This window comes from Scyliorhinus canicula, chromosome 17 (genome assembly GCF_902713615.1).
Source record: "Scyliorhinus canicula chromosome 17, sScyCan1.1, whole genome shotgun sequence".
NCBI lineage: Eukaryota > Metazoa > Chordata > Chondrichthyes > Carcharhiniformes > Scyliorhinidae > Scyliorhinus > Scyliorhinus canicula.
Genome location: NC_052162.1, coordinates 125292303 through 125363965, shown reverse-complemented (window position 1 = coordinate 125363965; position 71663 = coordinate 125292303). Strand labels below are relative to the sequence as shown.

At 48.2% G+C, this 71663-nt stretch overlaps 3 protein-coding genes across 6 annotated transcripts; 2 read left to right on the top strand and 1 right to left on the bottom strand.

Moving 5' to 3' along the window:
• Positions 1–25425: 25425 nt before the first annotated feature.
• Positions 25426–49321, top strand: LOC119951224 (zinc finger protein 436-like). 4 transcript variants are annotated; one of them, XM_038774265.1, is made up of 3 exons: positions 25426–25445; positions 36951–38478; positions 47861–49321. In XM_038774265.1, the coding sequence occupies exon 3, from the start codon at positions 48146–48148 to the stop codon at positions 49013–49015; it is 870 nt and encodes a 289-aa protein (XP_038630193.1). In that variant the 5' UTR covers positions 25426–25445; positions 36951–38478; positions 47861–48145; the 3' UTR covers positions 49016–49321. The 4 variants fall into 4 exon arrangements, with proteins under 4 accessions (XP_038630193.1, XP_038630191.1, XP_038630192.1 ...); XM_038774263.1 differs by lacking the exon at positions 25426–25445 and having other exon boundaries at positions 36718–38478; XM_038774264.1 differs by lacking the exons at positions 25426–25445; positions 36951–38478 and adding an exon at positions 46621–46894.
• LOC119951254 (gastrula zinc finger protein XlCGF49.1-like) lies at positions 33999–34790 on the top strand. Its single transcript, XM_038774313.1, has one exon. The coding sequence runs from the start codon at positions 34043–34045 to the stop codon at positions 34568–34570; it is 528 nt and encodes a 175-aa protein (XP_038630241.1). The 5' UTR covers positions 33999–34042; the 3' UTR covers positions 34571–34790.
• Positions 42904–46681, bottom strand: LOC119951204 (gastrula zinc finger protein XlCGF26.1-like). Its single transcript, XM_038774232.1, has 2 exons — positions 46552–46681; positions 42904–45648 (listed from the first exon to the last, which is right to left on the bottom strand). The coding sequence occupies exon 2, from the start codon at positions 45308–45310 to the stop codon at positions 43904–43906; it is 1407 nt and encodes a 468-aa protein (XP_038630160.1). The 5' UTR covers positions 45311–45648; positions 46552–46681; the 3' UTR covers positions 42904–43903.
• Positions 49322–71663: the final 22342 nt, after the last annotated feature.

The following is a 71663-nucleotide window of genomic DNA, read 5'->3' as shown; positions in this document are numbered from 1 at the left end:
TGTTAACAACAACTTCACTACTGTATGTGCCGTACAATTAGTGGTGGGGAAGGCTTCAATCCATTTACTAAACACATCGATTATTACTAAACAATATTTATAGCACTGTGCTTTTGGCAATTCGATAAAATCAAGCTGTATACAAGCAAAAGGGCCATCTGGCAAGGGAGTGGTACATGGAGGGCATTTAATACCTTTACCCGTATTATGTTTCATGCAAATTACGCATCGATCCAGCCGCGTTTGTGCTGCTGTATTCAAATCTGGGTGCCACCAAGTTTTTAGGAGTAGCTGTACCACTCCCTCCTTGCCAAGATGGGTACAAGAATGCAAATAATCAACAAGTACTGGCAATAAAGAATTCGGAATACAAACTTGACCAACTGGAGTCAGCCAGTGGTCTCGTGTCAAGGAGTGTGAACACCCCATTGACTTCCATAGTGTTCGCTCAGAATCAAAGGCGTCCCTCTGTAAATTTTGAACTTCAGCTATCTCTGGCATGCCCTTCATCCATAATGCAGGTACCTGGTTTAGAGCCTGATTAGCCCCACTGGGAACAATTAAAGAGGTTGATGAAGCTGCAGCTTTAGCAGCTGAATCAGCACGGGCATTTCCTAATTGAACAGAAGTGTCACCCTTCGTGTGCGCAACACATTTAATAACTGCCAATTGACGGGGAAGCTGAATAGTATCGAGGAGATTTTTAACCCAAAGTGCATTTTGAATGGGAGTTCCCACAGAGGTGAGAAAACCTCGCTGTTGCCAGAGGCGGCTGAAATCATGGGTCACGCCAAAGGCATACCTAGAATCAGTGTAAACATTAGTACTTTTGTCTGTGGCCAAAATACATGCTTGAGTAAGGGCGAATAGCTCGGCTTTTTGTGCAGAGACAGGGGTCTGGAAGGCTGCTGCTTCCTGCACGTCAGTGTCGGTTACCACGGCATATCCCGACTGTGGGACGCCAAATGGGGAAATGGAGGAACTGCCATCAACATAAAAAATTAGATCTGGATTATCAATAGGGCGGTCCGTTAAATCCGGGCGAGGCGCGGTAAGGAAGTGATTCCGAAGCAAACAATTGTGTGGCGGGTCCGCAAGGTTATCGGCGGGCTGTTCGAGGAACACAGCAGGATTTAAGGTTGAACAATAATGAAAAGAGAGGTAGGGGTTTTGCAATAGTGAAACCTCATAGCGGCTCAAGCTCGCTTGAGTCAGATGCTGGGTTTACTGAGACGTTAGGAGAGCCACAATAGAGTGTGAAGTATGCACTTGTACTGGTTGGTGAAGGGTTAGATTAGAGGCTGCCTGTGCTAACAAATGGACAGCCGTAAGGATTTGGGTGCAGGGAGGTAGACCGCAAGCTACAGGATCTAATTTGGTAGAATAGTAGGCGACCGGGCAACACCGGTCACCGTGTTCTTGTGTAAGAACACCAGTGGCACATTTATCAAGAACATTAACGTACAGCTGAAAAGGTCTGTCATACATATGTCATCCTAGTGCTGGGGCGGTAGCCAGGGCATTTTTCAGAGTAATAAAAGATTGCTTTTCTGAATCAGGTAGTTCAAACTTAAGAGGAGCATTTTGAGAGGAGTACGGAGTTAATTCTTTAGTATGTACAGTAACATTCGGAATCCATTGTCTGCAAAAGTTCACTAATCCTAAAAAGGCTCGCACCTGCTTGGGCGATGTAGGAAATGGGGTCTGCAGTATAGGAGTAATGCGTTCTTGAGTAAGGGAGCGATCAGTAGCACTTATTAGGACACCCAAAAATTTGACCTGTCGTTGGCCTTTATGAACTTTAGCGGGAGGGATCACATATCCCCATGAATGGAGACGGACGAGCAGGTAAACGGTGTCACGCTGGTTAGCGATGAAATCAGGGCTGGCAAGGAGTAAGTCATCAACATATTGAATGATGGTGGAGCCACCAGGAGGTGCTAATGTCGCTAACTGGGAGTGCAATGCCTGTGAGAAAAGGGTTGCAGAATGAATGAAGCCCTGTGGAAGTCTAGTCCAGGTGTATTGCTTGCCCTTAAATGTAAAGGCAAACAAATACTGTGATTCAAGGGTGAGGGGTATCGCAAAAAAGGCATGTTGTAAATCAACAAGGGTGAAAATAATCGCTTCCGGTGGGACATTACTAAGGATTGTCGCCGGGTTTGGGACAATAGGATGCAAGGGTTCCACTATCTGATTAATACGCCGGAGGTCTTGGACCAAATGCCATTCGGATGGTCTTCCTATCTTAGGAACTGGAAGAATCGGGGTATTACAGGGCGATTGGCATGATATCAAAATTCCCTGTTGAAGGAACGATTGAATCATGACCGAGACTCCTTCTTTGGCCTCGGGGCGCAAAGGGTACTGTGAAATTTAGGGCAAGGGCATATCCGGTTTGATTCTAATAACAACAGGAGGGACATTAGTGAGACCAACTTCGTGTTTAGAGGCTGCCCATAAATCTGCGGGTAGTTCAGAAGTCGTAGATTGGGCTGAATGATGATGGTGCAGTGTGCCAATGAGGACAAATGGGCGTTTAAAATATTCTAAAGTGCCTGCGGGTAGGGTTTGACTATCATTAATGAAAGGATCAGCTTGTCCTCTTAGTGCAGCTGCCAGAAATCCCAAGGACTTGGCACTGTAGCCTTCGTTGACAGAAAGGGTCACGTGGGGTGACACAGGTCTCGACTGACGCCATAGGCCGTGGGGTAAATCGACAAGAAAGGCAGACCCTTTTTCCCCTCAGCGAGGCCAACAAAGGAAACGGACTGTAGAGAACTGAGGGAGTCTTGATAAATGCTCTCCAAATCAGGTGAGCATCCTGTATGATCGTAGCAAAGAGTGACATGTGGACCAGGAATATCTAAGGGAGGTGAAAAGTGTGAGGGATCAAAATCAATCGACCACCACTGTGGAGTAGTGAATAGGGGAAAATTTTGAAGCTAGGCCTGCGCGATAGGTGATATAGTAATGCCGTTATCAAGGCAAACTATCTCCATCTGTAAGGGACACAGCAAATCACGTCCGGCCAGGTTGACACCAAGGACACGCGTAACCGTGAAAGGAATGCAACATTCCCGGCTCTCAAATTGAACTAAGAGTGGCTTTGTAAGTGGGTAAACAGCACCTTCGCCCATGAAACCAGCAAGTTCCACATGTTTATCAGAAAGGGGAAAGCTATGATTCTGAATTAATGTCCAGTCCAATGTAGAATAAGTTGCACCTGTGTCAATCAAAAAGGAGATGGGCACGCCTTCTATGTAAATTGTTGCTGTGGGCTCGTCAGAGTGGTCTGTTGAGAGGACCGGAAAGTTCAAGCGGGCTAGTCAATAGGGGTTAAAGGTAGTGAAGGGTGTCTGCCGACGGGGTTGAAATCTATCTGGTCTTCGGGCTGCTGGGCAATCCCTAGCGTAGTGGCCTATACGTTGACAGTTGAAGCATGTGACATTATATCTGGCAGGAGGACGACGTGGAGGAGCACTGTCAAAATCACCCGTGTGTGGAGTGAAGGGGTAAGGTGCCTGTGAGCGGTAACCAACTTCAAGAGGGCCAGTGGAACGTGGGCGATAGTAACGTGAATCTGTCTGAGAGTTTTGATTCTTAGGAGGTCTTGCTTGAGAGGGACGTTGGACGAATTCGGATTTAATTCTGGACGAAATGTCTTTGTAAGAGGCGTCACGGTTGCGGCCATTGCTCCAATAATAAGATACAGCACGTTTCGTTTGAGGCTTAGAATTGTCAGACTAGTCCACGGTCAGGTAAAACCTGCATTAATAGTGCATTAAATTGGGGAGACTGTGTGCCTGCATTGAAAGCAATGTCCCCGGAGTAAAGAGTATACACGCCACAAAAGCGGTCAAAAAATTCTGGACCATCTTCCTTAGAAGTGGGGGTGCATTCAAGAAGTTTGGCGATGTCAACGGGTTTACATCGTTTTAGTGCAGGGAACATTAAAGTATGCTGATTGTACTCCGTTTGGTGTGTGGCGCTAAAAGCCGTCCACGTGTCCCCATTAATTCCTAATTCATTTTTCCATCTTTCCCCTAATTCTGGGGGAAGGGATGAATAAATCAGTGAATATTGATCACGTGCGGTAGTCCTGTACATGGTTGCAGTTCTCCTCAAAAGCTCAGTGAATCCTTCTGGGTCATTTTTGCAGGAAGGACATTGGGCCATGATCAAACAGAGCTCATGGGGTTTAAAAGCCTGCCAAACTTCAATTAATGTATCGTCATTATCAGCAGCGCGGGGGTTAATAACACTCCTAATGGGATAGTTTGCGGGGGGGAGGTGGTGGAGGAAAGGTTTCCTCCTCCTTAGGTTGGAGTGATAAATCAAAAAAAGCCTGATCAACAGAGGTAAAGGGTTGTTCCATATTTACGGCTTGCGTATGTGACCGAGTGCGTGTCACTACAGGGGATACGTTACCGGAGTTTCATTAGTAACGGGATCAGAAGGGGGAGTCAGGACTTGGAACAGTGGAATTGTAGGATCGGGGAGCGCAGAATGAGGGTGGGGTCCAGGTTTCAAATCCTCCTCCTCTTCCGTATCGCCCGAATATGGGAACATCGGCATGCCAGAGCAACTGGGAGGATCCTCCTTTCCTATAATCTGATTGGCCAGTCCTACTTTTCTGCCGGCAGGAGATTTGTTATTGCCAGATTGCTTTTTATCATCTTGATGGTCTTTATCCCAAAGCTCACATTCCAATTTTAAAGTCTCCCAATCTTTCTGTTTACCGTCCACACACTCATTAATCCCTCTTTTATGGGCATTATCTTTCCAACTCATTAACAGTGAGTGTTCGTGGCGTTTTGCGGACTGTTTCCTCCATTGCGAAATTAAAAATTTCCATTTGGAACCAGCGTTTTTATGCCAAATGGCTTCTTCTGCAGCAATGCAGTTATCAAGGTTCCAAGTTCCCCATAGTGGCCAAATGTCGTTACCCAATTTATTATTCAGTGCTGCGGATAATCTGCGGACGTTACGTTCATGAGAAGGATTTTCTAAACACATGAAAAGTAGAGAGGAATTGCCGTTAGTTTTATCTAAAGTTTGTCCCATAATGTGTCCCTGGCAAAAAATGTTCAAAAAAAATTTCTGGTACCAAATCAAATCGGAGGGTCCTTGACCCCCCAAAAAATTACTCACAGGGTCCCTGACCCCAAAACTTAAACCTGCGGCTAATCACAATCAGGTCCCTGACCCCCAAAAAAATTTACTCACAGTCAAATTTAAATTTGAGAACCGTCACCCGCTTAGTTACTTCCGTCAGGGATGAGGGGTCGCAGCACAGATCCGAGAGAGAGAGAGACCAAGGTTAATCTTACCTTGTGCCGGCGTCTGTCTCTGTACTCCGGTCGTGGCCTTGATCACTTTTTCTCAGTCCCTCATGGAAGCTCACTTCAGGATATTGGATTTTTTCTCGCAGCGCCAAATGTCGTAGTCAATATTTTCCCCGCTTCTGGACTGTGATGGAAAAATTCAAACAACGTTCGTTAGGTAAGCAAAACTAAACTTTATTTACGAATTACAACTGCTAGCAGTATGGCTGAGACTTGAAGTCGGAAGGCAGTCAAGTACAAACTGCTGGTTCCCTTCCAAGTCAGCAATATCACAGAAGAATAAGACGATTTTTATACATTATAGGATCAAGATAACATGAATACAGCTTGGTCAGGAATTTGATCAAAAGTAAAACACAAGTAATAATCATTACAATGGCGTCACCTTGCTGACCTTTAGAGGACTTGGTCTCATATCATTATCTTGTCTTTTGGTACATGTTTTAAGAGGTGGAGCAAATTTGTTTATGTACCGACAGAGAGAAGTTTTTAGCTTATCGTATGTATTTAGACTGCTCTGGTCTCATGACGAACGCGCCTTATCCGAGTTTAGAGTCAGCCAGTTCTCAGGTCATGTTGACCTTGGCTGTTTGTATTTGAGCCTTGGGTTATGTGAAGTCAGTTTAAATTCAATTGTACCAAGAAAACTTGACTAGTTTTCCCATCATGCCATTATTTGCTTTGCACAATACCACACTCCCCTCTTTTGTCATATCATGGTGGGCAGCACGGTAGCATGGTGGTTAGCATCAATGCTTCACAGCTCCAGGGTCCCAGGTTCGATTCCCGGCTGGGTCACTGTCTGTGTGGAGTCTGCACGTCCTTCCCGTGTGTGCGTGGGTTTCCTCCGGGTGCTCCGGTTTCCTCCCACAGTCCAAAGATGTGCGGGTTAGGTGGATTGGCCAGGCTAAATTGCCCTTAGTGTCCTAAAAAAAAAATAAGGTTAATGGGGGTTGTTGGGTTACTGGTATAGGGTGGATACGTGGGCTTGAGTAGGGTGATCATTGCTCGGCACAACATCGAGGGCCGAAGGGCCTGTTCTGTGCTGTACTGTTCTAAAAAAAAAAATGACAACTAGCTAAATAGGTATGTCCATGATTCGTTTGAAAATGCATTTACACAAGCAGGCAAGCAATCCTATCCCTAGCAGCATTAGTAGTAGTAGAATAAAGGCCTTAAAGATCCAATCAAATAATCCATGACCCAACCACCCTGGCCAGTTATAGTCGTGAAATTCACTGCCAATCTTTTGAATTTGAGCAGCCTGTCTCTTAATATGGTCGGCCAGGTTAGTGATATTTTCAGAGCCATCTGGAATGCAAGTACAGCACTCTTGGCCTATGATAGCGCACGTTCCTCCCTGCGAGGCTAACAGATAATCCAAAGCAGGTCGATTTTGTAATGCCACGGTCCAGACAGCCACTAGCTCAGCTGAGACCTCGGCCAGTGCCTGTCGAGTGTCCCTGGCTTCTGTTGCCGTTACGTTTGCCAGATGTTCCAATGCTGAGGCCACGTAGATCAGTTTGTTGCCTGTTCCGTTTTAGAAATTGTTCTTTTTGCTCGCGAGGGGGAGTGCTTAAGGGTGGGTCAGTGATGCATTTGGGGTACGACATATCCCAAAAAGCAGGATCCTGTCCAATCAATGGGGAGCCACGGATATGCTTTAGTGCCGCATATGAAATAGGTTCCATTGTAGGCTGTAAAATCATCAGCTGATGTCGAGCCGAGTTTAGAGTCAGCCAGTTCTCCAGTCAAGTTGACCTTGGCTGTTTGTATTTGTGCCTTAGGTTATGTGAAGTCAGTTTAAATTCAATTGTACCAAGAAAACTTGACTAGTTTTCCCATCATTCCATTATTTGCTTCGCACAATACCACATATTCACCTGCGAGTACTGTGGCAACTGGAGCTGATAGCAAATGACAACATAGGGAGACAACACGGCCACTCACTCCTGCCCCAACATTCAGTTTGACCACAGCTGTGGTTCTGCCTCAATGTCATTTCCTGCCTGTTCCTCAGATCATTTCATTACCTCAAGGACCATTGTCCATGAGAATGACAGAGGCAGACACGCAAAGTAAAATATCAAAATTACTTGGAGAGAGAGCTGGAGAGCTCGAATCTGCAGTGTTACAGAGCTGGAATGTGGGATAGGTTCACAGAGCCATAGAGGTTGACAGCATGGAAACAGGCCCTTCAGCCCAATTTGTCCTTGCCGACCTGTGTTTACCACGAGTCTTGTCTCATTTGTAAACATTTGGCCAACATCCCTCCATACCAATTTCTCGCAGATAACTCTCTAGATGCTTTTTAAAGGACCATAAAAACCTTAAGACGTGGGGCAGAATGAGGCCACTCGGCCTATCGAGTCTGCTACGCCATTGAATAATGGCTGATATTTTCTCACCCCATTCTCCTGCCTTCTCCCCATAACCCCTGATCTCCTTAATAAGACAAAATTGTACCCGCGTCTATTACTGCCTCTGACAACTCTATCCAGACACTCAGCACACTATTTGTGAAGAAATTACTCTCTGGACCCGTTTCTATGTCTCCGCTCTTACCTTAAAACTGTGCATGCTTGTTTTAGCCTCCCTTACCTTCGGGAAAATATGTTGCCGATGGACCTTATCTCTGTCCAAATAATCTTATAGACCTTGAGAAATTCACTATAATAGTGAGATCAGAACTTTACACATCACGTGTAGCCTTATTTATGTCTTGTACAACTTGAACAAGACGCCCAAACTCCGATATTCAATGTTCTGACCATGTGTCTGTAGAACAGTAAAGATGGACACAGAAATGATGGAGCAAATATACTCCTTCAGTGCTGTGAAGTGCTAATTATTCAGCATGTTTGCTATGCTTCCAAACAAAGTCGCAAAATATGTCTGACTGCAAAGGAAATCCCGAAGAATATGCAGCTGAGGTGAACGGCAGCAACTTAAATCTTTTTTAGAAACCAAGAGGAACAAAACAGAATCAGAACAAAGGAGAGTGTGAAAGAGAGAAAGGGGGAGAGAGTGTTTAAATCCAGGTTAGATTGCAAAACACTCCGTTCCACCTTAATGCTACCACCACATTGTTTCTGTGTTCCTGGGTTCATGCTGTTAGAAATACCTAAGATCCAGGTTCCGATGAAGCAGAGGTTACATGATGGACTCCACCGTAATAATGGAAATCAGTTCATCCCATGTCCCAGAAATTCAAAACAGCAATGCTATAAAAAGATCACTTTTACGTGATTTGCGAGTTTCTTGTCAGGGCAGCATTTAATATCCATCCCGGATTGCCCATCAGAAGGTGTCGGTGAGCTGCCTAGTAGATCCGCTGCTGCCCGTGAGCTGTGGGTACAGCCACCGTGCTTTTAGGGAGTTCATGTCCTTCAGAATGATAGTGGTCGGAAGTCTGGAAGGTGCAGCCTGAGTTATTGCGGTGCATTTTGGGATGGCTGTGACGGAGGGATTGAATGCTTGCGGGAGGAGGAGCCATCAATCGGCTGCTTGGTCCAGGATGCTTTCCAACTCCCTGAGTGTTGTTGGAGATCTGGGGAATAGCGTTTCACGTGGAAAATAATGGATTAGACAATTTGCCTGCGGAAATAATCTTGTTCCGAAATTTTAAAAAATGTATAATAGATCATCGTTAATGCTCGTTTCCTCCATTTAGGTTGTGAGTAATTGACAAAGTGTGATAGGTCAGTTATTGCACAGAGCAGGAATCGAACTCGGGTTTCCGCAATGTGAGATCAGAAAGTAAACACGTGGCACAAGCCGCTTTTTCAAAATGATTGACGCAATCTCTAAACAAAATCCACCTACTTCTAATTCTAAATGTGCTGCTGCTTTTATTTATGCTACACGCATGTTTTGGAAAATATTAAAAACGTCAGGCAGCACCCACGGTGAGACAGGTTCGAACTTACAGTTAAGTTGATGCTGTGAAGTAACCAGTGAGCTAAAGCTGACGCTGGCTTCAAGCACGGACACAGTGTATATAAAGGATGACGGTGACCATGCAGGCCGGGGTGAGTAACACTGTGGGGGAACTCCAGGTGTTGATGCACCTCATCTCACAGGCAGACGTGACCAAAAACTTAATTCCGTTAAACCACAGCAGCTCTTTAGAATGGCAGATCATTCAATGCCACTCGACCGACCTTTCCCCAGAGGCAGGTATTTGATTTCTCACATTGAAATTTGAAACCACCGTTGTATCTGCCTCCACCAATCTCACAGGCAGTGCAGACCAGATAACTGAACCGTATCCCAGAACATTTAAATAATTGTTGGAAAGATGCAACTTAAAAATCTTATCTCTAATAAGACAAAATTGTACCCGTGTCTATTACTGCCTCCAACAACCCTATCCAGACACTCAGCACACTATTTGTGAAGAAATTACTCTCTAGATCCTTTTCTATGTCTCCCCTCTAACCTTAAACCTATGCATGCTTGTCTTAGCTTCCCCTACCTTCGGGAAAATATGTTGCCGATGTTCCTTACCTCTGTCCAAATAATCTTATGGACCTGGAGACATTCACCCCTCTGCCACCCACATTCCAGGGGAATATGTCCCAGTCTAATAAACGCACCTCATAACTCAAACTATCAATTTCCGGTTGCATGCCAGAAAAAAGTTTCTGCACTCTTTCTAGTTTAATACTATCATCTCTATATTATAGTGAGACCAGAACTTTACACATCTTTCCAAGTGTAGCCTTATTTATGTCTTGTACAACTTGAACAAGGCACCCAAACGCCTGTATTCAATGGTCTGACCACTTGTCTGTCAAACAGTAATAGAACATAGAACAGTACAGCACAGAACAGGCCAGGCCCTTCGGCCCTCGATGTTGTGCCAAGCAATGATCACCCTACTTAAACCCACGTAACCCGTATACCCGTAACCCAACAATCCCCCCATTAACCTTACACTACGGGCAATTTAGCATGGCCAATCCACCTAACCCGCACATCTTTGGACTGTGGGAGGAAACCGGAGCAAACCCACATACACACGGGGAGGACGTGCAGACTCCACACAGACAGTGACCCAGCCGGGAATTGAACCTGGGACCCTGGAGCTGTGAAGCATTGATGCTAACCACCATGCTACCGTGAGGCCCCTAATGATGAAGACAGACACAGTAATAATGGAGCAAATAGTCTCCTTCAATGTTGTGAAGTGCTAATAATTCGTCATGTATGCTATGGTTCCAAACGGCAACAAAGTCACAAAATATGTCTCAGTGAAAAGAAATTCCGAAGAATATGCAGCTGAAGTGAATGGCAGCAACTTAAATCGTTTTTAAAAAGCAAGAGGAACAAAACAGAATCAGAACAAAGGAGAGTGTGAAAGGGGGAGAGAGTGTTTAAATCCAGGATAGATTGCAAAACACTCCGTTCCACCTTAATGTTACAACCACATTAGAACATAGAACGTAGAACATTACAGCGCAGTACGGACCCTTCAGCCCTCGATGTTGCGCCGAGCTGTGAAACCATCTGAAGCCTATCTGACCTACACTATTCCATTTTCATCCATATGTCTATCCAGTGACCACTTAAATGCCCTTAAAGTTGGCGCGTCTACTACTGTTGCAGGCAGGGCGTTCCACACCCCTACTACTCTCTGAGTAAAGAAACTGCCTCTGACATCTGTCCTATATCTACCACCCCTCAATTTAAAGCTATGTTCCCTCATGTTGGTCATCACCATCCGAGGAAAGAGACTCTCACTGTCCACCCTATCTAACCCTCTGACTATCTTATATGTCTCTATTAAGTCACCTCTCAGCCTTCTCCTCTCTAACGAAAACAACATCAAGTCCCTGAGCCTTTTCTCGTAAGACCTTCCCTCCATACCAGGCAACATCCTAGTAAATCTCCTCTGAACCCTTTCCAAAGCTTCCACATCCTTCCTATAATGTGGTGACCAGAACTGCACGCAGTACTCCAGGAGTGGCTGCACCAGAGTTATGTACAGCTGCAGCATGAACTTGTGGCTCCGAAACTCAATCCCCCTACTGATAAAGGCTAGCACATCATATGCCTTCTTAACAGCCCTATTAACCTGGTTGGCAACTTTCAGGGGTTTATGTACCTGGATGCCGAGATCTCTCTGTTCGTCTACACTACCAAGAATCTTGCCATTAGCCCAGTACTCTGCATTCCTGTTACTCCTTCCAAAGTGAACCACCTCACACTTTTCCGCATTAAACTCCATCTGCCACCTCTCAGCCCAGCTCTGCAGCTTATCTATGTCCCTCTGTATCCTATAACATCCTTCAGCACTATCCACAACTCCACCGACCTTCGTGTCATCTGCAAATTTACTAACCCATCCTTCTACACCCTCTTCCAGGTCATTTATAAAAATGACAAACAGCAGTGGCCCCAAAACAGATCCTTGCGGTACACCACTAGCAACTGAATTCCAGGATGAACATTTGCCATCAACCACCACCCTCTGTCTTCTTTCAGCTAGCCAATTACTGATCCAAACCGCTAAATCACCTTCAATCCCATACTTCCTTATTTTCTGCAATAGCCTACCGTGGGGAACCTTATCAAACACCTTACTGAAATCCATATACATCACATCAACCGCTTTACCCTCATCCACCTGTTTGGTCACCTTCTCAAAAACTCAATAAGGTTTGTGAGGCATGACCTACCCTTCACAAAACCGTGTTGGCGATCGCTAATCAACTTGTTCTTTTCAAGATGATTATAAACCCTATCTCTTATAACCATTTCCAACATTTTACCCACAACCGAAGTAAGGCTCACAGGTCTATAATTACCAGGGTTGTCTCTACTCCCCTTCTTGAACAAGGGGACAACATTTGCTATCCTCCAGTTTTCCGGCACTATTCCTGTCGACAAAGACGACAAGACGACATAAAGATCAAGGACAAAGGCTCTGCAATCTCCTCCCTGGTTTCCCAGAGAATCCTAGGATAAATTCCATCTGGCCCAGGAGACTTATCTATTTTTACATTTTCCAAAATTGCTAACACCTCCTCCTTGTGAACCCCAATTCCATCTAGCCTGGTCGACTGAACCTGACCTCAAGTGCCCTAACTAAGCCTTCATGTCTCATCCTAACATAAGCCTTCTTCTTCCTCTTGACAAGTGCTTCAACTTCCTTAGTAAACCACGGTTCCCTTGCTCGACAACTTCCTCCCTGCCTGATAGGTACATACTTATCAAGGACACGCAGTAGCTGTTCCTTGAAAAAGCTCCACATTTCGATTGTACCCACCCTTGCAGTTTCCTTCCCCATCCTATACATCCTAAATTTTGCCGAATAGCATCATAATTGCCTTTCCCCCAGCTATAATTCTTGCCTTGCGGTATATAAGTGCCTGCTACAGCCAGCCCGCCTCTGGGTCACTCATAAGGATCGCCAGCTCTACTTCGATTCTCCGGAGGAGGCCTGGGCCTTTGTCCAGGCGGAGAAGTTGGACTCGAACTGAGGACTGGGGAATGATGTACATCGTCCGGAGGCTTTGTAATGAAATGACAACCACTTATTGTCACGAGTAGGTTTCAATGAAGTTACTGTGAAAAGCCCCTAGTCGCCACATTCCAGCACCTGTCCGGGGAGGCTGGTACAGGAATCGAACCGGCTGCTGGCCTGCTTTAAAAGCCAGCGATTTAGCCCAGTGAGCTAAACACGCCCCATGGTATCCTTTTGCTTTTATTGGTTGTGTTTGATGATGCCTTTTTGCTTTTCCGCTTTTTGGGGCTGTTATTTATTTATTTGGGCGCTTTTTCGTTTTTTCACTGGTGGAGGGTTGGGGAGCTGTTCGCGGTCCCGCTGGGTCATGTGCCCGTCTTTTTCCCACATGTTGGGTCGGGGTTTGGGATGGAAGCGCGGGTTTTCTTCCCGCGCTGGAGGAGCTGTGGGCGGGACCGGCACTGGGAGGAGGGAATGGTGGTTGTGTTGCATTGGGGGGGGGGGGGGGGGGGGGGTTAGTTGGGATGGTGGGGGCAGCCGGGGTCAGCAGGAGTCGGCTGACTTACGGAAGTATGATAGAAGGGGTTACGCAGCTAGGGGGGCCCTAGCTTGGGGGGGGGCTTTGGGGGGTGGGAAATAGCGGGAGTGGGGGGTTTGGGGGATGGGAAATAGGGGGGGTACCGGGTTGCTGCTGCAGGGGCCGAAGGGGAACTGCTGGTGATGGGGGAGGTTGGGAGGGGGGTCTGCCTCCGTGGGGAACGGGCCGGGGGGTTCTGCGGACATGTGGTGAGCCATGGAAGAGCTATGGCTGACCGGCGCAGAGGGAGGGGGAAGACCCCCCAGATTCGGCTGGTCACATGGAACGTGAGGGGGCTGAATGGACCGGTGAAGCGGTCCCGGGTCTTGGCGCACTTGAAGGGGCTGGTAGCAGACGTGGCTATGCTTCAGGAGACGCACCTTAAGGTGGCGGATCAGGTGAGGCTGAGAAGAGGCTGGGTTGGGTAGGTGTTTCACTCGGGGCTAGATGCGAAGAATCGAGAGGGGTGACGATTTTAGTTGGCTAGAGCTTGTCGTTTGTTGCGTCGAGTGTGGTGGCAGACAGTGGAGGTCGATACGTAATGGTGAGTGGTAGGCTTCAAGGGGAGTGGGTGGTTCTGGTTAATGTGTACGCCCCAACTGGGACGATGCGGGCTTCATGCGGCGAATGTTTTTTTTTTATATAATTTTTATTGGAATTTTTTACAGAAAATATAAAACATAACGACAAACAATGAAATGCAACAAAATAACCCATAATAACTGTGACACCCCCAGACCGTATCGGCGCATGTATCACATCCCCCCACCCCCCCAACCCTAATGAACAACAAAAGAACTTAAAAAATATTAAAATTAAATAAACAAACATAGTCATTGTCGGCCCCCCCCTTTTCCGTCCCCTTTTCCCTCCCCTTTTCCCTCCCCGGGTTGCTGCTGCTGCTGTCCCCGTACCCTATCGTTGAGCCAGAAAGTCGAGAAAAGGCTGCCACCGCCTAAAGAACCCTTGTACCGACCCTCTCAGGGCGAATTTGACCTTCTCTAGCTTAATGAAACCCGCCATGTCATTGATCCAGGTCTCCACGCTTGGGGGCCTCGCATCCTTCCATTGTAGCAAGATCCTTCGCCGGGCTACTAGGGACGCAAAGGCCAGCACACCGGCCTCTTTCGCCTCCTGCACTCCCGGCTCCACCCCAACCCCAAAGATCGCGAGTCCCCATCCTGCCTTGACCCTGGATCCCACCACCCTCGACACCGTCCTCGCCACCCCCTTCCAGAACTCCTCCAGTGCCGGGCATGCCCAGAACATATGGGCATGGTTTGCTGGACTCCCCGAGCACCTGACACACCTGTCCTCACCCCCAAAGAACCTACTCATCCTCGTCCCAGTCATGTGGGCCTGGTGCAGCACCTTGAATTGGATGAGGCTAAGCCGCGCACACGAGGAGGAAGAATTAACCCTCTCCAGGGCATCAGCCCATGTCCCGTCTTCGATCTGTTCCCCCAGTTCCCCCTCCCACTTCGTTTTCAGCTCCTCTACTGACGCCTCCTCCGCCTCCTGCATAACCTTGTAGATATCAGATATCTTCCCCTCTCCGACCCAGACCCCCGAAAGCACCCTGTCGCTCACCCCCCTCGCGGGAAGCGAAGGGAATCCCTCCACCTGCCGCCTAGCAGATACCTGAACATGTTCCCCGGGGGGAGCCCAAATTTCTCCTCCAACTCCCCCAGGCTCGCAAACCTCCCATCAATAAACAGGTCCTTCAGCTGTCTGATGCCCGCTCTGTGCCAACCCTGAAATCCCCCATCAATGTTCCCCGGGACGAACCCCCTTAACGGAGCCTCCATCGAGCCCCCCACTTCTCCCCTATGTCGCCTCCACTGCCCCCAAATCTTGAGGGTAGCCGCCACCACCGGACTCGTGGTATACCTCGTAGGAGGGAACGGCCACGGCGCCGTTACCAGGGCCCCCAGGCTTGTATCGCCACAGGACGCCCTCTCCATCCGTTTCCATGCTGCCCCCTCCCCCTCCATTACCCACTTGCGCACCATCGACACATTGGCCGCCCAATAATACCCCGAGAGATTGGGTAACGCCAGCCCCCCACCATCTCTACCCCGCTCCAAGAAGACCCTCTTCACCCTCGGGGTCCCATGCGCCCAAACAAAGCTCATGATGCTGCTAGTCACCCTTCTAAAAAAGGCCCTAGGGATAAAGATGGGCAAACACTGAAAAAGGAACAAGAACCTCGGGAGAACCGTCATTTTGACGGACTGCACTCTACCCGCCAACGATAGCGGCACCATGTCCCACCTTTTAAATTCCTCTTCCATCTGCTCCACCAGCCTGGTAAAATTAAGCTTATGGAGAGTCCCCCAACTCCTGGCCACCTGCACCCCCAGGTATCTGAAGCTCTTCACTGCCCTCTTAAATGGGAGTCTCCCGATTCCCTCCTCCTGATCACCTGGGTGTACTACAAGTACCTCACTCTTGCCTAAATTTAACTTATAGCCCGAGAAGCCCCCAAATTCCGCTAACAGCTCCATCACCCCCGGCATTCCCCCTTCTTGATCCGCCACATACAACAGCAGGTCGTCCGCATACAGCGATACACGATGTTCCTCCCCACCCCGCACCAGACCCCTCCATCTCCCTGACTCCCTCAACGCCATAGCCAAAGGTTCAATCGCCAGTGCAAAGAGCAAGGGGGACAGGGGGCACCCCTGCCTGGTCCCACGGTAGAGCCTAAAGTACTCCGATCTCCTTCCATTGGTAACTACACTCGCCATCGGAGCCGCGTAGAGCAGCCTCACCCATTTGATAAATCCCTCCCCGAATCCGAACCGCTCCAGCACCTCCCACAGGTACCCCCACTCAACTCTATCAAATGCTTTCTCCGCATCCAGCGCCACCACTATCTCAGCCTCCCCCTCCACTGCCGGCATCATAATAACATTTAGTAGTCTCCGCACATTCGTGTTGAGCTGCCGTCCCTTGACAAATCCTGTCTGATCCTCATGTATCACCCCTGGAACACAGTCCTCTATCCTGGTGGCCAGGATCTTCGCCAGCAACTTAGCGTCAACATTGAGGAGCGAGATAGGCCTGTATGATCCACACTGCAAGGGATCCTTATCCCGCTTCAGGATCAGAGAGATCAGTGCCCGCGACATCGTCGGGGGCAAAGCCCCCCCCTCCCATGCCTCATTGAAAGCTCGCACCAACAGGGGGCCCACCAGATCCGCATACTTTTTATAAAATTCCACCGGGAACCCGTCCGGCCCCGGCGCCTTACCTGACTGCATTTGCCCGATCCCCCTGACTAGCTCCTCCAACTCTATCGGCGCCCTCAGCCCCTCTACCAGCTCCTCTTGAACCCTTGGGAAGCATAGCCTGTTCATGAAGCTCTCCATCCCCCCTCTCCCATCGGAGGTTCTGACCGGTACAGTTCCTCGTAGAAGTCCCTAAAGACCCCATTTACTTCTGTCCCCTTCTACATTACATTCCCACCCCTATCCGTCACTCCACCAATTTCCCTAGCCGCATCCCGCTTGCGGTGCTGATGCGCCAACATCCTGCTCGCCTTCTCCCCATACTCATATACCGCGCCCTGCGACCTCCTCCACTGTGTCTCTGCCTTTCTGGTGGTCAACAAGTCAAATTTGGCCTGCAAACTACGCCGTTCCCCCAGCAACCCCTCCTCGGTGCCTCCGCGTATCTCCTGTCCACATCCAGGAGCTCCCCCACCAGTCTCTCCCTCTCCTTCCTCTCCCTCCTTTCCCTATGGGTCCGTATGGAGATCAGCTCCCCCCGGATCACTGCTTTCAGAGCCTCCCAGACATCCCCACCCGGACCTCCCCCGTGTCGTTGGTATCAAGATACCCCTCAATACTTCCCCGGACCCTCCTACACACCTCCTCATCAGCCAGCAGCCCCACATCCAGGCGCCAGAGCGGGCGCTGGTCCCACGCCTCCCCCATCTCCAGATCAACCCAGAGCGGAGCATGGTCTGAAATCGCTATGGCCGAATACTCGGCATCCTGCACCTTCGGGATCAATCCCCTGCTCAGGATGAAAAAATCGATTCGGGAATAGACCCTATGGACATGGGAGAAAAAGGAATACTCCCGCGCTCTCGGCCTCCCAAACCTCCAGGGATCCACCCCTCCCATCTGGTCCATAAACCCCCTCAGTACTTTGGCCGCCGCCGGTCTCCTACCCGTCGTTGAACTGGACCGGTCCAGTGGGGGATCCAGCACTGTGTTAAAGTCTCCCCCCATGATCAGGCCCCCTGCCTCTAGGTCTGGAATGCGGCCCAACAAGCGCCTCATGAAGCCGGCATCATCCCAATTCGGGGCATATACATTAACCAGCACCACCTTCTCTCCCTTCAGCCTACCCTTCACCATAATATATCTGCCCTCCTTGTCCGACACCACCTCAGCCGCCTCGAACACCACCCTCTTCCCCACCAGAATCGCCACCCCCCGGTTCTTCACGTCCAATCCTGAGTGAAAAACCTGCCCCACCCACCCCTTCCTCAGATGAACCTGGTCCGCCACCTTCAAGTGGGTCTCCTGGAGCATAGCCACGTCCGCCTTCAGCCCCTTCAGATGAGAAATTACCCTAGTTCTCTTAACCGGCCCATTCAGTCCCCTCACGTTCCAGGTAATCAGACGGATCAGAGGGCAACCTGCCCCTCTCCCCCGCCGGCTAGCCATAGCTTATCGACTGCTCGCCCCAGGCCAGCTCGCCCCGCCTGACCCGTTCCCCATGGCGATAACGCCTCTCCTCTACCCCCCCCGGCCCATTCCAGCTCCTTCCTGGCCATTCCAGCAGCAACCCGGTATCCCCCCCCACACCCCCAGGCTAGGACCCCTTCTAGCCGCGACGCACCCTCCATGGTACTTCCGTGAGTCAGCTGACTTCTGCTGACCCGGCTGCTCCTGCCAAAACCCATCTCCTCCCGGCATGGGGTCATCCCCCTCTTGCCACACCTCCTTGGCCCCGCTTCAGCGCGGGAAAGAAAACCAGTAGAGGCCACGCCCCCACCTCCAGCTCCGCCCCCCCTGCCCCGCAGCGCGGACAACCAGAGGAAAGCCCGCGCTTTCACACTGCCACACCCCACCCTTCTGACACAGCTCCTCAAAATCCAGTTTCACCCCAACCCCCAGCCCCGTACCGAAGAGAACATATAAAGCACATGCCCCCAACTTTCCCCACTTACCCCACACCCATACCCAACAGACAAACCCACCCGGAAACAGAGCAAAAAGAAAACCAGCATAAAAAAAACACGTGTCAAAATTGAAGAACAGCAACAGCAAAAACAGCAACGGCCATAGCGTGTCCCCAGACCCGAGTTCGAGTCCAGCTTCTCCGCCTGTACAAAGGCCCATGCCTCCTCCGGGGACTCGAAGTAGTGGTGCCGGTCCTTATATGTCACCCACAGACGCGCAGGCTGCAGCATTCCAAATCTGACCTGCTTGGCATGCAGCACCGCCTTCGTCCGGTTGAACCCGGCCCGCCGCTTTGCCACCTCCGCACTCCAGTCCTAGTAGATTCGCACTATCGAATTCTCCCACTTGCTGCTCCTCTCTTTCTTGGCCCAGCGCAGCACACACTCCCGGTCACTAAATCGATGGAACCGCACCAGCACCGCCCGCGGGGGTTCATTTGCCTTAGGCCTCCTGGCCAGCACTCTGTGAGCTCCCTCCAGCTCCAGGGGCAAATGGAAGGACCCCGCTCCCATCAACGAGCTCAACATCGTGGTCACGTACGACGGGAGATCCGACCCCTCCAGCCCCTCCGCCAGGCCCAGGATCCTCAAATTCTTTCGCCTCGTGCGAACGTCCAGCTCCTCCAAGCGGTCTTGCCACTTTTTGTAAAGTGCCACGTGCAACTCCACTTTCCCCGCGAGGACCACGGCCTCCTCCTCCCTCTCAGCGGCCTGCTGCTGCAATTCCCGAATAGACGCCTCCTGGGCCGTCTGGGTCCCAAGCAGCTTGTTGGTAGTCGCATTCATGGAGTCCAGCAACTCAGCCTTCAGCTCCGCAAAACAGCGCAGAAGAGAGGCCTGCTGCTCCTGCGCCCACTTCCACCAGTCCTTGGGTGTTCCGCCGGCCGCCATTTTGTCCTGCTTCCTCCGCTTTTCTTGGGGAGCTGCTGCAGCTTTTTCCTTTGCCCCACTCCGGGTGAGCACCATAAATTATGGGGAATGCGCCTCTAGACACCTTCCCCCACCGGGATTCGTTGAGACAGCACTGTTTGAGGCCCTCAAATCGGCCCAAAAGTCCTTAAGTAGCGGGAGCTGCGGTGCCGCACCTACAAAGCCGATTTTCTGACCGCTCCACTCCTAGTCCAGGCCATCCACCGGTGGAGAATTTGAGAAGGAGTGTTCCCCCACGGGGAAAAGCCCAAACAGCACCACTGTGAGCCCTTAAAAGAGCCCCAAAGTCCGAAAATAGTGGGAGCCACTGAACGTGCGGCTTAGCTCCGCATCACCGCTACCGGAAGTCCGTCTCCGCTTCTTTAATGGCCTTGGTGAGATCTTTTCACAGTTCTTCCCTCTGCTGCTGGAATTCAGCTTTCATAAAGGCCCTCAGGTCAGCTTGAGACCTATAAGCTGGCCCTTCCCCCGCTAGCATGCTTGCTTTTGTTTGTTGCTGTTCAGACAAATCCTGCACAGTTTCTAAGGGTCTGATAACCAAGAAACATCCTATTCCTGGGGGAAAATACTCCTTGAACCTTCCCCCACGCCTTTTCATCGAAATTCCAACCCATGCTGCCCAAAAAAGAGCTCTTTTCTGCAATCTTAGGCAGGAGCTGCCTCTGTGTGCACACTCACTCCATAATGCACACCCGGACGTCTCCCCATGCGGCGAATGTTGAGCCGGATCCCGGACCTGGAGACGGGGGGCTTGATCTTGGGAGGGGATTTCAATACTGTGTTGGATCCAGCTCTGGACCGTTCGAAGTCAAGGACGGGCAAGAGGCTGTCGGCGGCCTCAGTGCTGAGGGGGTTCATGGATCAGATGGGAGGGGTAGACCCTTGGAGGTTTTTGAGGCCGGGAGGTAGGGAGTTTTCCTTTTTCTCCCATGTCCACAAAGCTTATTCCTGGATTGACTATTTTGTTCTCAGCAGGGCGCTAATCCCGAGAGTGGTGGGGACGGAGTATTCGGCGATAGCCATATCTGACCACGCTCCGCATTCGGTGGACCTGGAGCTGGGGAAGGGGAAGGATCAGCGCCCGCTGTGGAGGTTAGACGTGGGGCTTCTGGCAGAGGAGGAAGTATGTGGGCGGGTCCGTAGGGGTATAGAGGGGTATTTGGAAGCTAATGATAACGGGGAGGTGCAAGTTGGGGTGGTCTGGGAAGCGCTGAAGGCGGTGGTTAGAGGGGAGCTGATATCCATTCAGGCGCACAAGGAGCGGGGGGAGAGGGGGGAGAGGGTTGAGAGGGAGAGGTTGGTGGAAGAAATGGTAAGGGTGGACAGGAGGTATGCAGATGTCCTGGAGGAGGGGCTTTTGAGGAAGCGTCGCAGTCTCCAAGCGGAGTTCGATATACTGACCACCCGGAAGGCGGAGGCGCAGTGGAGGAGGGCGCAGGGGGCGGTGTTTGAGTACGGGGAGAAGGCAAGTCGGATGCTGGCCCACCAGCTCCGGAAGCGGGAGGCAGCGAGAGAGATAGGGGGAGTCACAGATGCAGGAGGGAAACTGGTGCGGAGTGGCAGGGACATTAATGGGGTGTTCAGATCCTTTTACGAGGGGCTGTACCGGGCGGTGCCCCTAGGGAGGTGGGCGGGATGGACCGCTTCCTGGATAAGCTGGAGTTCCCAAGAGTGGAGGATGAGCGGGTGGAGGGTCTGGGGGCCTCAATCAAGTTGGAGGAGCTGATGGAGGCGCTGGGGAGCATGCAGACAGGGAAAGCACCGAGACCTGATGGGTTCCCGGTGGAGTTTTATAAGAAGTTCTCAGATCTGCTGGGCCCGCTGCTTGTGAGGACCCTGAATGAGGCGAGGGAAGGGGGGGCATTGCCCCCGACAATGTCTGGAGCAATAATCTCACTGATCCTGAGAGGGGAGAGGGGGATAAGGACCCCCTCCAGTGTGGGTCTTACAGGCCGATTTCGCTTCTCAACATGGACGCAAAGTTGTTGGCTAAGATATTGTCCAGGAGGGTGGAAGATGTGGTCCCGATGGTTATCCATGAGGACCAAACGGGGTTTGTGAAGGGAAGGCAGCTGAATGTTAATGTGCGGCGGCTGCTCAATGTTATGATGATGGCGTCGGCGGCTGGGGAGGCGGAAATAGTAGCATCGATGGATGCGGAGAAAGCTTTTGACAGGGTGGAGTGGAACTACCTGTGGGAAGTGTTGAGGAGGTTTGGGTTTGGTGAGGGTTCATTAGCTGGGTGAGGATGCTGTATAGTTCCCCGGTAGCGAGTGTGGTGACGAATGGGAGGAGGTCGGAGGACTTTCGGCTGTCCCGGGGGATGAGGCAGGGGTGCCCCTTGTCTCCCCTGCTCTTCGCGTTAGCGATTGAGCCCTTGGCCTTGGCACTGAGGGATTCGAAGAATTGGAAGGGGATTGTGCAGGGGGAGGAGAAGCACCGGTTGTCGCTGTACGCAGATGATTTACTGTTGTACATCCCGGATCCGGCGGGGGGGATGCCTGAGGTGTTGAGGACACTTGGGGAGTTCGGGGATTTTTCGGGCTATAAGCTCAACGTGGGGAAGAGTGAGCTGTTTGTGCTGCACCTGGGGGACCAGGAGAGGGAGATAGGGGAGCTCCCATTGAACAGGGCGGAGAGGAGCTTTAGGTATCTTGGGGTCCAGATAGCTAGGAGCTGGGGGGCCCTGCATAGGCTAAACTTTTCGAGGCTGGTGGAACAGATGGGGGAGGAGTTTAGGAAGTGGGATGCGCTGCCACTCTCTTTGGCGGGTAGGGTCCAGTCAGTTAAGATGACGGTGCTCCCGAGGTTTTCGTTTCTCTTCCAGTGTCTCCCCATATTGATTCCGAAGGCTTTTTTTAGGAGGGTTAATAAGAGTATTCTGGGGTTCGTGTGGGCGCGGAAGTCCCCGAGAATGAGGAGGGTATTCCTGGAGCGAAGCAGGGAGGTAGGCGGTTTGGCGTTGCCCAACTTGTGTGGGTATTACTGGGCTGCGAACGTGGCAATGATTCGTAGGTGGGTGATGGAGGGGGAGGGTGCCACATGGAAGAGGTTGGAGGTGGCGTCCTGTGTGGGTATGAGTTTGGAGGCATTGGTGACGGCCCCACTCCCACTCCCCCCGGCAAGGTACTCTACGAATCCAGTAGTGGTAGCTTCCCTCAAAGTTTGGGAGCAGTGGAGGCGGCATAAGGGGGAAGTGAAGGCCTCAGTGTGGGCCCCGATACAGGGCAATCAACGGTTTGCACCAGGGAGAATGGATGGTGGGTTTCTGAGTTGGCATAGGGCAGGCATCAGGCGGATGGGGGACCTTTTCCTCGATGGGAAGTTTGCGACTTTAGAGGAGTTGGAGGGGAAGTGGGGCCTCCCCCCGGGACTGCTTTCAGGTAAATGCAGATCAGGGCATTTGTTAAGCGGCAGGTGGCGGAGTTCCCGCGGCTGCCGCCTAGGGGGGTGCAGGATAGGGTGCTCTCGGGGACGTGGGTCGGTGGGGGTAGGATCTCGGCAATTTATCAGGTGATGCAGGAGGAGGAGGCCTCGGTGGAAGAGCTGAAAGCGAAGTGGGAGGAGGCGCTAGGGGAGGAGATAAACGAGGGGACGTGGGCAGACGCCCTGGGGAGGGTGAACTTGTCCTCTTCGTCCGCACGGCTCAGCTTAATTCAGCTGAAGGTGCTGCATAGGGCGCACATGACTGGGGCCAGGATGAGCCGGTTCTTTGGAGGGGAGGACAGGTGTGGGAGGTGTTCGGGAGGCCCGGCGAACCACACCCACATGTTCTGGGCATGTCCAGCGTTGGAGGGGTTCTGGAAGGGGGTGGCGGGAACCTCGTCCAAGGTGGTCGGTTCCAGGGTGGAACCGGGCTGGGGGCTCGCGATCTTTGGGGGTAGCATCGGAGGCGGGAGTGCAGGAGGCGAGAGAGGCCGGTACCCTGGCCTTTGCGTCTCTAGTAGCCTGGCGTAGGATTCTTCTACAGTGGAGGGACGCGAAGCCCCCGAGCCCGGAGGCCTGGATTAACGACATGGCCGGGTTCACCAGGCTGGAGAAGGTCAAGTTTGTCCTGAGGGGGTCGGTACAAGGGTTCTTCCAGCGGTGGCAGCCCTTTCTCGATCTCGATTTTCTGGCAGAGGGTTAGAGGGTTGTCAATCTCAGCAGCAGCAAACCGGCCCGGGGGGGGGGGGGGGGGGGGGGGGGGTGGTAAGGAGGGGTGGGTTAGGGGTATGTTAAGGGTGTTTGTTTTTGCGACTGTTTGCTACTTCCTTCTTTTTTGTATTGATATTATTTTATTGCTTTGTATTGGGGGGGGGGGGTCCTTTTTTCTGGTTATTTTCATACCTTGTTTATTTTATTGTTGGGAGAAAATTTGTTGTTGCAAAATTTGAATTAAAATTATTTTTTAAGAAAGATTCTGCACCCATGCTTCGAGGTCACACACCCCTCGCATTTCAATCTCATTCTGCGCATAGCCAATCAGCCGTTTCAGTCGAACAAAAACTGTCGGTTGAACTCTCAGTGGTTCAAATCGGAGAGGCTGAGGAGATTGGCACTTGTTCCCGTGACGAGTTTGCAGTTGATTAATGTGGCATTCAGCATCACTGGAATTGTCCATTTGGCTTCAATGATATCAGCATCACCATCTGTCAGGTTACTGTCATTCGATGTTGCACCGGTATGCAATTCCATCAATTTATTGGTTCCATCTATCTTTAGGGGAATTGTATTTATTTTGTCAATCGTGTTACTATTGGGGTGAAAGTGCAAACTCCACACAGACAGTCACCTGAGGCTGGAATTGAACCCAGGACCCTGAAGCTGTGAGGCAGCAGTGCTACCCGCTGTGCAATCCACTGTTTAAGTCGGCAACCACAAAGAGTTAGTTGAAGCTAACTCTGCAATATCCACGAAAGCCTTTGTAGAGTTCTGGAGACGGAGCTGTGTTGAGCAGTCACATATCAGGTGCCTCTCCTCCAACGAACCCGAAAATAGGCTCTCTTACTCAAAATAGCCCGCTAAAATCTCCCCTCACCCTAACAAACAATAGTACTGTTGGAGTGAATTTTTGGACTTGGGGGTGCACGCCGGGATTCTTGACTATTGTACGAACACTGAATTCTGCTAAACACAAACTTTGGGGAAAATAAGTGGCCCCTGACCAGGTGCATCCTGTGTATGTAACTGACCCATTGCTCCACAACCACAGGAGCTGGTGACCAAACTGTCAAAATAGCAGCAAAAGAGGAAGAGGCCCTCTTTGTGCGTCACTAACTGAGACACCATAACCAATATATAATCACGATTGTAAAGAGTTGATTGGAACAATGTAACCTAATGTGTAAGGAATTGATTGGAGAAATGTGATCTCAATGTGTTAATAAGGGAATCGATTGGCTCCATGTAAATGAGTACACAAACTAATCCGCTTTTTGAAACTATGTTAAACCAGTGTAAGCCCTGGCTTGAACCAGAAGATGTTTCCACAGACCACAGAGTCTGGGACTCTTCTCCCAGAGCTCTGTAACAAGCTGGAATGCCGCCTGAGCCAGTGAACTGGGCAAGTAGTCAAAGTTCTGACAGCCAGGAATTAGAGTGATTTGGTGAGGCGGCCGGACGGTGAAGTATTCAGTGGATCAGGCAGTCAGACCGAGTGAGTAAGAGACACAATTTCAAATTTGTCTATCTTGCTATTAAACGCGTTGTGATCGGAAGCTGCTCGAGGACCCACACTGAGCCTGAATTAAGAGTGCGATTGAGCCCCGCGTGACGGCCAGAGTTAGTTGGGAATCTGAGACGCATAGACTGCCATGTGTCAACGGTCGAGGTGCCATCACCATAACGACATCAGTTACAAGTCAGACCCCCACCTCTAGAGGTGGACGAGTGGGAAGACCTCTGAGAACGAGTCGCCTGAGCGGAACCAGATTCATGGTGAGCAGGTGATATGAGTTAACAAGTCATGGAAGCGAGTGGTAGAGGACCACCGACCTGGGGCCTCCCCGGGGTCCCTGAGTCCCTGAAATGCACGCAAAGAGTTAGTGAAGAAAATGCGTAAAGAAGGTTGGGATCCCACAGTGTCCCTCACAGCGCAGAGCAAGTGGTGGGATGGACAAAAACGGGACACGACCAAAATGGCCAGGATCATCCTGGTCCATCAACTAGTGGAACTCAGAAACCCACCACCCTGAGTAAGCTGGTTTAGCTCACTCAGCTAAATCGCTGGCTTTTCAAGCAGGCCAGCAGCATGGTTCGATTCCCGTACCAGCCTTCCTGGACAGGCACCGGAATGTGGCGACTAGGGGCTTTTCACAGTAACTTCATTGAAGCCTACTCGTGACAATAAGCGATTTTCATTTTTTACTTTTCAATGCCTCCGCCCCACCAAAATAGGATGGGGAAGAGGAAACAGGAGTCCCCTGTGCACCCTTTCAGCGGTATGCTAATGGCACAAATGATATAGACAAGGGGCGGGATTCTCCGACCCCCCCCCCACCCCCCCAGCCCACGATGGGCCGAGTGGCTGCCCTTTTACGGCCGGTCCTGCCAGCGTATATTACACCAGGTACTTACCGGCGGGACCTGGCTCCGCGGGCAGCCTCCGGGGGGGGGGGGGGGGGGGGGAATCTGGCCCTGGGAGGTGCCCCCATGATGGCCTGGCCCGCGATCGGGGCCCACCGTTCCACGGGCGGGCCTGTGCCGTGGGGGCACTCTGTTCTTCCGCGTCGGCCGCTGTGGATCTCCGCGATGGCCAACGCGGAGATGAATGCCCCCTGCGCATGCACTGGAATGACACCAGCACATGCTGGCACTCCCATGCATGCGCTAACTTGTGCCGGCCGGCGGAGGCCCTTCGGCACCGGTTGGCGTGGTGCCAAGCCCTTTCCCCGCCGGCCGGCGAGGCGCAAACCACTTCGGTGCCAGCCTAGCCCCTGAAGGTGCGGAGGATTCACACCTTTGGGGCGGCCCGACGCCGGAGTCATTCACGCCACTCCTCGGCGCCGGAGTTGCCCGCCCCGCCGATTCTTTCTGAATCCCGCCCAAAGTCTCACTCCACTTGAGAAGCAGGATATTTTGAACGGTTTAGGAACCCTTGCCACTTACAAAAGAATATGGATTGGGGGGTTCAAGGACCCGAGCCTATAAGAGCAAAACAGTTACATTAGACATAGCTGACCGACTTATACCAGTCAGGATTTTTGTACGCCCTAATAATGAGGTCCTGGGAATGGACCTACTAAAAGAACCGAATATACTGATAGACACAGCGAACCAGAAGGTTCACTGGCCACGAGGTGACAGTCCAAGGACCGATTCAAGCAACATTGCTACAACATGGCCAAAGTGAGGAGATTGGGCTGAGGAGCCGGGGCCTTTCGGCACTGTGTGTAGATTGATGCATGGGGTATGGGCCAAAACAAAACAGGAGATGGGGGAGGTCCCTGTAGAACCCATCGTCCTCCAAGGACCTGGTCATAAACCCCATAAGCAATTTCCCATGAAGCCCAAGGCATAACAGGCAGTACAAGAAATTGTTCTGGATTTAGAAGAGAAGGGAATAATTAGGCTGACCGAGAGTACTACAAATTCACCAGTATGGCCAGTAATTAAACCTGATAAAGCATTCCGTCTGACCATCGATTACACAGAATTGAAAAAGGTGACTCCTAAATTACACCCCATAGTCTCGTGCTCAGCTACTATTTTGAACCCAGAACACAAGATATTCACAGTTTTAGATATAGCTAATGGATTCTGGTCTGTACCATTGGATCCAGAGTCCCAGAATAAATTTTCCTTCATGTAGGGGATAAACAATACACATGGACAAGGCTGCCGCAGGAATTTCACAACAGCCCGGCCATATTCCACCGTGTTATGAACTCCCAGCTGGAAAGGGTGGACTTAAGCCTGTATCGCAGCACAATTCTGCAGTGTGTAGATGATCTGCTGATCGCTGAACCCGGACACGCCGCAACATTGACGGAGGTCCTACAGGCATTAGCAACAGGAGGACGTAAGGTAAACCCCAAAAAGGCTCAGATAGGACGCAAGACCGTCATTTATCTGGGGCAACAGATATCCCAGGGAACCCGAACCATGCCCCAGGAAGCCGAGCGGCAATCCAGAAGATATCTCTGTCCGCGGAGTTCGGAAGGTTTTAGGGCTGTTTAATTATAGTCAGAATTTTATCCCTAACTTTGCGGCCATAATGGAGCCTTTTCAAAGACTGGTAAAAGGGGGAAATCCTGGCACCCAGTCCATAGACTGGGGACCGGAACAGGAAGAAGCAGATGGGAAGTTAAAACAAGCATTGACTTCAGCCCCCGGCCTTGGTCTACCAGACCCCTGAAAGCCGATCCACAGACATTGCAGGAACGAAGGTGAGTCCTGTGCCGCAGTAGTGACCCAAGTCCATGGGGACAGGCGAAGACCAGTGGCATATTACTCAACAAGATAGTCGCCCGGAGTGGCGGGCTTGTCTCGCTGCGTGGCAGCTCTGGACTGCGCAGCATTGGGCGGTCAGGGTCAGCGAACCTACAGTAATGACCGGAGATATCATCTTACACACCCGGCATCCCATTGTAGAAATGTTGAACAACAGTAAGCTCAGATCAGTCTCAAACCTACGACAGGCCCACTGGGAAACAGTCTTCATTCCTAAAGATAGATCAGTGATCTTGATAAAGGCCACCGGGAAACCCTACAGAAGGAATCATATATACAGGAGAATACTATGTATACTCGAGATAGATGAGGAGGTAGGCAAAACGATAGTAGAAGACCCTCGAGAAACCCCAGAACTCACCTGGATGTAGATGGTGATGCATGATCAATTGTACAAAGACTAAGGTTGGAAACAACTGTGGCTTTATTGCAGTAAGACGTGTGGCCTCCCACAGCAGCTGGCAAAATGGCTGCTGAGTAGAGGACATGCTCCTCCTACTGGGCGGAGCCAGCAGGCAGGGGCTCCTGGCGAACCTGTAGTACAGGTCCTACCTTCCATCACCGAATACAGGTGTAACAGTGTTTACCACAGATGAATCTAGAAAATATGTCAATGGTCCCCATGAACCAGATGGGCAGTAGTAGATGACACATTAAGAACAGTCCTCTTGGGAAGGCTGGAAGGAGCACAGGTGTCAGCAGAGGTGGCTGAATTGGTGGCTTTCACTCAGGCCAAGGGGAAGATGGTGGACATATACACAGATAGTAGGTATGCCTTCGGGGTCGTGCACGACTATATGACGGCATGGGACAGGAGGGGCTTTGTCACTTCTGGAGGAGATAGGATAAAACACCAACAGCGTATAGAAGCCTTATTGGAAGCCACAAGGTTACTGAGACAGGTAGCAGTGATAAATATTAAGGCCCACCAGAAAGTAGAGACACCCCAACAAAAAGGCAACGAAGCAGCAGACAAGGCAGCCCAATTTGCCCTGGAACACGACATTCCCATCATGAGTGCCGAGGTAGAAGACATCAGTGTTGAACAATTATACAAAGACATAACAAGGGAAGAAAAGGACAAATGGGATTTAAAAAAAAGGGGGGAAGACAAATAAAGGAATTTGGAGGGAGGATAGAAGGGGAATTGCCCCTGCCTGCATCAGGCAGACCCTCCTTGAATTACACCATGGAATGGACCAGGCAGCAAGAGAGACCATGATGCACTTAATTGGAAAGGGGCTGGTTTAGCACAGTGAGATAAACAGCTGACTTGTAATGCAGAACAATGCCAGCAGCACGGGTTCAATTCCTGTACCAGCCCCCTCGAACAGCTGCCAGAATGTGGCGACGAGGAGCTTTTGAAGCCTACTTGTGACAATAAGCGGTTATTATATTATTATTAAGGAATGGTGGTGGCCAGGAATGGGGAGAGATATAGCTAAGCACTGTCAAGAGATGCATCCCATGTGCGCAGTATAACCCGGGGCGCTCTGTAAAGATCCGCGTGGCACATCAGCCAAGACCAAAGGGACCCTGGGAGAATCTCCAAGTTGACTTTACCGGATCACAACCCCCGAGCCGGCGAAACGATACTGCCCAGTAATAATTGACCAATTTACCAGATGGGTCGAGGGATTCCCAACCTGAGACTGCACAGCCACAACCGTGGCACGAATATTAGCCAAGGACGTGATTCCTCGCTGGGGGGTACCCTTGCAATTAGATTCGGACCAAGGAACACACTTTACTGGAAGAGTAATGAAGAAAACATATGAGTTGATGGGGATCAAACAAAAATTCCACATCCCTTACCATCTCCAAAGCTCAGGAATGGTAGAGCGGATGAATAGGACCCTAAAGACAAAGACTCTAGGGGAGAAACAGCAGCAATGGGTAGATGTGCTGCTCATTCCTAATGAAGTTAAGAGCGAGCCGAAACCGAACAATTGGATTATCACCCTATGAGGTGATGACGGGATGAGCTACACAACTAAACAGGGGATAATAACAGGGGGGAGAAGAAATAGGTCCGATAAGGGACAGGACGCGTAGATACATATTAGAGATCAGTGAAAGGAAATGCGGCAGCCAGTGTGGACTGGACAGGAGACGGAGGATAAAAATCTGGACATTTTCTGGACCGCATTCCCTGATGTCCCTACAGCAGGGATGAAGGTGATGGTAAAGGTGCTACCTGAAAAGCCTGGGATCGCCCCCAGATGGATGGAGCCGCACCAAGTCCTGATTAGTGGGGATACCTGTGTATGTGTGGACATAGAGGGTATGGGACGATGGATACATTGGACACAATTAAAAGTATACTGAGAGTAAAAATATGTATTTATGTTCAAACCAGGTAACTCCACACAACCAAAATTCCGAAGAGCTGCAGAAGACCCATGATGTTTGCTGTAATAATGATAATATGTTTGATGGTAGTAACCGGGAATAGACTCCCAGCGCGGAATGAATGGGACTTGCATGTAAATACCTACTTGTACATGTCATATGCATATGCGAAAGGCATCGATGTCTCTAGCTGTTGGGTGTTTGCCCATGTACCAATCCATGCAAAAGGGGGAATACCCCTGAGATCAGTGCCCTTTAATATAACAGAGGTGGCAGTGTGAATAATTAAGCAGAATAAGGCGCGGGGGAAATCGACGGAAGATATCTCGGGGATAGATATGTATGCCATACATCTAGAACAATAGAAGAGGGCAGGGTCCCATCTCTCATGGGTGTTCACCGGGTTTTACCAACCCCGGTATAATTTCACCCGAGCTCCACCAACATCTGTGAGTAAATCACTTTCTCTTCTCCCCCTTTCCAGTTCTTATTCTGACCTTCAATTGGTGACTTGTTTAAGTCCCCAGGCTCAGATGAGATGTATCCCAGGCTGCTGTGGGAGGCAAGAGAGGAGATTGCAGAGGCTCCGACAATTTTCAAATCAACTCTTGTCACAGGAGCGGTGCCGGAGAACAGGAGGACAGATAATGTGGTTCCATTGTTCACAAAGGGAAGGGAAAAAACAGGGAATTACAGACCAGTGAGTCTAACTTCAGTAGTGGAGAAACTATTGGAAACAATTCTGAGGGCCAGAATTCACCTCCACTTGGGGAGGTAAGGTTTAATCAAGGATAGTCAGCATGGTTTTGTCAGTGGGAGATCGTGTCTTTCAAATTTTATTTGTAATTTTCGAGGAGGTGACTAGGTGATGAAGGTTATGCAGTTGATGTGGTCTACATGGACTTCAGTGAGGCTTCAGTCTGTCATGGGAGACTTGCCAGAAAGGTAGGAGCCCAAAGGATTCAGGGCATTTTGGCAAATTGGATCCCAAATTGGCTTTGTGGCAGGAGGCAGAGGGTGATGGTCGAAGGTTGTCTGTGACTGGAACCCTATGTCCAAAGGGTGTTCCGATAGGATTGCTGCTGGGTCCTTGCTGTTTGTAGTGTACATTAATGATGTAGACGTGAATGTAGGAGGCAAGAGCATATGCAGATGACAAAACATTGGTGGAGTGGTAAATAGGAGGAAAGCCTTATATTACAGGACGCTATAGATGGTCTTGTTAGATGGTCAACAGTGGCAAATGATTTTAACTCTGAAAAGTGTGAGGTAATGCAATTTGGGAGGATTAACAAGGCAAGGGAATATACAATGAATGGTAGGATCCTAGGAAGCATAGAGGACCAGAGGGACTTTGGTGTGCATGTCCATCGATCTCTGAAGTCAGAAAGACATGGAGATAAGGTGGTTAATAAGTGATGTAGGATACTTGCTTTTATCAGCTGAGGTATAGAATATAGGAGCAAGGAGGTTATAATGGAGCTGTATAAAATGCTCATTGGGCTACAGCTGGAGTAGTGTGTGCAGTTCTGGTCGCTACACTAGAGGAAGGATGTGATTAGACTAGAAAGGGTGCAGAGGAGATTCACCAGGATGTTGCCTGGACGATTCAGTTATGAAGAAAGGCTGGTTAGGAGTTGTTCTCCTTAGAGCTGAGGAAGCTGAGGGGGAAGTGATTGAGGTCTACAAATTTATAAAAGACATCGCAAGAGTAGATTGTAAGAAACCGTTCCCCTTTAGTAGACTTGTCGATAAACAGCAGGCATAAATTTATGAGGGGCAGGAGATTTAGAGGGTATTTGAGGAAAAACTTTTTCACCAGAGGATGGTGGAATATGGAACTCGCTGCCTGAAATTGTGGTAAAGGCGGGAAACCTCACAACATTGAAGAAGCATTTAGATGAGCACCTGATAAGCCACAGCACACAAGGCTATGGACCAAGTGCTGGAAAATGGGATGAGAATAGAGAGGTGCCTGATAACCAGTGCAGACAGGATGGGCTGAAGGGCCTCTTGCTCTGTGTGAAACTCTCTGATTCTATGAGGACAGCGATATACCGTGTTGTTAAATTGTACAGATTAGATACATTATTGATGGCCTTGGAATAAAGTACATTGATTATTCCAGTACTGGAGCTAGTTTAGCTCAGTGGGCTAGACAGCTGGTTTGTAATGCAGAACAAGGCCAGCAGCGTGGGTTCAATTCCTGTACCAGTTTACCCAAACAGGTGCCAGAATATGGTGACTAGGGGCTTTTCACAGTAACGTCATACTTATGACAAGAAAAGATTATTATTACTATAGTACTGTAGCTACGTTATATATTTCCGGTTAGATTTATTACAGAAGATCAGGAATCCAATGGACATTTCGAGTTGATGCTGACTCTGTCAGTCTCGAGTGGGTCCCATTCTGTAACCCTGCAGCGACTATCCAATTTCATTTAGAAATTATTGATCATCTCTGCTTGTCTACCCTTACAGGCAGCAAGTATCAAGATCATGATCAATCAAAATGCATGTTTCTCAACCAACTGGAACAAACCTATACCTTAAACACATTTTTAAGCCAGTAATGTACATAATTATCTGACAGCCTGCATGAAGATTTTCAAATCTCTGCGTCCAGGACAGGAAGTGAGCGTGGATCTGTTACTCAACCTGAATCAGCACCCTCAGGAGCATTGGGAGTGTGAATAGTAATAATAATCTTTTATTGTCATAAGTATGCAGTTACTGTTAAAAGCCCCTAGTCACCACATTCTGGCACCTGTTTGGGTATACAGAGGGAGAATTCAGAATTCTTAGCCGGTACGGGAATTGAACCCACGCTGCTGGCCTTGTTCTGCGTCACAAACTATCTGTCTAGCCCACTGAGCTAAACCAGTTCTGCATACAGCAGAATTGATACAGCAGAGTGAGAATGGAGGGAGAGTGTGCGGGATGGAGATTTACAGCTTTTGGGGAATGAGAGAGGATGTTCCATCAAAACTAGCATTATCTGTTCTGAATTTCTATCCTGTACTGACAGTGATGATTTTTGTAACCCCCTTTTGCAGGATATTAGAAAGTGAGGATTTACAGGAAAAAAATCTCAAAACGAACACCATGTCAAGAACTGACAGTCAGTCGATTCATCGAGACCTGAATATCATCGGCCTTTGAATCTAGAAGGAGAAATGTTTATTCTGTCGACTTCAACAGATTTTAAATGTCAGTGTGTCTGGAAAAGCACCGAGACACACACACCCGAGTGAGAGTGTCCCAGAGCACTGACTGTGGAAAGAGCTTTAACCAGTTACAGCCTGAAAACACATCACACCATTCACAGTGGAGAGAGACTGTACACGTGTTCTGTCTGTGTGTGATCAAGGCTCTAATTGAATATCCAAACTGGAGAGATACAAAGAGGCGAAAAACATGGAGAAAGTGTGGAAATGTGGAGACTGTGGGAAGGGATTTCAATATCCATCTAAGCTGGAAATTCATCAACGCAGTCACACTGGGAAGAGACCATTCACCTGCTCTCAGTGTGGGAAGGGATTCACTCAATTATCCAACCTGCATACACACCAGCGAGTTCACACCGGGGAGAGGCCATTCACCTGCACCGTGTGTGGGAAGGGATTCACTCAGTCATCCAACCTGCTGAGCCACAATGTCACTCACACCAATGAGAGACCCTTTAAATGCTCTGACTGTGGGAATAGGTTCAAAAGGTCTCAGGAGCTAATGTCCCACCAGCGCACTCACACTGAGGAGAGACCGTTCAACTGCTCTCACTGCACAAAGAGTTTTAAAACATCATCCACATTGCGGACACACCTGAGAGTTCACAATGGTGAGAGGCCATTCATCTGCTCTCAGTGTGGGAAGAAATTCACTCGGTTATCCAACCTGCAGAGTCACCAGCGAGTTCATACTGGGGAGAAGCCGTTCACCTGCTCAGTGTGTGGAAAGGGATTCACTCATTCATCCAACCTGCTGAGCCACAATGTCACTCACACCAACGAGAGACCCTTTAAATGCTCCGACTGTGGGAGTGGGTTTAAAAGCTCTCAGGTACTGATGGAACACCAGCGCATTCACACTGAGGAGAGACCATTCCGCTGCTCTCACTGCACAAAGAGGTTTCAAACATCATCCACATTGCGGAGACATCAGCGAGTTCATACCGGGGAGAGGCCGTTCACCTGCACTTTGTGTGGGCAGAGATTCTCTCGGTCATCCCACCTGCGGAGACATCAGCGAGTCCACTAGTAAACGGCTCAGAACATGTTCCGTTACCTGGGGATTCAGAGAGCCAGAAACTGGACACAGATCCACAAGTGGAACCTGACCAGTCTGCTGGAGGAAGTTAGAAAAGACACTGGGGCTCACTCCCACTCTCCCTGCCGGGGAGAATGCAGACAATCAAGATGAACGTACTGCCAAGGTTCCTCTTCCTGTTTAGATCCATTCTGATCTTCATCGCCAAGGCCTTTTTCCAAATCCTAGACAGTTTAATCATGGTGTTTGTGTCGGGGGTAAGAACCCGAGAATTCCCAAACCGACACTGCAAAGAAGGAAAATAAAAGGGGGGGCTGGCTTTACTAAACCTACAATACTACCACTGGGCAGCAACGGCAGAAAGAGTGAGGGGATGGGTACAAGAACCCGACAAAGATTGGGTACAAATGGAGGAGGTGTCCTGTAAAGGAACGACCCTCTGGGCCCTGGCCACAGCAGCACTCCCGTCCTCCTCAGCAATATACACAACAAGCCCAGTGGTAGCGGCCACGCTGGGAATGTGGACCCAGTCAACACAGCACTTCGGGGTAACTAAAATGGCCCCCATGGCCCCCATCTGCGGCAATCACAGATCCCCCCAGCCATGCGAGATACCACCTTCAAAAGATGGAGGCAGGACGGGGGCACACTGACAGTCCGGGACTTCTACGTAGGGTGCAGTCTGGCGACACTGGACAAACTGACGACGAAGTGGAAACTAGCAAAAGGCCAGGAATTGAGACACCTCCGAATAAAACAATTCCCCTGCAAAGAGACAGTAGGGTACCCTGGGGCCCCATAAACCACACTACTATAGGACCTGATTGGCACAAACAGCGAGAAGGAGGGGCTATGTGGGAAAATAAATCGACAGCTACTAGACAGAGCCCAAACACCACTGGACGAGGCCAAACAAAAATGGGAGGATGAACTGGGGACGGAGGTAGGGTGGGGACTCTGGAGTGAAGCACTGAGCAGGGTGAACTCCACCTCCTCCTGCGCAAGGCGAAGCCTAATGCAGCTCAAAGTGGGGCACAGAGTGCACCTGACCAGAACCCGAATGGAGACGGAAGAAAGGTGGGGAAACCACAAGAGAAGAGGCGGAGGGGCTACCTGCCCCTCTTTCCCGGAAAATAAAAGAAAAACACAGCTGAAGCCAGGGTGGGGGTGGGAGGAGCTATTGACCAATCCAGAGGGCAGCAAAATGTACATAGGGTCAGTTAAATGAAGGACATACTAAACCTCTCTGTATAATAAAGGAAATTAGCACGGGTAAGAAAAATTTGATGTCACATCCAACTGTTTAGAAATAGGAGAAATGGCAATAAAAATATATTTTTTTAAATGTTTTCAAGAATTCATAAATACTTTTTAGAAAACTCAAGGCAACAGAGAAACTAGCCTTTTTTTGGTATATAAATTGAGAGTACCCAATTATTGTTTTTCCAATTAAGGGGCATTTTAGCGTAATCAATCCACCTAATCTGCCTATTTTTGGGGGGTTGTGGGGGTGAAACCTACGCAGACACAGAGAGAATGTGCAAACTCAGAGAAACTAATCTTAAGAGAATCTTAAATTGATCATGAGAGAGAGAGAATTAAAAAAAAAGCATGTCTCCGATTTGAAACAATATAAAGGTCAAGGAGAATGAAATACTGAGTAACAATTGACAACAAGATGGAAAAGAGATAGAAAGGTAAGGGTTAAAATTGTGCCCTGTAGCCGATTACTCTAACAAGCAATCAGCAGTTGCTGCTGGATATAGAAAATTCACATAGAACCCCCTTAGTGCAGGCTGTAAACACGGGAAGATTGAGAACCGTGTCAGACGCTAAAGGGAAGAGTCTATTCCTTCAATGGGCGAATTACAGTAGTTAAGGATGAGGGAAACATCCCAGTATCATTGAGTGGGATCTCTGAACATTCAGGAAAAGGATCATGTCTATGCAGATGGGAGCTGAGGAAGTGAATAGGGTAAAAATCCAGTTGAGGAGATCGATGTGACCCTGTTTGTCGACGGATTACGGCGGAGTGAACGGCGAGCCAAGAACAAGATGGTGATAGATGGATGTGGCGGGATGAAAGTGAAAGAGAATTGAGATGGTTTCATTTGAAAAGGAGCTGAAATAGACTTAATGGAAATCTAAAAGACAACCACACTGTTGTTTGAATTAGTGACAATTCTGGAATGTGAAAACTACTTTAAAAGAAAATGTTATCAGCTGACAAACCCGGATTCCACCCGAGTGAGTGGGACTGTGCAAAGTAACTATGATCAGGGATACATGCACTGGCTGGACATCCAAGGAGGAGGGCGCCAGAAACACTGATCACAACCAAAGCGCCTCACTGACTGATCTTGTTTTATAGAACATTAACACCAGCCAACCGGTGACGACTGGGACGGGCATTTGCTTAAGTTTATCGAATGTCAACAACCGTAACGATTCTCGTGGGACTGATGACCAGTCACAGGAATGTGAAGTGTACCCGCTCACTTGACATCACCACAGAAGCAGTCAAGACCTCGTCACCACCCGTGCCAACTGACCCACTTCATCCAGCCATGAGTCCTGTGCCAGAGATCGCATGTATTAATGAATGAGAATAAGATTTTCTATGATAATGTACACCATGAGCTGGTGCCCGTATTCCTAAACATTACAGGCATAGCCCTGCCTCAATGAGCGAAGTAGGCCATTATACCGGCGGGACATGGCCAATAGCTGCACCGAGGAGAAAAACAGGTTAAAACGTGGCTTGGCGAATACCACTACGGCTTTTAGTACCAGATTAATTCTATTGGTCTAGAAACTGTCAACCTGAAGGTCCGAGCTTTAAGGTTACAGCTAAAAGAATTATGGGGAAGGCGAAAGGGATTCAGTGAACTCAACTGGGGACACACCAAGACATCACCTTGGTCATTTAAAACTTGGCCCCTCTATTGGGAAATCATGCAGTCTCCATTAATAAATTCGTTGGGATAGGGAAAAGATATTTTGGATGATGCAAATAAGAATGACGTCCGTAGCACCTATGGATCGTGGGCGCTTGAACAGGTGTGAGAAAATCTAAGGCAAAATAGCGAGGGAATAGTCCCACTGTGGGTTACAAATGAACATCTATTTAATCCATCACGAAATGCCAAGCGTAGGTTGACTGGATGCCAGCTCAGGGGATTATCACATGTATATAGTATTGATGTTGAATGTATTATGAATAACAATATGTTAATGGGTACTGTTTTAGTGATACCCATTATAACCATGTTGTAAGGAATCTCTTTTGAATCCTTACCTGCCCCTTGTTTTCCTTTTTAATTTCTGTCTTGTTGGCTGCTATGAAACTGCAGACTTTGGTTTTAAACTCAAACCCTCCTGTCTAATGTGCTATTTGAACTGGTCCAAGAGAACCCCCCTGAGTGCAGTGTGCTATGTGGCATAGTCCAGTGATGTCATTTTGATGGACTTGGCTTGCAGCAAACCAATGCTTCCGAAATCCAGGACTCATTCAGTTTACAATCCTGATTGATAGAGCACTTCAGAGGTTTCTGTGATGAAGAAGCGCAGGCTCCATTTTAATTCAGTTCTGTTAAAACCCTGGAGTGACCAGGTCTGGACTCTCTCCAATCAGCTAAGGCTGGTGATTAAAACATTCTCCAGACAAGCCTGTGAAAGTAACTTCTTATTGAAATGCTGCAAGCAAGTCTGTGAAAGCTTAGTCCTCTGTTTGAAAGGCAGGGAAAAGCCCAGTCTGATATTTCTCTCCTGAGAATCCTAAAAGGTCCTGAAGACCAGACCCTTCTCTTTCTCTTCATCCCACAGCTAGAAACCCTGCACAAAGACCAGACAAGCAGTTGGAAGGCAGAGTGGATGGAGAACCTGCTGTAAACTCTCAGGTAGAGATTTCTAATATTATCTCGTGATACTGTGAGTCAATCTGGTGAAGGTGACTCTCCAGAGGAATTCCTGCAGACCGCGAGGTCTAATTGAAGGCAGAAACTAAAAGATCCAAACCAATCAGTGGTTTTAACACCTTGCATCCCGAGATTGCTACCTACAAAGACCACCACCTCAGCAAAGATACTCATCTCACATTCCCAGTTTAATGCCCGTTTTTTGAACCCTTCCCTACCCCCACTGTGTGTCTGCCATGTGTGGGTGGAGGGTGGGACAGTGTTAGGGGAATAATTAGATTAGATTAGCAGCCCGTTGTTCTATTATTACCATTACATGTGTATCTATTATAAATAAACAGTTTTTCATATTTTACTTAAGATCTTGTGCCTGTAAGTCATTGATTGGAGCAGTCAAGGGTCAAAGATCTCAGGAAAATGCACAAACTATTGGTTAATTCGCTTATGTCGGAACTCCGGGGTCTGTGGGGCTGGAATTGACCGTGCTCTCACCCAGGGTGTTGTAACAATGTCAACACTAATTATACAGAGTGGGGAATTTTGGGGTCATTAGAGGAAGTCGTTATACCAGATACCTGGTTAGCACAGTTGCTTCACAGCGCCAGGGTCCCAGGTTCGATTCCCAATGTGTCAGCCGTATTGACTGGCCTGGTTTGATTGATATTCCTTGCCGACAAACCTGGCCTGGCTTCGCTCCCACTGTCCAGTAACTGCATCCACCCCAGTCACAGACTGCTGACCACTACCGGATCAGGACTTCACATTGTGGGAGTGCAATCAGACATTGTGTCGGCCGTTGAACAGCTTGACCACAGAGCAGCAGGTCACATACTGCTGATCGGTGGCGGGGGACAAGCTGAGCAGCGTGCAGAGTGGAGCTCCGAGCTGGGGCCACCACTGTCAGCATCATGCGGCTACATGGACGTCTGTCAGTCTCAGTTCCCACCCATCACCCACATGCAGTCACCAGCACACAGCCCAGCCTCGCACCGCCCTTCAAACGCCGCAACCAGATGAGGACTGCCAGCGGCGGCATTCTTAAAAGCCAGGCGTGGTTATTGGGGACTTCTTCCCCCTTTGGGAACGCTGCAACTAATCACTTTGCGACCCTCCCGACTCCCACCCGTGGGACGTGCCCCTGAGTTTGAAAAACCCTGGCCTAGACCTTATGTATGCTTCCCTTTTTCTTCATGACTAGTCTCACAGTTTCCCCGGTCATTCATGATTCCCTAATCCTGCCATTTCTGTCCTTCATTTTCGCAGGGTCATGCCTGTCCTGCACTCTGATCAACTGGTCTTTAAAAGACTCCCATATATCAAATGCAGATTTACCCTCAAACAGCCGCTCCCAATCCACATTCTCCAGCTCTGGCCGAGTTCTGTTATAGTTGGCTTTCCCCCAAGTTTGCGCTCTCACTCGAGGACCACTCTTGTTCTTATCCATGAGTATTCGAAAACTTATGGAATTATGATCACTATTCCCAATATGTTCCCCGACTGATATTTTTTATCACCTGGCCGGGCTCATTCCTCAATACCAGATCCAATAAGGTTCCCTGCTTGATTGGACTATCAACATACTGTTTCAAAAAACCCTCCTGGACAGACCTTACAAATCGCTCTGCATCCAAACCCCTGGGAGTCCAAGTCAATATGGGGGAAATAAAATCACCCTCAACAACAACCCTGTTACTTTCACATCTTTCCAGAATCTGACTACATATCTGTTCCTCTGTATCCCGCTGGTTGTTGGGAGGCCGATAGTACAACCCCAACATTGTGATTGCATCCTTCCTGTTTGTGAGCTCAACCCATAATACCTCACTGCAGAATCCCTCCAAGATATCCTCCTTCATCACACTGTGATATGTTCCCTGACCTGAATGAAACTCCCCCACCCTTTCTGCTACCCCCTCTGTCTCGTCTAAACAAATCGATATCCCACAACGTTAAGCTGCCAGTCCTGTCCTTCCTTTAATCATGTCTTCTTAATTACAAGAATATCATAATTCCCCACATTAATCCAGGCTCTAAATTCATCTGTCTTACCTGTTATACTTCTTGTGTTGAAGCAAACGCGCTCCAGACCCACCGAGTTCAGCGACCTCCCTCTGCCTGCTCTCCCTCTTTGCTACATTTGTCTTAGTCTCAAGCTCTTCCCCAGTCTCTATACTTGCCGACCTGCTGCTCCAGTTCCCACCCCCTTGCCATACTAGTCCCGAACCACATTAGCAAACCTCCCGGCCATGATATTGGTGCCCCTCCAGTTTAGGTGAGACCAGTCCTTCTCGTCCAGGTCCTTCCTTCCCTGAAAGATATCCCAACAATCCACTTATCTGAAGCCCTTCCCCCTACATGAGCTCTTTAGCCATGTGTTCAACTGTATTATCTTTTTGTTTCTAGCCTCACTAGCACATGGATGGGGAGTAATCCTGAAATTACTACCCCAGAGGTCCTGCTTTTTAGCTTACTACCTAACTCCCTATAATGACTTTGTAGGACCTTGCTGCTCTTCCTGTCTGTCATTTGTACCAATGTGCACAATGGCATCTGTCCATTTGCCCTCCTGTACCCACTCAGAGACATCCATGATGCTGGTACCACACCATTCTGGAGTCTGTTTTGTGACCACAGAAGCGCCTACCTGTGCCCCTGACTATCGAACCCCCAGTTAGTATTGCTGTATCATGCTTTGCCCTCCTCCTCTGCACAGCAGGGCCAGCAGTAGTGCCACCGCTTTGGCTATTGCTGATGCTGTCACCTGATGGGCCATCCCCTCATCAGTATCCAAAAGGGCATACTTGTTAGAGAGGGGGGACAGCCAGGGGACTCCTGCACTGACTGTCTGCCCTGTCTAGCGGCCGCCCATCTATCTTCCTGTACCTTGTGTGTGACCACGTCTCTATAACTTCTACTTCTATCTATGACGCTTCCCGCCATTTGGTTGCTCCTTAGTACCTGCAGCTGCTGCTGAAGCCGATCCATTCGTTCAGTCAGCAAGTGCAGCTGGATACACTTCCCGCAGATGTAATTGTCAGGGATGTTGTCAGCATCCATGATTGACCACATCTAGCAGGTGGAATGCCAAGCTCCACCAACTGTCATGACCAACCCTCTGCTAAATATTAAATTACTTTAACAGATTGAAAATATTCACGAGGACATACTCACCAATCAGCTGCCTTCTTAAATCCCCACTCAGAAGAGTGTCCCTCGCAGGTCAGGTGCTCTCCTAAAAGACTGTCTCCCTATTGTTTTGTGTTTGAGGAGGAGGGAGGGATGGAAACTACAGTAATGTTTGGGCCTATTCTGTTCTTTGACAGTGGGTCCTCCTCAATCCCCTTCCAAGTTGCTGTGACGGCACTGATTTCTCCCAGAATGCTTCAGTACCAGCCTCTGTTTGATGCTGCTCCTCCTGTTGAGTGCAAGGGTCCTTCTCCTCAATCACCAACTACACCTCCGCTGCATGGACCCCTGTGAACTTCTCATATACCCAGTTTCTATCCTTCGCAGATTGAAATTGATGTCAACACTAAATTTTGCTTTACGAAACCAATTCAAAATCGTCATCCATATCTACGGCCTGTCCAGCCGTTTTAGCTCTGCTGTTCCACATGAGTTCTCACTACTACGGGAAGCGAATCTTTAAATTCCTCCAAAATAATTATTTCCCAAAGTGCCTCATCCGTTTGGTTTATTTTTAGTGCTCTTGTCCACCTATCCATTTCTCTCAGTTTTTACAGCATTTCCAAATCTTTAATTTTTAATTGGATTTGAGCTAATTCTAATGGGTTAGACTGTGATACTGTAAGTTGAAATATTGAAGCATGGTTTGTATTATCTCTGCCTTCTTTGGCCCTTTTGGCAGGGTTAACTACAGTTCCTCTGCCAAACTCAAAACCTTTGCTTTCGATTTCCCTTTTAAATCTTCCTGAGTGATTTCCTCCACCCCCAGGAGACCTTTTAGCAACTGCAAGGACCATCTCCAGTCACTCCCTATTCAATATTTCAAACCGGGAAAGGAGGCAATCGATCCACACACACCCACACTCTTTAAGTTCAATAACCCCAAGCCAAGCAAGGAATTATACATAAGACTATCCCAGCCACGAGCCCCAATTTGTTTTGGACGCCGGGTCAGTTCTCACCAGTGGCTAAAATGTTGGACCAGAACCAGAACCTTTTTAAGTTTTAAAACAGTGCGCAAGTGATAATAAAATAAATGGGGCTTGGTTATTTTAGAAACTAACCTTATTAAAACAAAAACAAAATGAAAATTATATTTAAACTTTTAAACTTCAATCTTAACTTTAAAAGATTACATGTAGTTTCATAAACTTAATGCTTCCTATTAAAAGTTCTTGCTCTTGTTCAACTTGCACAAACGAGCAAAGGCGATACTTGCATTTAAAAAAACAATTTTTATTCTGTTATGATCATTCATTCATGACCCTTTACCAAAGGTGGCAACTTTCATAATAATAATAATCTTTATTAGTGTCACAAGTAGGCTTACATCAACACTGCACTTAAGTTACTGTGAAAAACCTCTCTCCGTCTTTTTCCCAAACTTCTACCGGTAGCTGTTTAAAACACCATTCCTTCTCTTTCTCTCTCTAACTCCACCCAACCCCTCAAACACAGGTTTTCTGGTGTTTCCACACTTGAACTTATTACTGTTATTTTGGCTGATTTGATGGCCCACTCCCATTTATACAAAAGAACAGAGTTATGCTATTGGTATGCAACAAACCTCCCATTGATGGACAAAGAGGCCATCAGACTCTGTAATGGGCCAATTGCTGGTCAGACTGGAATGTTCCAAAGAACAATGGATCTGGGGCATCCCACGAACGAGTTTAAGTCTGACTGCAACAATGTAGCTTGGCCAGGTGTGGGTCCATCCCTCTGACTCTGTGCAGGCAGGTTTTTTCCCCTCAGTCTGTTCCACCCCTAAATTGCCTGCTACATTGGGGTCTCATTTCTGAACCTAATTTCCTAATATCCACCTTGCGTGACAGATGAAAAAGCTCTCTAAACACAATAGTATCTCAGCTGGGATTGAAGCTAACCACCCCCCTCTCCCCCCGTCCCTCAAAGATAACCTTTAAAATCTAACTGCAGCTGCCTTCCAGGCATAGAAACATTAAATGAAGCCTACCTAAAACTATACTAATGTTCACCCAAACAAAAAAGGTATTTTTGTCTCCAAACACTCCCAGTGTCAAAGAGCATCAGCCCACTGGGCACAAAAATGTGGGTCCGGCCAGTCCAGCAGAAAGAAACCCTCCGACCACCCACTTCACCCACTCTCAGAATGAACATGGTTCAGTTCTGGATGTGATTACCAACAGCAATAACAGCAGACATCACAACCCCTGTCATCACTTGTGAACTCGCTGGTGCCTCAGCAGATGGAATGACCGAGTGAATCCCTTCCCACACACGAAACAGGTGAATGGCTCTCCCCGGTATGAACTCTCTGGTGTCTCCTCAGTGTGGATGACGTTTTAAACCTCTTTGTGCAGTGAGAGCAGCTGAACGGTCTCTCCTCAGTGTGAATGCGCTGGTGGATCATCAGTACCTTCGAGCTTTTGAAATCCATCCCACAGTCAGAGCATTTAAAGGGTCTCTCATTGGTGTGAGTGACATTGTGGCTCAGCAGGGTCGATAAGTCACCGAATCCCTTCCCACAGACGGTACAGGTGAATGGTCTCTCCCCAGTGTGAACCCGCTGGTGTCTCCGCAATGTGGATGACATTTTAAACCTCTTTGCGCAGTGAGAGCAGCTGAACGGTCTCTCCTCAGTGTGAATGCGCTGATGGGACAACAGATCCTCAGAACCTTTGAAGCCACTCCCACAGTCAGAGCATTTAAAGGGTCTCTCATTGGTGTGAGTGAATTTGTGTCTCAGCAGGGTCGATGAATAACCGAATCCCTTCCCACAGTCGGTGCAGGTGAATGGTCTCTCCCCAGTGTGAACTCGCTGGTGTCTCCGCAGTGTGGATGACCTTCTAAACCTCTTTGTGCAGTGAGAGCAGCTGAATGGTCTCTCCTCAGTGTGAATGTGCTGGTGGACCATTAGTACCTTAGAGCTTTTGAAATCCATCCCACAGTCAGAGCATTTAAAGGGTCTCTCATTGGTGTGAGTGACATTGTGTCTCACCAGGCTGGATGATTGAATGAATCCCTTCCCACACACAGAGCAGATGAAAGGCCTCTCCCCCGTGTGAATTCGACAGTGTCTATGCAGGGCGGGTAAGTGTGCGAATCCCCTCCCACAGACAGAACACACGAATGGCCTCTCTCCGGTGTGAATTCGCTGGTGTGTCTGGAGGGTAGCTAAGTGAGTGAATCCATTCCCACACACAGAGCAGATGAATGGCCTCTCCCCGGTGTGAACCCGCTGGTGTGCCTGCAGGTTGGATGACTGAATGAAACTCTTCCCACATACAGAGCATCTGAATGGCTTCTCACCTGTGTGAATTCGCTTATGTGACAGCAGGTGGGCTAGCTGACTGAATTCCTTCCCACACTGAGAGCAGGGGAACGGCCTCTCCCCTGTGTGAAATCGCTGGTGTGTCTGCAGACTATGTAACTGAGTAAATCCTTTCCCACACTCAGTGCAGGTGAATGGTTTCTCCCCAGTGTGAACTCGCTGGTGTCGCCGCAGGCTGGACGAATCACTGAATCCCTTTCTGCACTTCAAGCAGCTGAATGGCCTCTTCCCAGCGTGACTGCGTAGATGAGTTTTCAACTGCGATGAGTACCTAAATCCCTTCCCACAGTCCCCACAAGTCCACCGTTTCTCCATGGTGCGGGTGCCCTTTTGTCTCCAGATCAATCAGCTGACGTCTTACACGTGTACGGTCTCTCCCCGCTGTGAATGGTGCAATGTTTTTTCAGGCTGTGTAACTGGCTAGAGCTCTTTCCACAGTCAGTGGAACACTCTCACTCGGGTGTGTGTGTATCTCAGTGCTTTTCCAGTCACACTGATGGTTGAAGCCTTCTGAAGCAGACAGAACAAACACTTGTCCTTCTAGGTTCAAAAAACAAGAATATTCTGCACCCTAGTGCCTGAGTAACGCAGTCAGATTTGGATGTGAATTTGGGTTTGAGATTTCTGTCTGTAAATCCTCGCCTTCTGATATCCTGTAAAAGGATATTACAAAAAGACATCACTGCCAGCACAGGTTGGAAATTAAGAACAGATAATTCAAGTTTGTATTGAACAACTGTTACTCTCTTTTCCCAAAAGCTCTAAATCTCCATCCCACACACTCTCCCTCCATTCTCACTCTGCTGTATCTAATATTCACCCTCCCAATTCTCCTGAAGGTGCTGATTCAGGCTGATTGACAGATCCATGCTCACTGCTTCTGGTCCGCAACACAGAGACCTGAAAATCTTCATGCAGGCTGCCAGACAGACGTATGTCTATATTACTGGACTAAAAATGTGTGTAATGTACAGGCAGGATTGCTGCAAGTCACCAATGACCCTCCAGAATGAGAAAAGTAATAGAAAGGGGGAAACATTGATTTCCTCCCAGAAGGGGTGGCACGGTAGCACAGTGGTTAGCCCTGTTGCTTCCCAGCGGCAGGATCCCTGGTTTGATTCCCGGCTTGGCGAGTCTCTGTGGAATCTGCACGTTGTTCCAGTGTTGCATGGGTTTTCTCCGGGTGCTCTGGTTTCCTCCCACAGTCTAAAGATATGCAGGTTAAGTGGACTGGCCATTCTAAATTGCCCTTGATGTCCAAAAATGTTTGGTGGGATTACTGGGTTACGGGGATAGGGTGGAGGTGTGGGCTGAAGTGGAGTGCTCCTTCCAAGGGCCGGTGCAGACTCGATGGGCTGAATGGCCTCCTTCTGCACTGTAAATTCTCGGATTCGATGTTGCACAGAGGAGAAAGTTTCAATCTGGAGCTAATTGGGTAACGTCACTATGGAGCCCTGCCTGATTCAGCCAATAGCAATCACTCTGCTCCGCGGTGACGTCTCCGAGTTCTCGTGCCCGGCACCCATCCGCTCACCCCCACCCGATTCCCCCCGCACCTCCTCTAGACAAGGTTTCCAGGCAACCGGCTGACGGTTCCGGCCAGAGCGAGAAGCCGCTCAGTCTCTCTCCCTCCTCGGCCCGGAATTGCGCATGTCCAAGGAGAGGAAAGCTGCGCATGTGCAGGGGAGCTCACGCCCCGTTGACCTTACTGCTGAGGTGTTGCCCAATGAGAAGATTGGAGGACCGGAAGGACTCTGCTCCTCCGCCAATCAGAGCTCCCCCATTGTCTCAATGCAGAAGCTGGACATGGAGGTTTGTGCCGAGCAAAGCTGTTGTTCCCCAACCCTGAGTGAGCTTGAGCTGCACACAGACTGAACCTTCCTCCTGTCTCCAACATCTGTGAGTAAAACACTTTCTTTTCTCCCTTTTTCCATTCATTGTCTCATTCTGACCTTCAATTGGTGACTTGCAGCAACTGAAGGGAAAATAAGTGAATCCAGGGAGGGTGCAGACTCTGGAAAGGTTGGCCCAGGTCTCTCTCTCTCCCTTAAAGATATTAACATCCTTTGCTCGGTCAGAGATATGTCTAGTGTTGTTATATGGTATGTATTATAGATATTATTGATGGTTCTGTAACAAAATACATGTATTATAATTTCTAGTTTTGTAATATAGTACTGTACCTACATTACATATTTCCCCTCATTGCAACACTGACAGATTCAATTTGGGAACTCAAGTCAATGCTGACTGTCTGTACAGTCAGTCCTATTCCCCCTCTATATCCCTGTTCCCCTGAAAGTCTATTTTCTTCAATTTCATTTTCAATTATTGGTCATCTCGACTTCCACTACCCATGTGGGCAGCGAGTACCCAGTGATGACCACTCCATGACTGAATAAAATTCTCCCACAGAATCTCCCCATGCCTAATCAGTAAATGTACTTAGATGGAGAGTCTCTACCCTTGTACAGGTTGTAGTGAGTTTAGATTTGTTGATCAGCATCAATCAGTATCTTCATGAGAATTGGGAGGGAAAGGAAGTGAGTACAGTCTGTATATTACATACATTTTTGTCCAGTAATATAAACATATGTCTGGCAGCCTGCATGAAGATTTTCAGGTTTCCGTGTCCAGGACAGGAAGCAGTGAGCATGGATCTGTCAATCAGCCTGAATAAGCACCGTCAGGAGATTTAGGATGGTGAATATTAGATACAGCAGAGTGAGAATACAGGGAGAGTGTGTGGGATGGAGCTTTAGAGTATTTGGGGGAAAGAGAGAGGAAAGAATGTTTGATAGAATTATCTGTTCTGAATTTCTATCCTGCACTGACAGTGATGACTTTTGTAAACTTTTTTTGCAGGATGTTCGATCGGAAGGAGCTTGAGGCCAATATCTCAAACTAAACATCAAGTCAAGAACTGACTGAGTCACTTAATTCTTAGGAAATTAATATCATCGGCCATTGAATCTGGAACAAAAAATGTTTGCTTATTTTGTATGCTGCAAGAGATTTTAAACATCACTTCCAATCCACTGACCGTGGAAAGAACTTTAACCTGTTACACAGCCTGAAAAAATACTATGCTATTCACAGCAGGTGTACACATGTTCTGTGTATGGACAAGGCTTCAACTGATTGTCAAACATGGAGAGACAGAAGATCACCCAGACCATGGACAAACCATGGAAATGTGGGGACCGTGGAAAGGGATTCACAGCCCCGTACGAACTGGAAAGGCATCAGTGCAGTCACACTGGAGTGAGGCCATTCCTCTGCTCTGAATGTGGGAAAGGATTCACTCGGTTAGCCCACCTGCAGACACACCAGCACATTCATACTGGGGAAAGGCCATTTACCTGCACTGTGTGTGGGAAGGGATTCAGTCAGTTACCCAACCTGCTTAGCCACAATGTCACTCACACCAATGAGAGACCCTTTAAATGCTCTGACTGTGGAAGTAGTTTCAAAAGCTCTCAGGTACTGATGATCCACCAGCGCATTCACACTGAGGAGAAGCCATTCAGCTGCTCTCACTGCATGAAGAGGTTTAGAACGTCATCCGACCTGATGAAACACCAGCGGGTTCACACCGAAGAGAGGCCATTCGCTTGCTCCGATTGTGGGAAAAGATTCGCTCGGTCATCCCACTTGCTGAAACACAACATCACTCACACCAACGAGAGACCCTTTAAATGCTCTGACTGTGGGAGGGGGTTTAAAAGCTCTCAGGTATTGATGGAACATCAGCGCATTCACACTGAGGAGAGACCGTTCAGCTGCTCTCACTGCACAAAGAGGTTTCAAACATCATCCACATTACGGAGACACCAGCGGGTTCACACCGGGGAGAGTCGATTCACTTGCTCGGATTGTGGGAAGAGATTCCGTGATTCATCCGCCCTGTTAACACATCATCAAGTCCACACTGGAAAGAAGCCATTCACCTGCTCTCACTGCGGGAAGGGATTCACTCAGTCATCCAACATGCTGAGACACCAAAGGGTTCACAAGTGATGACGGGTTAGATTCTGCTGTTATTCCTGCTGTTAATCACATCCAGGACTGAACCTGGAGTGGGTGGAGGGAATTGCTTCCTCGTCAACTCCTCCTGGTGCTCGGACATGGCGACCCTGGCGAACTGCTCCCCGGACCTGGAATACCCGACTGTGAAGTACCGTTCATACTACCTTCCACGGAGTTCACTTCTGCCATCATCACAGCGGTCTACATCCCACCCCAGGCGGAAGTGAAGAAGGCGCTTGATGAATTGTAACCGCTATAAATAACAATGAAGCAGAATACCCGGAGGCCTTGTTCATCGTGGCCGGGGACTTCAACCAGGCCAACCTCAAGAGTGTACAGCCAAAATTCCACCACCACATCTCCTGTCCCAACAGGGGCCCCAACATCCTTGACCACTGCTACACAAATATCAAGGGTGCCTGATGATCCATCCCCAGACCACACTTCGGAAAATCGGACCACAAGATGGCGCTCCTTCTCCTGGCATATAAGCAGAAACTTAAATAGAGAATCCAGTTAAGAAGGTTGTGCAATGCTGGTCTGAGGCTACAGAAGAGCTCCTACGCGACTGCTTGGAGTCAGTGAACTGGTCCATATTCAACAACTCAGCAGCCAACCTAAACGAGTTTGCCAGCACCATCACAGACTTCATCAGCAAGTGTGTAGAAGATTGTGTGTCAAAGAAGGTAGTAGGTACGTTACCCAACCAGAATCCATGGTTTAACCAGGAGATTCACTCTCTACTGAAGAGTCTGAAGCGTTCAAGACAGGCAACCCTGACCTATACAGGAAATCTCGGTATAACTTTATCTGCAAACCCAACAGGGATGCCAAGAGACAATACCAGACTAAACTATAATCACAGTCTAATGACATGGACTCCTACATCAGACTCCTATTCACTGACTACAGCTCTGCCTTCAAAACCATAATCCCAGCCAAGCTCATATCAAAGCTCCAAAACCTAGGACTTGGCTCCTCCCTCTGCAACTGGATCATTGACTTCCTGACACATAGACTGCAATCAGTAAGGATAAACAACAACGTCTCCTCCATGATAGTCCTCAATTTCCGGAGCCCCACAAGGCTGCGTACTTAGCCCCCTACTATATTCCCCATACACACATGACTGTGTAACAAAATGTGGCTCCACCTCCATCTATGAGTTTGCTGATGACATGACTGTAGTGGGTCGGATCTCAAACAACGACGAGTCAGAGTCCAGGAGGGCGATAAAGAACTTAGTAGCATGGTGTGACGACATCAATCTCTCCCTCAATGGCAACAAAACTAAGTAGCTTGTCATTTACTTCAGGAAAGAAAATATCGTACACACCCCTGTCTGCATTAATGGTGCTGAGGTGGAGATGGTTGACAGCTTCAAATTCCTAGGTGTGATATCACCAACAAGCTGTCCTGGTCCACCAATGTCGACACTATGGCCAAGAAAGCACATCAGCGCCTATAATTCCTCAGGAAACGAAGGAAATTCAGCATGTCCACATTGACTCTTACCAATTTTTCTAGAAGGACCATTGCATCCTATCTGACTGCATCACATCCTGGTATGGCAACTGCTCGGTCCACGACCATTAGAAATTACAGAGTCATGAACACAACCCAGTCCATCACATGAATCTGCCTCCCATCCATTGACTCTGTCTACACCTCCCACTGCCTTGGTAAAGCAGGCAGCATAATCAAAGACCTGTCCCACCCGGGTTATTCTCTCTTCCATCGGACAGGCAATACAAAAGTCTGAAAACACATACTAACAGATTCAAAAACAGCTTCGTTCCCACTGTTACCAGACCCCTGAATGACCCTCTTATTGACTGAACTGATCTCTCCACGCATCTTCTCCACTGAGTAGCACAACACTCGGTATGCTTCCCCGATGTCTACGTATTTAAATTGTGTATATATTGTATGTCCTATGTTTTTTCATATATAGAATTATCTGTCTGGATTGTACAAGACTTTTCACTGTACCTCGGAGCAAGTGACAATAAATCATAATCAAATCAAACCATGTTAATCCTGACACTTGGTGAAGTGGGAGGGTCGGAGGGTTTCTTTCTGCTGGACTGGCCGGTCTCACGACTTTGCTTCCACTGGGCTGTAGCTCTTTGAGCCTGGGAGAGCACATTTCCACTGAAATGACCCACAGAGGCTGATGAAGGACATTTATTTTATCCTGATTAGTAAATAGTATTTTTCCCCCACGACAGGTAGATCTCAAATAAATACATTTGTCCCTGTTCCATTGAGTCTACAGCACAGGGCCAGGCCAGTCGGCTCAATTGGTCTCTGTCAGTATTTATGCTCCACATGAGGCTCCACCCACCCCTCTTCATCTCCCCCCATCAGCATCTCCTTCTATTCCTTTCTCCCTCATGTATGTCTCTACCTTTCCCTTCAATGTATTTATGCTGTTCACCTCAACCACTCGCTGTGGGAGTGAGTTCCACATTCTCACCACTCACTGGGTAAAGAGGTTACTCATCAAATCCCTATTGGATTATTGAACCCCTTCATTATCTTAACGATTTCCATCAGGTCACCCTTCAGTCTTCTCTTTTTTTATTTGTTCATTACGGGATGTGGGCATTGCTGACTAGACCAGTATTTATTGCCCATCCCAAATGGATCTTGGGGAGGTGATGCGAGCCGCAGCCTTGAGCACGTGTGTTGTAGGTGCACCCACAGTGCTGTTAGACAGGGAGTTAGACAATAAGAGATATGAGGAGAATTAGGCTATTCAGCTCATTGAGTCTGCTCCGCCATTCGATCCTGGCTGATCTGTTCCTCATCCCTATTCTCCTGCCTTTTCCCTGATCCCTTTATTAATCGCAAACACCAGATTTGTGCATGAGGTGCTGTTACCAACAGGGCTACAGACCAAGAGCTGGATGGTGGAATTAGACAGAATAATTCTTTCTAAGAACATAAGAACTCGGAGCAGGAGTAGGCAATTTAGCCTCTCGAGCATGTTCTACCGTTCAACACGATCATGACTGATCTCTTCATGGCCTCAACTCCACCATCCTGCCCGTTCTCCACAACCCTTCAACACATTACTGATTAAAAATCTGTCTAACTCCTCCTTAAATTTACTCACTGTCCCAGCATTCTCTGCAGTCTGGAATAGCGAATTAAACAGATTCACGACCCTTGGGAGAAGTAGTTTCTCCTCATCTCTGTTTGAAATTTGCTGCTCCTTATCCTGAGACTGTGACCTCGCGTTCTAGAATGTCCCACCAGAGGAAGCATCAGCTCCATGTCTACTTTATCCAAACCCTTTTATCACCTTATGTTTCTCAATTTGGTCTCCCCTTATTCTTCTTCCTCTGCGAGAAGTAGTTCCTCCTCATCTCAGTTCCAAATCTACCGACTCTCAACCTATATCTGTGACCTCGCGTTCTAGGTAAATATACTTTGTTCAAAAACCCAATAAAAAACATTTATTTAAAAAAAAGAAAAGAGCTAACGTTTTGAGTCCAATGACTCTTTGCCAAAGCAATCAGACAGAGAAAGTGGGAAATATTTATACTGTGGAGTGAGAATGAAAGATGAGTAATAGCCACAGGAACCAGAGAAACCGGGTGGTGGCCACAGAAACCAAGGAAAAGAGTGCTATTGGCAGTCCCCAGAGAGAACAAAGATGTGAAATGTCAAACAGCAGGGAAACTAACATTTCCAGTTTTTATCCAGTTTTTTACCACATCTACAGGATCCCCATTCTACACTTGGCTTCTTACATCTTCGGAGACCTCTACCAAATTAGTCAAACATGAATTACCCTTCATAAAACTATGCCGACAGGGCTTCCGGTGTGCACCATGGAGTAAGTGGTCACACACAAGGCAGCTCCTGCCCAAGGTTACAGAAAGAGGTATTTTTTAATCAATATGGGGTAGAATTTTGATGAAAAGGTGTAGGTGAATGTTGGAGGAGTACTTTCCCCCAGGAATTATATGTTTCTTGGTTACCAGACCAGCAGAAACAGTGAAAGATTTGGCTGAAGCTGCAGCAAAGACAAAAGCCTCTTCCAGCATGCAGGCGGGGGAAGGGCGAGCTTAAAGGCCTCAAGCTGACTTGAGGGCCTTTGTGAAAGCTGAATTCTAGCAGCAGAGGGAACAACTGTGAACAGATCTGACCAAGGCCATTGAGGAAGCGGTGACGGCTGACTCCCGGTGACGGCGGGCAGGAGGCAGCCGCGCGTTGCAGGGCTCCCATTCGGGAACGGCATTTTCGGGGATTGACACCCGGTCCTAGGGGCAGCGAAGGCCGTGAAGGCCAGGAGACAGCACAGGGAGGGGATATGTCGAGGTCCAGTAAGAAAGCAGCTGTGAAAACAGCTGAATATTCGTCGGGGAGTAGAAAGGTCACCAAGGAAAATGGAGGCTGGAGCATCAGGGGAGGCCGCATTGCTTACGGCTAAAGAAATAACAAAGGTAATGGCTGCGGAATTCGAAAGGCAGTTTACAAATACATGTAGACAATGAGGAAGGAGATGAGGGAGGTTTTGAGTGTGCTGGTGGAGGAGGCGATTTCCCCGGTGACGATGGCGGTGGCGAGCGCACTGGTGGAGGTGTGGGAGAACGGGGAGGCGCTGAAGAAAGGGAGGAGACATTATTGCAGCACGGTGATCAATTTACGTCGATGGGGAAGGAGATGCGGAAGGTGATGGAGATTCATAAGGATCTGCGAGGCAAAACAGATCCAGGCGACAGAATTTGAGGATTGTTGGGCTGCCCGAAGGAGTTGAAGGGCCAAGACCGACTGAGTATTTTGCTGCGATGCTGATGAAACTATTGGGGGAAGGGGAGGAATCCCTCCAATATGAACTGGATCGGGCTCATCGGTCGTGGAGGCCTGTACCAAAAGCGAGTGAGCCGCCAAGGGTAGTGACTCTGCTTCTGTAGGTACAGTGTGAAGGAGAAGGTCCTGTGCTGGGCCAAGCAGAAGAAGCAGGTGGTGCAGTGGGCTGGAGCTGGTATACATATATACCAGGACTTTACGGTGGAGCTGGCAAGGAGGCGGGCTGCTTTCAACCGGATGAAGAGGGCACTGTACATTAACAAGGTGCAGTGCGGCATTGTATATCCAGCGAAGCTGAGGGTGACGTACAAGCTCAAGGCATTTTATTTTGGAACGGCGGAGGCAGTGGAGGAGTTTGCGAAGGCAGAAGGACTGTGGCAGAACTGAGAAATTGAGAAATGGCCATGTGCCGACACAACTTCCTGACTGTATTTTCTTTGTTCTTGTTTGTTTGTTTCACTGCGTGCGAGTATATGGGCTAAAGGAGACAATCTTGTATATATTTGGACAAGGGAAGTGATGGGACTTTCACTCGAAGTGAGGGCTCTTTGGGGTGTAGGTGGATATGTGAGGTTTGTGCACTAAAAGGTGATTTTTGGGCTTTCCTAGGGTCAGGCAAGGGGGAAAGAGACCCGGACGGGGGCCTCAACGCTGGCCGGTCTAAGCCGGCCAGTGAACGGGAGTACGGTGGGGGGAGGGGCTATGGCCATCGGAGCTGGCAGAACAGGGTCCGAGTGGTCTAGCCGGGGTGGACAGTTGGGGGGAATGGAACCGAGGTTGGGGAAGGAGATTTACAAGAGGCAGTGGACAGGAGGAATTGGGGAGGAGTGGGGGAGGGGAGTTTACAACTCTTGAGTATCATGTACGGTACTTTTTCAGAGGTTGGACGGCATTGAGTGTGGGGGTGGGGAGTGGACTCTATGGTGACCATGGGCGGTTCCAGACTCCTTTTTCGTTTTCTCCTTTGTGATTTGTTTCCACTGTGGGAGGGTTGTTTTATTGGATGTATATATTGACAGGTGGGTCGTTGTTTGGGTGGTGGGAAGATGGGATCGTTGTTATTGTTAAGGGATTGATTTTGTATTTGTTACCATTTACTGTCTGTGGGTGGGGTGTCAATTTTGAAGGACAATGTGAAAATGGAGAATAAAAACATTTAAAAAAATAAAATAAAATCATGCTGACTCTGATGGATTGTGTTTTGACTTTCCAAATGTCCTGATATTACTTCCTTAATGATGCTCGAGGATTTTCACCGAGCAACAGTGAAAAACGACGATTTGCTTCCAAGTCAGGATGATGTGTGGCTCAGAGGGGAATTTGCGGATGATGGGGTTCCCATGTGTCTGTAGCTCTTGTCCTTCTCTAGGTGGCAGAGGCTGTGGGTTTGGAAGTTGCTGGTGATAGAGTCACGGTGAATTCCTGCAGTGAATCTTGTCAGTGGTACACACACTGCTGCCATTGTGTGATTGTGGTGGAGGGAGTGAGTGTTGAAGGTGTTGGATTGGGTCCCAATCAAGTTTAGGGATTTAGGGGGTGGCAAAAGGTGGGCATCAGTAAATTGAGGGACCTGTTTATTGGCGGGAGGTTTGCGGGCCTGGGGGAACTGGAAGATAAATTTGGCCCTTCCCCAGGGGAACATGTTCAGATACCTGCAGGTAAAGGCGTTTGCCAGGCGACAGGTAGAGGGATTCCCTTTGCTGCCCTCGCGGGGGACGATCGACAGAGTGCTTTCGGGGGGGTGGGTCGGAGAGGGGAAGGTGTCTGACATCTATAAGGTAATGCAGGAGGTGGAGGAGTCGTCAATGGAGGAACTGAAGGCTAAATGGGAGGAGGAACTCGGGGAGCAGATAGAGGACGGAACTTGGGTGGATGCCTTGGAGAGTCAACTCTTCCTCCTCATGTGCGAGGCTTAGTCTCATCCAATTTAAGGTGCTACACCGGGCCCACATGTCCGGGACTAGGATGAGTAGGTTCTTTTGGGGGTGAGGACATGTGCACCAGATGTTCGGGGAGTCCAGTGACATGGCGGGATTTATAAAATTGGAAAGGAGTGAAATTTGCCTGAGAGGATCAATACAAAGGTTCTATAAACGATGGCAGCCTTTTCTGGACTTCCTGGCTCAAAGATAGGTATCTTGGTCAATAGCAGCAGCAACCCGGGGAGGGGGGGGGGGGGGGGGGGGGGTGTCCTTATTGTAGTTTCTATTATGTAACTAATATTGTGTTAATTTGCGTTGTTGTTAAAATGCTGTGTTGTTCATGGAGGTGGGGCGAATGTTTATGATTGCTAATATTATTGTTATTTTTGGTATTTTATTATGGTTCGTTGTTGTTGTATGAATTCAAAATTTTTCAATAAAAATTATTTTTAAAAAAGAATTTACAGTGCTGAAGGAGGCCATTCTTCCCATCTAGTCTGCATCGGCCCTTGGAAAGAGCACTCCACTTAAGTCCACACCTCCACCCTATCCCCGCAACACCACTTAACCTTTTTGGACACTAAGGGAAATGTAGAATAGCCAATCCACCTAACCTGCACATCTTTGCCGTCGGTCTTCACAATGGAAGACACAAATAACATGCCAGTGACTGATAGAAATGAGGTTATGACAGGTGATGAACTTGAGAGGATTGTTATCATTAAGGAGGTAGTGATGGGCAAGCTAATGGGGCTAAAGGTAGACAAGTCTCCTGGCCCTGATGAAAGGAGGTAGGCAGAGAGCAGGAAATATAGGCCAGTGAGCTTAACTTCGGTAGTAGGGAAGATGCTGGAATCTATCATCAAGGAAGAAATAGAGAGGCATCTGGATAGAAATTGTCCCATTGGGCAGACGCAGCATGGGTTCATAAAGGGCAGGTCGTGCCTAACTAATTTAGTGGAATTTTTTGAGGACATTACCAGTGCAGTGGATAACGGGGAGCCAATGGATGTGGTATATCTGGAAATCCAGAAAGCTTTTGACAAGGTGCCACACAAAAGGCTGCTGCATAAGATAAAGATGCATGGCATTAAGGGTAAAGTAGTAGCATGGATAGAGGATTGGTTAATTAATAGAAAGCAAAGAGTGGGGATTAATGGGTGCTTCTCTGGTTGGCGATCAGTAGATAGTGGTGTCCCTCAGGGATCCGTGTTGGGCCCACAATTGTTCACAATTTACATAGATGATTTGGAGTTGGGGACCAAGGGCAATGTGTCCAAGTTTGCAGATGACACTAAGGGGCTGGTTTAGCTCACTCAGCTAAATCGCTGGCTTACCAAGCAGACCAGCAGCATGGTTCGATTCCCGTACCAGCCTCCCCGGACAGGCGCCGGAATGTGGCAACTAGGGGCTTTTCACAGTAACTTCATTGAAGCCTACTCGTGACAATAAGCGATTTTCATTTCATTTTTCAAGATGAGTCGTAAAGCGAAAAGTGCAGAGGATACTGGAAGTCTGCAGAGGGATTTGGATAGGTTAAGTGAATGGCTAGGGTCTGGCAAATGGAATACAATGTTGACAAATTGAGGTTATCCATTTTGGTAGGAATAACAGCAAACGGGATTATTATTTAAACAATAAATATTAAAGCATGCTGCTGTGCAGAGAGACCTGGGTGTGCTCATGCATGAGTCACAGAAAGTTGGTTTACAGGTGCAACAGGTGATTAAGAAGGAAAATTGAATTTTGTCCTTCATTGCTAGAGGGATGGAGTTTAAGGACTAGGGACGTTCATGCTGCAATTGTTATAAGGTGTTAGTGAGTCCACACCTGGAGTATTGTGTTTCAGTTTTGGTCTCCTTACTTGAGAAAGGACGTACTGGCACTGGAGGCTGTGCACAGGAGATTCACAAGGTTAATCCCCAGAGTTGAAGGGTTGGTACGAGGAGAGGTTGAGTAGACTGGGACTGTACTCGTTGGAATTTAGAAGGATGAGGGGGATCTTATCGAAACATTTAAAATTATGAAGGGAATAGATAGGATAGATGCGGGTAGGTTGTTTCCATTGGCGGTGTGAAAGCAGAACTAGGGGCATAGCCTCAAATAAGGGGAAGTAGATTTAGGACTGAGTTTAGGAGGAACTTCTTCACCCAAAGTGTTGTGAATCTATGGAATTCCTTGCCCAGTGAAGCAGTGAGGCTCCTTCATTAAATGTTTTTAAGGTAAAGATAGATAGTTTTTTGAAGAATAAAGGGATTAAGGGTTATGGTGTTCGGGCCGGAAAGTGGAGCTGAGTCCACAAAGATCAGCCATGATCTCATGAATGGCGGAGCAGGCTCGAGGGGCCAGATGGCCCTACCTAGTTCTATGTTCTTTGGACTGTGGGAGGAAACTGGAGCACCCGGAGGAAACCCACGCACACATGGGGTGCAGACCCCGCACAGACAGTGACCAAGCCGGGAATCAAATCTCTGTGCGGATAGAGAGTCACTCACTCATCCCACTTCCTGACACACCAGCCACTTCATGTTTTGACTGCAGGGCTGGACTCTCCTGAGGGAAATATTCACTCTATATGAGCCCCTCAGAATTACACACAATCAATTCAATCTTACCTCAGCCTCCTCCTGTTCCAATGAGAACAATCCCAGCCTCTCCAATCTTTCCTCATAGTTAAATTCTCCATCTGGGTAACATCATCTAAATCCCCTCTGCAGCCTCTCTCGTGTGATTACATCCTTCCTGTAATGTGGTGACCAGAACTGTCCACAGTGCTCCGGCTGTGGTCTAACTGGTGTTTGATCCAGTTCCAGCACAATCTCCCTGCTCTTATATTCTCGGCCCTTGGCTACCAAAGGAACTATCCAACCTGCCTTCCTGAGCACTGAAGAGAGAGAGTGAGAGGCAGCTGAGAAAAGAGCGCCAGATAGAGGTACACCAGAGACTGAGAGAAACTGGAGGAGAGCGAGAGAGACAGACAGTCTAGTAATTAACAAAATAAGTAATGGAATTGAGTTCGACACGGATCTGCACGAACTGACACCACTTCGTTGACAGATTACAAGACAGTCACTGTACCTGAATCAATGTTATTCACTTTTGAATTGAATGAATTAAGGGTCAGATTAACTATATACAATAACCTATATCAGATAGGTCTGTTTAATACAGAACCAGGGTTAACCAGTGTCCAATATTAGAGGTCTCTGTGGCTGTTGGATGTCTGGTTTCACTGACAAGCCCACAGTTTCAGTGAACTCGTCTACCCAGGGTCGTTTCTAAAACCTCATCACAACATATACCTGGTTAGCTATTTATATATGGTCATCATGGTCGGACAGCTCACACAAAGCTCAACCAGAAACTATGGTTCTTCTTTCTTTGATTTCCAGCTCCTACAGGAGTGACGGTTTCTCCAGCCCTCCGCTCTGTTGCTGGCTATCATTGACATGAGCAATAGAGAGACCTGTGATTATCCCTCTCTCCAGTTGCTCAGCCTCGAACTGAAAAGACTTAATTACCTGCAAAGACTACCTGCAAAGACTCACATTCAAAAGTATCGTCTGCATCATTTGACTTTGTCTTATTATTGTTTCTGGAACCACCTCTTCATTCACCTGAGGAAGACGCTGTGCTCCGAAAGCTAGTGATTCGAAACAAACCTGTTGGACTTTAACCCTGGTGTTGTAAGACTTCTTACTTTTACTTTAACACAATCAATAATCGCACTACATGGTTACATCGCTGAAATTATCACTCAATTCTCCTGGAACCAGTCCAATGTGATGCTTTGTTCTTGTGTTTACTTCCATTCTATTCCTTGACTGACTGGCAAACCCTTAACCCCAAAGGTGTCTTTTGCAGTGATGGTTCTCCTGATGATATTCAGGTCCCGATAAACCAAGTGACTCTTCCAAATCATGAAGTGATGTTTGTTTTTTCCTGCAAATCTTCGTCCAATATCCTGTAAAATGCAAGTTGAGAACAGACAATTCTAGTTTATATAAAACATTATTTCCTTTCTCATTCTCCAAAAGCTGTAAATTTCCATCCACCACACTCTCCCTCCATTCTCAACTCTACTGTATGTAATATTCATCCTCCCTAATCTCTAAACGTGCTCATTCAGGCTGACTGACATATCCATGCTCACTGCTTCCCGTCCTGGACAGAGGCTTGAAAATCTCCATGCAGACTGCCAGACAGAAATATGTGTATAATACTGAGCTCAAAATGTGTGCAACATACAGACTGCATTCACTTCCTTTCGCTCACCAAAGTCCCCTCAGAATGAGAAAGAAATGGAAAGATAAAGTAGATTTGGAGTGGCTACTCCCTCTTAATACTAATAATTGGGGCAGCAGGGTGGCGCAGTGAGTTAGCACTGCGACGTCACGGCACCAAGGTCCCAGGTTCGATTCCGGCTCTGGGTCACTATCCATGTGGAGTTTGCACATTCTCCACGTGTTTGCGTTGGTGTCGCACCTCACAACCCAAAAGCTGTGCAGGGTAGGTGAATTGAACACGATAAATTTCCCCTTAATTCGAAAAAATGAATGGGTAATCTAACTTTAAAAAACGCTGCAATGAAGTTACTGTGAACTCCCTTTGTCGCCACTCTCCGGCACCTGTCGGGCACCCAGAAGGAGAATTCAGAATGTTCAATTCATCAGCACGTCTTTCAGGCATTCTAGAACGAGAGGTAATAGTCTGAGGATAAGATGGGCAGCATGGTAGCACAGTGATAGCACAGTTGCTTCACATCTCCAGGGTCCCAAGTTCAATTCTGGCTTGGGTCACTGTCTGTGTGGAAATGCACGTTCTCCCGTTTCTGCGTAGGTTTCGTATGGGTGCTCCGGTTTCCTCCCACAGTCCAAAGCTGTGCAGGTTAGATGGACTGGCGATGATAAAGGTGGATTGGCCATGATAAATTGCCCTTAGTGTCCAAAAAGGTTAGGTTGGGTTACTGAGGTGGAGTGTTCTTTCCAGGGGCTGGTGCAGACTCGATGGGCTGAATGGCCTCCACTGTAAATTCTATGATTCCTCCGGGTGCGAAGATTTTTAATTGGTAATGTGTGAAGGGTTATGGAGAATGGTAGGAAGGTAGAGTTAAGCCCAGGATGAGATGAGCCATGATCTCATTATGTTCTATAGTGTAGGTCAGATAGGCTTCAGATGGTTTCACAGGTCGGCGCAACATCGAGGGCCGAAGGGCCCGGACTGCGCTGTAATGTTTATGTTCTATGGTGGTAGCCAGGATTAACTGGTGTTAACTGGCTCACCCCAGTCCAACACCGGCATCTCCACATCATCCTGGTGGAGCAGACTCGATGGACCAAATGGCCTAACTCTGCTCCTATAAGAAAGGCGGAGACATTGATTTGCTCCAGATGTTGCTCAGAGGAGGAAGTTTTAGTCTGAAATTCATTGTCCAACCTCCCATTGTGACATCACAAAGGAGCTCGTCCAAATCAGCCAATAAGAATACATCGGCTTCGCTATGACGTCACTGCACTTGAGCGCACCCGCCCGCCGTGCGGACACGGGAGACCTGCCCCCACCCTTTGTTCGCCCTCCCCCAGCACATCGTTAAGACGGTTTCCAGGCAACTGGCTGACATTCCGGACACAGCGTGAAGCCGCTCGGTGGTCGCCCCAACACCCCCCGGCCCGGGAATGCGCATGAGGGAGCAGGAGCTGCGCATGTGCAGGAGAGCTCACTTCCGCTGACCTAACTGTTCAGGTGTTGACCAATAGGTAGACAGGATGACCGGAAGGACTCTGCTCCTCCACCAATCAGAGGTCCCCTTTTGTCTCAATGCGGAAGCTGGACATAGAGGTTTGTGCCGAGCAAAGCTGATGTTCCCCAACCCTGAGTGAGCTTGAAGCTGTACACAGACTGAAACCTTCCTCCTGTCTTCAACATCTGTGAGTGAAACACTTTCTTTCCTCGCCCTTTTGATTTATTTTCTCATTCTGACCTTCAATTGGTGACTTGCAGCAACTGAAGGGAAAGGACGTGAATCCAGGGAGGGTGCAGACTCTGGAAAGCTTGGCCCAGGTCTCTCTCTCTCTCTTAAAGACATTGACATCCTTTGCTCCCTCAGCTTGACATTTATTTGTCTGGCTAAAAGGATGGTCTCTTTCCTAATGTTCACAATTAAAGGGCTGGTTTCTCCAGGAGTTAGCTGACATTTAAGGGGTCAGTATACAGGACAAATCCAAACCAGCCAATTACTTCCCTGTCAGAATACTGTTCATCATCAGCAAAGTGATTAAAGGAGTCACTAACAGCGCTATCAAGTGGCACTTACGTAGCAATAACCTGCTCATGGACGCTCAGTTTGGGTTCCGTCAGGGTCACTCAGCTCCTGACCTCGTTACAGCCTTGGTTCAAACATGGACAAAAGAGCTGAATATCAGAGATGAGGTGAGAGTGACTGTCCTTGACTTCAGGCAGCATTTGACCGAGTATGGCATCATTCATCAGCCCTAGCTGAACTGGAGTCAATGGGAATCTGGGGGGAAACTTTCCGTTGGTTGGAGTCATACCTGGCACAAAGGACAATGGTTGTGGTGGTTGGAGGTCAATCATGTCAGCTCCAGGACATCACTGCAGGACTGATGGGTTTCCTCCGGGTCCTCTGGCTTCCTCCACAAGTCCCAAAAGACGTGTTTGTTAGGTGATTTAGACATTCTGAACTCTCTTTCTGTGCACCCGACCAGGTATTGGAGTGTGGCGACCAAGGGCTTTTCACAGTAACTTCATTGCAGTGTTAATGTAAGCCTACTTGTAACAATAATAAAGATTATTATTAGGAGAATTGGGAGGGTGACTATTAGATACAGCAGAGTGAGACTGGAAGGGATGGAGTGGGACGGAGATTTAGAGCATTTGAGGGAAAGAGAGAGAGCAACAAGTGTTTGCTAGAAACTAGAATTGTCTGTTCTGAATTTCTTATCCTGCACTGACAGTGATCACTTTTGTAAAATCTTTTTGCAGGAAATTAGAACAAGAGGTGTTTCAAGCCGATATCTCAAACTAAATATCACGTCAAGAACTGACTGAGTCACTCAATTCTTGGGAACCGAATATCATCGGCCTTTGAATCTAGAAGGAGAAATGTTTGTCTATTCTGTCTGCTTCGAGAGATTTTAAACATCAGTGTGTCTGGAAAAGGACTGAGACACAACACACATCCACGTGAGACTGTTACAGAGCACTGGCTGTGGAAAGAGCTTTTACCAGTTACACAGTTTGAAAAAATACTGCACCATTCACATCAGGGAGAGACTGTATAGGTGTTCTGTGTAGACGAGGCTTCAGCTGATCGTCCAACGCGGTGAGACGCAGATCACCAGACCATGGAGAAACCATGGAAATGTGAGGATTGTGGGAAGGGATTCAAAGGCCCGTACGGGCTGGAAAGGCATCTACGCAGTCACAATGGAGAGAGACTGTTCACCTGCTCTGTGTGTGGGAAGGATTCACAGCCCCGCACGAGCTGGCAAGGCATCAACGCAGTCACACTGGAGAGAAGCCTTTCACCTGCTCTCAGTGTGAAAAGGGATTCACTGACATTGGCAACCTGCGGAGACACGAACGAGTTCACACTGGGGAGAGGCCATTCATCTGCTCGGACTGTGGGAAGGAATTCACTCGGTTATCCACCCTGCAGAGACACCAGAGAGTTCACACTGGGGAGAGGCCATTCACCTGCACTGTGTGTGATAAGGGATTCACTCATTTACTCAACCTGCAGAGCCACCAGGCGAGTTCACACTGGAGAGAGGCCATTCACCTGCACTGTGTGTGATAAGGGATTCACTCAGTTATCCAACCTGCAGACACACCAGCGAGTTCACACTGGGGAGAGGCCATTCATCTGCTCTGTGTGTGATAAGGGATTTGCTCAATTATCCAACCTGCTGAGCCATAATGTCACTCACACCAAGAGTAGGCCCTTTAAATGCTCTGACTGCAGGAGGGGTTTCAAAAGCTCTCAGCTACTGATGTCCCACCAGCGCGTTCACTCTGAGGAGAGACCGTTCAGCTGCTGTCACTGCACAAAGAGCTTTAGAACCTCATCCAACCTGATGAAACACGAACGAGGTCACACCGGGGAGAGCCCGTTCACCTCTCCGACTGGGAAAAGATTCACTCGGTCATCACTTGCTGAGCCACAATGTCACTCACACGAACGAGAAACCCTTTAAATGCTCCGACTGTGGGAGTGGGTTTAAAAGCTCTTGGGTACTGATGATCCACCAGCGCATTCACACTGAGGAGAGACCGTTCACCTGCTCTCATTGTACCAAGAGGTTTCAAACATCATCCACATTGCGGAGACACCAGCGAGTTCACACTGGGAAGAGTTGATTCACCTGCTCTCGCTGTGGGAAGAGATTTAGTGATTCATCTGCCTTATTGACACACTAGTGAGTCCACACTGGAAAGAAGCCATTCACCTGCTCTCACTGCGGGAAGGGATTCACTTAGTTGTCCAACATGCTGAGACACCAAAGGGTTCACAAGTGCTGTTGGGTTGGATTCTGCTGTTATTCCTGTTGTTAATCACATCCAGGACTGAACCTGAGTGGGTGAGGGGTTTGTCTCATCAATTTCTCCTGGTGCTCGTTCGTGGTGACCCTGGCGAGCTACTGCTCCCCGACGCAGAATACCGACTGTGATGTACCGTCCATGCTACCTTCCACGGAGGTCACTTCTGCCACCATCACAGCAGTCTACATCCACCCCAGTCGGAAATGAAGAAGGCGCTTGATGAATTGTAACCGCTATAAATAATAACGAAGCAGAATACCGGAGGCCTTGTTCATCATGGCCGGGGACTTTAACCAGGCCAACCTCGAGTGTACTGCCAAAATTCCACCAACACCTCTCCTGCCCCGACAGGGGCCCAACATCCTTGACCCCTGCTACACAAACATCAAGGGTGCCTCTCAACCCATCCCCTGACTGCACTTCGGAAAATCGGACTACAAGACGGGTGCTCCTTCTCCTGGCATGCTGGCAGAAACTTAAGCAGAGAATCCGTTAAGAAGGTCGTGCAATGCTGTCTGAGGCTACAGAAGAGCTCCTACGCGACTGCTTGGAGTCAGTGGACTGGTCCATATTCAAGAACTCGGCAGCCAACCTAAACGAGTTGCCAGCACCATCACAGACTTCATCAGTTAGTGTGTAGAAGATTGCGTTCAAAAGAAGGTAGTATGTATGTTACCCAACCAGAAACCATCGCTTAATTGGGAGATTCACCCAGGACCGAAGGCCATGTCTGAGGTGTTCAAGGCAGGCAACCCTGACCTGTACAAGAAATCTATATATGACCTCTGCAAAGCCATCAGATACTCCAAGAGACAATACCAAACTAAGCTAGAGTCACAGACTAATGACAGGGACTCTCGTCAGTTGTGGCAGGGCTTAACACACATAACGGGCTACAAAGTAAAGCCGAGTAGAATCTTCAGCAACAGCGCACCACTTCCCGACAAATCCAATGCATTCGATGCTTGTTTCGAGCAGGAAACCAACAAACTGTAAACTGCCCCAGCAGCCTCGGACACACCCATACCCACAGTCACAGCCTCCCAAGTCAGACTGGCCTTCTTGAAAGTGAACCCTCGGAAAGCGATGGGTCCTGACGAGATCCCAGGTCGCGCACCCAGATCCTGCGCTGACCCACTGGCAGATGTGTTCACGGACATCCTCAACCTCTCCCTACTGCGTTCCGAGGTTCCCATCTGCTTCAAGAAGACCACCATCATACCGGAGCCAAAGAAGAACCAGGCAACGTGCCTCAATGACTACCATCCAGTGGCCTTGACATCGACATTATGAATTGTTCGAGATTGCCTGGACACATCAACTCCATACTCCCAGCATTCCTTGTTCCATTGCAATTCGCAGACCACCACAACCGGTCCACAGCAGATGCCATCCTCCCTGGCCCTATACTCGCCCGTCGATCATCTCGACAAGGACTCCTACGTCAGACTCCTTTCATTAACTACAGCTCCACCTTCAACCCATAATCCCAGCCAAGTCATATCAAAGCTCCAAAATGGACTCCTACCGGTTCGATTCCCACTTGGGTCACGGTCTGTGCAGAGTACGCATGTTCTTCACTCCCGTGGTTTGCGTGGTTTTCCTCCAGGCACTCCGGTTTCCTCCCACAAATCCCAAAAGACCATGCTTGTTAGGTGAATTAGACGTTCTGAATTTTCCCTCAGTGAACCCGAACAGGCACCAGAGTGTGGCGACCACTGGATTTTCACAGTACTTCATTGCAGTGTGTAATGTAAGCCTACTTGTGACAATTATAAAGATTATTATCACTGACTTTTAACCAATTTTTTTCAGATGCACCATAGAAAACATCTTATCAGGCTGCATCACGCTTGTGTTTATGGGCAGAGTTTTGGAAAACTCCAAATTATATCATGGAGTTCACCTGACCTACAACGTTTTATCGATGTTGGTTACGATGAGCACAAATTAATTTAAAGTTCACCATTTGCTGAACCTGGATCCCTATTGCATACCCTGGGTCTCTGGATTACTGGTCTGGCTATTGTTTTCCCAGATGTGTTTTGTGAGAGATGAAGTCACTATAGCTGATAGTGAGCTGTTTCGAGTTGTTTCCTTTGTGTCCTGTACTTTCCCCCTAACTTGCAGACAAAGCAGCTGTAACTGTACTGTGTATAAATGTGTTATTGTAACTACTCCTTAAGATGCTACGGTTCGCTGAAGCATTCCCTGCATGTTTGTAATAAAGATTCCCAAACTTTAACCAACTCTGGACTCCGAGTGGCATTTGTCCCACAACAACCCGGTGTCAGGAACAGGATCCACTGATGGCTTCTGATTAAAGGAAAGTCCCCGTGGAACAGCAGATACCGGGGTGAGTAGTGTTTGTTTTATACCACCCTTGTTTAGTTCAGTCTGACTGACCACTGGGGGCCTCCTCAGAACCTCAGGGATCTGTTTCTGGTCTGTTTCTTTGACATCCATTCAATGTAATTTCAATAACTGGAACATTTCAGGCAGGAATTGTCGGTTTTACACCAAGATATGTTTGAGGGCGATGCTGAGGTCCCCATGACCGAGAGGGCTTTTGGCTGCCGACAAATGAGGGGATAAAGCTGTATGGAAGGATAAACAGAAAGAGTTAGGCAGTTGGACAGAGTTTGGTGTGTGTTCAGAGGTCCCAGATAGGGGTCAGCGAGCATCATCACATTGATGGATCTGCACAGAAAAGGTCCAACCAGATGGAACATATAAGATCAAGGTGAGGTAAGTGGCGCAGAGATTTGAAGTCTCTGGAGAGAAAGAGGTCAGAATGGACTTGCCCACAGCAGGAAAGGTAATTTTGAAATTTCTTTGGAGCTTTTTGGGACATTTTCTCAGAACGTTCGCTCAAGAAACGTAAAAGCTGCATTTGCGCTGGGGGATCACCTCCAGAGGGCAGTGTTTCTTCTGCAACATCCTAAGATGCCAGATGTAGATGGAAGACTTTGGAAGTTCAATAAGTTTGTCGATATTGTGAACAATGTGTCGGAGTGTATGGTACTTCTCAATCAGTTTTGTTCAAGTCAGGTTTCTCCACCTGAAGGCAGAAGCTGCCGGTGCTTTATTGGTACCATGGCAGGGAAAACCTCTCGGACATCTTTATGATGCACGGTTATGACAGTCTATGTGGTGGTGCTAGTGAGTGTCCAAAACAATGTTACTGAAGGAGTCAGAACAACATTTAAGGTTGGAGTCAGACGTCTGGGACCTTTAAATAAATTGGGATTGGAAATCGGGCAGGTGTGGGTGCTGATGTGACTTACATCAACAATCTCAGGGAGACGTATGAACCCTGTCACAGTCATGGGGGCTGGGGCCTCACAGAAAAAATGAAGATGTTTCCAAAGAGCTGGGACTGAGCTGCTGCAAAGGTTGAATGACCAATTGGATTTGGCTGGGCACACAGCCAAGGATACAAGTTTTGATATCTTCGAGCTGAGTTCTGTCATGAAACGTCCAAAGGTCGAGGACATTTAATGAGAAAACGAAATATTTTAAAAATACAAGGGTGGAGAAATGTGTGCTGAAATTTCACCTTGGGTGAGCTGAAGAATATAAAATGGATAGTTTGCAGTGATGCCTCTCACTGGCAGGAGACTGTCTCAGTGTCTGTGCACTGAGTGATGTTTAAATATCTCTTTCAAGCAGCAGAACAGACAAACATTTCTCATTCTAGATTCAAAGGTTGATGTACAGCTCCCATGAATTGGGTGACTCTATCTGATCTTGACGTGATGTTTGGTGTGAAATTTCTGTCTGTCAATTCTCCCCTTCTAATATCTTTTAAAATGAGTTTACAAACTTCATCACAGTCAATACTGGATAGAAATTCAGAAAGGAGGAATTCTAGTTTATTTGGAACATTCTTTCCTTGTTACTTCTGAAAAGTAAACTCCCCCTCCGTTCTCACTCTCTTGTACCTGATATTCACCCTCCCAATTCTCCTGAAGGTGTGATTCTGCTGATCCACAGATGCAGGGTCACTGCCTCATGTCCCAAAGACAGACACCTAAAAATATTAATGCAGGTGGCGAATGGTCCACCCATATGCACCATTCGCTGTACAACAAAACAATTGATTTATAGTTCTGTATATCACAGTGAGGGTCTGTGAGGAAGAATTTAATTTTGACAATGAGTGGACATCATCTGAAAATCACGATGGTGGTGGAAGTGGAGAATAATAATAATAACTCCCTCCCTAACAGCAGTGGGTGTCCCTACACCTCAGGGACTGCAGCAGTTCAAGAAGGCAACTCACAACCACCTTCTGAAGGGCAACTGGGGATGGGCAATAATTGCTGGGGGAACCAGCAATGCCCACATCCCCTAAAATGAATTTTAAAATATTTGAAAAAATAAATAAATTTAGAGTACCCAATTATTTTTTTTCCAATTAGGGGCAATTTCACATGGCCAATCCACTTAACCTGCACATCTTTGGGTTATGGGGGTGAAACCCATGCAGACACGGGGAGAATGTGCAAACTCCACACGGACAGTGACCCAGGGCAGGGATTCGAACCCAGATAAAAAAATAATAATTAAAAAATGAAATTTGGTGCAGACTTGAAGAAAACCACTTTGCAGCGAAAGAGGGATGTTGAGGTGAAATGGGACCGACAGGATTTCTCTTTCTTGAATCAGCATGGACTCGGGTAACTGAATGGACTCCTTCTGTGTCGTAATAATACATGGCTGGAAATATATAATGTAGCTACAGTACTTTATTACATAACTAAAATAATAGTGCACTTAATTACAGAACCACAAATATCTAATCTGTACCATAGAGCAACACAAGACATATCTCTGTCTGATATTAATTACTGTCCCCTTAAATGTCAGCCATTTCCTGGGGAAACCAGTCCTTTAATTGTGAACATTAGGAAAGAGACCATCCTTTTAGCCAGACAACTAAATGTGTCAAGCTGAGGGAGCAAAGGATGTCAATGTCTTTAAGAGAGAGAGAGAGAGAGACCTGGGCCAAGCTTTCCAGAGTCCTGCACCCTCCCTGGATTCACTTCCTATTCCTTCAGTTGCTGCAAGTGACCAATGGAAGGTGAGAATGAGAAAATAAATGGAAAGGGAGAGAAAAGAAAGTGTTTTACTGACAGATGTTGGAGACAGGAGGAAGTTTCAGTCGGTGTGAAGCTCAATCTTCATTCGCAAAAAAAAAACACGCGCTCCGATTGGCTGGAGAAGCAGAGCGCTCCCACTCTTCCCATTGGTCAACACCTCAGCAGGATGGTCACGGGGTGACGACAGCGCCGAATATAATAATTCCTATTGGCTAATTCAGGCAGTGCCCCATTGTGATGTCACAGCGGAAGCGAAGGAAAAATCTTCCCCGGAGAAGCTGACATTTGAGGGGACAGCAAATTAATATCAGAGAAAAGCCCAGTGTGGTTACATGGTACAGATTAGATATATTATTGATGGTTCAGTAATAAAGTACATTTATTATTATTTCCAGTTGTGTAATATTGTACTGTGGCTACGTTATATATTTCCAGTCATCTCTTCTTTGTTCTTTAGAAAATAGGCGACAGTTTTAGATTGAGGATCTGGATTGGCGCAGGCTTGGAGGGCCGAAGGGCCTGTTCCTGTGCTGTAATTTTTCTTTGTTCTTTGTTCTTCTCTCAGAGGGTTGTTAGTCTCTGGGTTTCTCTTCCACAGGGACCAGTGGAGTCTGGGAGTCACTGAATATATTCACCGTTGAGTTGGCCAGATTTCAGATTGAGAGGGAGTCGAGGGTTATGGGGAATCAATAGGAAAATGGAGAGAAAGCTGAGAGGAGGAGGGATTTCTTCACTCTAGGATGTGGTGGAGCTTTGGAAATCTATACCCCAGAAAACTGAGAACACGGGTGATCAAGTATTTTGAAGACAGAGATTGATAGATTTCTAGATATTCAAAATGTCAAGGGATATGGGGTAAATTGTGGGAAAATGGTACTGAGGTAGATCGATCAATGATCTTATTGAATGGATAAGCAGGCTCGATGGGCCGAATGGCTGACTCCATCTATTTGTTATGATCTCTGAGTCCGGGACAGAAAGCAGTGAACACGGTAGCACAGTGGTTAGCACTGTTGTTCACAGCTCCAGGGTCGTTTAAGGTTTGGGTCACTGTCTGTGCGGAGTCTGCACATTCTCCCCGAGGTGTGCATGGGTTTCCTGCGAGTGCTCCGGTTTCCCCCCACAGTCCGAAGATGTGCAGGTTAGCTGGATTGGCCATACTAAATTGCCCTTAGTGTTCAAAAATGTTAGGTGGGGTTATGGGGATCGGGTGAGGTGAGAGCTTGAGTAGGGTGCTCTTTCCAAGGACCGGTGCAGAATCGATGGGCCAAATGGCCTCCTTCTGCACTGTAATGCCTATGATTCTATGCTCTGTAAATCAGCCTGAATCAGCACCTTCAGCAGAATTGGGAGGGTGAATATTAGATACAGCAGAGTGAGAATGGAGAGAGAGTGTGGGATGGAGATTTCCTGCTTTTCACAAATAAGAGAGAAAAGAATGTTCCAGAGAAACTAGAATTATCTGAATTTCTACCCTGTACTGACAGTGATGTATTTTGTAAATTCTTTTTTCAGGATATTAGATGATGACGAAGTAGAGACAGAAATCTCAAATGTCACGTCTCAATCCGACAGTCACTGAAATATTTGGCAACTTAATATGGTCAGACTTTGAATTAAGAAGGAGCAATGTTTGCCCGATCTGTCAGCTTCAAAAAATTTTAAGCATCAATGTGACTGGAAAAGCACAAAGACATATGGACACCCGTGTGAGAGTGTTCCAGAGCACTGACGGTGGAAAGAGCTTTAACCAGTTGCACAGCCTGAAAAAACATCGGACTATTCACAGCCGGGAGAGACTGTACATGTGCCCTGTGTGTGGACAAGGCTTTAACTGATTGTAAAGCCACAAGGACACTGGCACCATGGAGAAACCCTGGAAATGTGGGGACTGTGGAAAGGGATTCAGATGCCCGTCTGTGCTGGAGATTCATCAGCGCAGTCACACTGGGGAGAGGCCGTTCAGCTGCTCGCAGTGTGAAACGACATTCACTCAATTATCCCACCTGCAGAGACACCAGCGAGTTCACACTGGGCAGACGCCATTCACCTGCTCTCAGTGTGGGAAGGGATTCACTCAGTTAGCTGATTTGCGGACACACCAGCGAGTTCACACTGGGGAGAGACCATTCACCTGCTCTCAGTGTGATAAGGGATTCATTCAGTTATCCCATCTGAGGACACACCAGCTAGTTCACACTGGGGAAAGGCCATTCATCTGCTCTC

Coding starts and splice junctions, on each gene's coding strand:
- LOC119951204 (XM_038774232.1), bottom strand. CDS start 45,310: ATGGAGAAACGGTGGACTTGTGGGGACTGTGGGAAGGGATTTAGGTAC.
- LOC119951224 (XM_038774265.1), top strand. CDS start 48,146: ATGGAGAGACAGAAGATCACCCAGACCATGGACAAACCATGGAAATGT.
- LOC119951254 (XM_038774313.1), top strand. CDS start 34,043: ATGTCCCACCAGCGCACTCACACTGAGGAGAGACCGTTCAACTGCTCT.